Source organism: Salvia hispanica, chromosome 5, assembly GCF_023119035.1.
Source record: "Salvia hispanica cultivar TCC Black 2014 chromosome 5, UniMelb_Shisp_WGS_1.0, whole genome shotgun sequence".
NCBI classification, from domain to species: Eukaryota; Viridiplantae; Streptophyta; class Magnoliopsida; order Lamiales; family Lamiaceae; genus Salvia; species Salvia hispanica.
Window position 1 is genome coordinate 6,043,204 of NC_062969.1, and position 69,222 is coordinate 6,112,425.

A 69,222-nucleotide genomic window follows, 5' to 3' on the forward strand; every position below is an offset into this window, starting at 1 on the left:
AGGGACCATCGATACATTTTGCAACTAGATCAGAGACTATTAATGTACTTCCTCCGTCCCAAGGAAGATGATCCATTTCTTGGGCGGCACAGGATTTTATTCAAATTTATTTTGTGCGTTGAGAGGAGAGAGTAAAGTAAGAGAGAGAGAGAATAAAATAGAGATAAAGGTGTTTCTATTTTAAGTAATGGGTCATCTTAATTGGGACAAACTATAAAGGAAAGTGAGTCATCTTTAATGAGACGGAGGGAGTACTGCACTCTTAAAGTAAAACATTAATAGATTAAGTCATTAAGTGCGAGTAGAAAATTGATTAATTAATGAAGCTTAACTTTCAAATTGTTTGCCATGATGATCAGATGTGATTATTCGTACCCAGCTTCGAAATTATCCCCACAAATATAAAACAAAATACTTTTCTTTTTCAGTGGATAGCAAAAAGGAGATTTGACAATGGAGATTTAACCTTGCTCTCTATGATTAAAACTGATAAATCACTACACTCTCTCTATCCATTATTAAGAGCATCCGCAATGGACGGCTAGCGATCGGCTAGTCGATTCTTCGCGCTGGCCGGTCGGCTAGCCGAATCATTGTAGGCGGCCAGCGGTAAACCGGTCAGCCGATCGGCGTGGGCTGGCCGATTGGTGGGCGCTGGCCGATGCGCTAGCCGATCGGCTAGCCGCCATTGTAACTTCCCGATCGGCCAGCGATCGGCCAGCGCCGATTTTTGTTTTGTTTTGTTTATTTTTTTACAAACCTATATAAACGCGATTTTCGTTTCATTTTCATTTGCACCACTTGTTTTAACGAGTTTTCTCTCTCTAACTTTCTGTACAAGAGCATCATCGCGCGATGAGTAACGCGGGTGGTAGCGGTGGTGGTAGTGGTGGGGATGCTGAGGAGTACGAACGGAGGATGAACGAGGCTATGAATGCCTACATGAACCGCGAGATGGAGCGGTACATGCGTATGGTGGAACAGCCAGGCGATACCTCGCCCTCCATGAGTTGTCCACCACCGAGCAGTGATTGATCGGGATCACGTAGATGCACATCAGCGGCTGTACGACGACTACTTTTCAGAGAACCCGCGGTTTCCCGCCAACATGTTCCGGCGGCATTTTAGAATGCGCAGGGAGTTGTTTATGCGCATCGTTGGGGCATTGGAGCGTCAATATCTGTGTTTCCGCTTCGGGCACGATGCGGCTGGCAGACCCGGCCACACCCCTATCCAAAAGTGCACGGCGGCAATCAGGCGGTTGGCTACGGAGGCGCGGCGAGACATGTGGGATGAGTACCTCCACATCGGTGAGTCGTCGGCCACGAAATGTCGAAGGAGTTACGTGGGGGCGTGATCGGCATTTTCGGTGAGCCAGTACCTTCGAAGCCCTACTCCCGAAGATTGTCGGAATTTCATGCAGATGCACGGGGAGAAGCATGGGTTCCCCGGGATGTTAGGCAGCATAGATTGTATGCATTGGGAGTGGAAGAACTGTCCGACTGCCTGGAAGGGGGCCTACACGACCGGCTACAAGTCAAAGAACCCCACGATAATCCTCGAGGCCGTAGCTGATTACGGCTGTGGATCTGGCATGCGTATTTTGGGGTAGCCGGGTCGAACAACGACCTCAACGTCCCGAACTCGTCTCCCCTCTTCAACGAGAAGTGTCAGGGCGTCGGTCCAGCCGTCTCATTTGTGGCCAACGGCAACCGGCATGATATGGGCTACTACTTGGCGGATGGGATATACCCTCGGTGGCCGGTCTTTGTGAAAACAATCCGACAAACAAGTGATGAAAAGAAGGCCTACTTTGCGCAACGACAGGGAGTCGGCGCGCAAGGACGTGGAGCGCGCATTTGGTGTGCTCCGGTCTCGATGGGCGGCAATTAAGGGTCCAACGCGTTTGTGGGATGTCGGATGCGTTTCCCAGATAATGTACGCCTGCATTATCCTTCACAACATGATTGTCGAAGACGAAGGCGTACAAGCGACTAGTTGGGTCGGTGATGATGAAGCCGGTCCAAGCCACGGAACGGCCACCCCTAGTGTACGACGTGGGGTACCTCTCTATGGAGTCGGCCGCCTTCAGGAATTTGCCAACATGCGCCAAGTGGATGTTCATATTCAACTCCAAAAGGATATAATTGAAGAGTTGTGGGCACGGAGGATTGCACGACGATAGTTTTTTTTCTTTATTATGCATGTAATTTTTTTTTATCTATGTAACTTTTTTAAATGCAATTAATGAATTTTCCCGTATATGTGTCGTAAATTTAATTCCGTATTTTAATCGTAATTTTAATTCCGTAAATGTAGTATATTTTGAATTATTTTTATTGCGGCTGGCCTATAGGTGGCCTAAATCTGATTTTGGCAGGTGGATTTTTTAGTGTTGCTGACGTGGCAGGGGAGAGAATGGCTGGCCTAAGCACCATTGCGGATGCTCTAATGGTAGTTATTTTTTTCAATTTAGATTTGTTCAAATTAGTTTCATTGCTTTTTAGTGTTTTAATATTGATTTTTTATAAGATTAGAATTTAAATATATAAACAAATGTATATAAGAAATAATGTTATGCTACATATCTTGTGTGAGTATATCCATAAGCATCAATCTCGTTTAATCTATAGTTAGAATAATTTTTTTTATATATATAATTAGTTTGATTCTAATACATTATAAAATATTTAAAAAATCAAAGAAGTATATAATTTATTGTTTTTTATTCATTTTTATCAAGTGCATTATAGAAAAAAAAACACATTGATCTTTTATTTTAATTAATTTATAGGATTAACAATGTAGCATAACATTGTTATATGGAGTACATTACATATTACATTTCAAAATATAAATATTTCCAATATCTTAAATGAATGAATCATAAGTCTTATTGAACATTTCTCAAGAGATTCAAATCTCATTTCAAGGTACTTCCTCCGTTCCATAGTAATGGAGGCAAAACTTTTCAGCATGAAGATTAAGAAAAATTGTGTTAGGTGAGTTAAGTAAAGAGAGAATAAAGTGGAAAATGAAAAAGGTAGAGAGATGAAGAAGAAAGAAAAAAGTAAGAGAGGGTAAAGTAGGTGTGGAAAAATGTGTTGACTTTTACTAAAAAGGGAAATGACTCTATTACTATGGAACGGACAGAAATGAAAAAATGCCCCTATATTATTATGAAACAGAGGGAGTATTAGTCAAGCAAAAAGTTAGTATATTTAAAACACATTACATTAATATGGTGTATCAATTAATCGATCATCTTTCTTCCACATACATTTTTCAATTAAATCACCCGAATCACACATTTGTCTCATGCACCAAGCACCATACATCTCACTTTGTCTATTCATGAAAATACATAAATATATACTCATGATACTGTATTAGCTTTCGTAATAGTATATGGATATATAATTAATAATACTACGTTGGATAAAATAATCATCTTCAGTGGTGGTTTCACGTGTCAATTTTTATATTTTTGGTCACGGAATTAAATGATTGTATTGGTGAACGTGAAAAGACTTTGTAATAAAACAAGAATGTCAAAATTGGGAATGATATGTCCATGTTCTTCCACTCTTTGCTCAATTCAGTAATTGATAAAGTAAAAACCAAAAATGATGCTTGAGAAATGCACCAATTTATATAGTAGGAGTAGTGTTTATTTTCATTTTAATAGAATGTCAACGTCCAACTCTATTGCATTTTTTTTATAGCAATAGACAATAAATCGTTCACACAATAGTATGTGAAATTGCCAATTTCGTCCATCCACGAGAATTTGCCCATTTTTCTATTTTATGTACTCCCACTTACTATATTTTATTCTTTCATTTCAATTTATTTACAACAAAACAAAAATTATTTGACACACTTTTTTACACGAGATCATTTATCCACTTACCACAATAGAATTTGACGTTGACCACATGTTTTTCTTAAAATTGTCACTGCTTAAATATTATCCATATCCGCCTAAACATATTCCAATCATCAGTAATTAGGATATTATGTACATGTAGTACAATTTATGCACATTTATTTTTTTTTCTCCAAAAAAATTAATATGCATAGTGACAAGGTATAGAGTTTTTTAATTTCAATTTTTTTTCCTTTCATTTTGATTCGTTCTCACTTCTCACTTTATAAAATTTTATTCGCCATAAAATATGCATCACAAATTAAAGGCTTAATTGAATTTATAATTTTGATATAAAAATCAACTCCAAAGGAATCATAATATTACTGTATTACTTAAAATTAAAAATACTAATCTATCCCTCGTCAACTTGTGCTTTCGAATAAAATCCATTTTACTATTGTTGTATTTTTATTTATTTTCAAAGTAATTGCATCCCGCATGAGGTAAGTACTTAGATAAATAAGTCCAAAACTTATGGGAAATTGGAAATGAAAATCTTTGTTGGAGTGCGTTTATTCTTCTATACCAATTCCCATTGGTTGGAACTTGGAATTGATTCTGCAACCAAACAAGGCATAAATCCAATTTGTGAGGGTAAAATTGTAAAGAAGAAAGGTACTATTCTGTGCCTTTCCTCTTTTTAACCACACCACATCTTTTATTTAAATATTAATAGTATTTCTCTTTAGGCCACTAGTAGGTATTTATTGTCATATCATACACTACCACTTTTCCCCTACTTGATTTCTTTTTTATTAAATAATTAAACATTAATTTAATACAATTATTACTATAGCTTAATATGTCTATATATTACTTCCCTTTCTTGCTAAAAGGGGAGGTGATCTTAATTCTGTATGTAAAATTTGGTGATAGATGCATTCAAATTTGAATCTAACTTCATAAGTGATAAAGTGAATTACTTTTATTTCTTTGAGCGAAAGGCTTAATTTTCTTAGTCACGCATTATTATTTTTTCATAATTGGAGAAGGAAAGTGTGGATCCGGGTGAGAGGGTCCTAACTTTATTAGTAAAAATATACATTTTGGTGTTTTATTTTCTTTTTAAATAGGAGTGATATATATTCTCAAATAACATTATCATTTAATATACTCGAATAGTTTAAATTTTATGAATGCAGGCCATTTGTTCATGTTTTTTTGCAGGTGGAAGTGGACAACATAGTTGCATGTTTGTTGAAATGAAAAGAACTTAGTTAGTAGGAGTACTAAGTTGGTTGGATTTGTTGTTCTCCAACTCAAGAAGTTTGTGTGATACGAAAAATACAACTGTTGTTGGTGAGTTAATCAATTTTTGCGTTCCTATACATAATTAACGTAATCTTTTATATTTGACAATCTACGATTTTGTTTTTACATAGATTCCTATTTCCAGGAAAAGATTTCCAATTGTATTTGGAAAGAGCTCAAAAGGATAAGGCCCTAGTTTAACTAAATCAGGCCCATGTCAACTATTTTTATTACATACTATTATTTTGTCGGGTTATCATAATAATGGTAGTATATTAAAATTTCCAAAAAAATGAAATAAAAATAGGAAAATTGTGGGCATCAAATAAATTCCAAACAATGATTTTAGCTTGTAACCACAATACAATTTACAAAGAATGGTTCCGAATTAGAGAGAGAATATGCCAAAAAGGAGTGATAATAAATTGCATAATTTGGTCAATAATTGTGAATTGTAAAATGAAATGAGTGGATGATGAGTGTGTAGGTCTAGCTAGCAATACCTCAATTCTATGTTAGTGGTAAAAATTTGTGTTAATGCGGTTTATTTTATGCTTAATTTCGAGGTGTATGATATGATTCGGGTTAAGTCAAGTTTAGGTGTTATAATAATTGTCCAGTCGCATCTCATGAACATGAAGTTTTAATTTAATTATGAAAATAATAGTATATATCCAACCACATTTTATTTAATTTAGATGTGAAAAATCCTTTTCCAAGGCCATCAACTAGGTTGTCATTTAATTTTTTGTGAAATTCTTCACACTATACATATATGTACTTTTTATTTTTCTAATAAATAATTATTATCGTTATTATTACTATAACATGTACTATCATCATAATAAAAAAAACTAGGTTGTCAGCATATTTTAAAACTCTAATTATACAATCTTGACAAATAAAATTAAGGTACTCTTTTTGGAACAAACATGCTAAAGGCTTCAAGTCATAGGACAAAGTGAAAAGCCATAATTAGTATACTACATATTTCAAATTTAGTACACATTAGGGAATGTATAATTATAACTCAGCAAAGTCCAGACAATTATTATTGAAGTGTAGCAAAGGTTTGACCCACTATTTTCTTTTCATTTTCACGCAAAGAATAAAGCCAATAAAGATCAGATTTTTTAAAATCTGCAGATTAAGGAACTTTAGGTGTAAATCTCGCCGAAAGCCTAACATTTTAATTTTATTCAAATCCTAGTATCATTTTTTAGGGAAACCCTACTATCATTTACTCGTATTTGATAACCCTCATTTTGAAAAAATGCAATATATTTTTCTTCTAAAAAAATTACAGCATATTTTATACTTTAGTATAACTTTATTATACTTCAACAGTTCAACTAGTACCCAACTCGACATTTACTAGCATTGACAACCTCATTTACATTTGAAGATAAATACTAGTACTAAAATTTTCCTACTTGATCTAAAACTACATTTCCTACCAAAAAAAAAAAATATAGGAGTACCTCTCAACTTCAGCCTAACCTAAAGAATTGTGCAGTTTCACTCTGTCTCCATGAGCCATAGCCTGCCATCGTCCCGGGATGAGAAAAAGGCCTGAAGCAGATAGAACTCAAGACCTGGAATTAACATTTCAGCAATTCTAATCGCAGGAGTATTTGAGAAGTTGAAGACATACGCATACACATTCACCATTAAAAACTTGAAAGAGTGTCATATACTTGAAATTGGAATGAGTAAACTGTTTTCGTCTGACAATATGTTTACTTGGAAAAACATGGAACTCGGATTTGGCAAACACTAGTTAAACTCACTGTCAGAAGAGTAAGATACTTTGCAAACAAGACGGCAATAAATAAAATTTGGTGGTACGTTTCATAGTTTAGTGAAGATAAGCAATTTGATATTGAAATTCAAACAATATAAACTAATGCAAAGTAGAGATAAGGATGCTATTTGATGGAGTATTAAAATTCGTAGAGTTAAGGATGTATGTTGTGAAGTAGAAGAATATAAACTCATGCAAAGCAGAGGTAGTAGGTTGTACCATAAAAAGCCCCATCTCGTTCAATATTTGACTAATCCTCGTCATTGGATAAGTTGCCATCACTGTCTTGATCATAAATTTGGTATTCTTCGTCATAGGGGTCGTCCTGCATTTCGTTGCCCCCAGCAGAACCAAAGGGAAAACTACCAAAAAGATCTTGTAGATAGTCCTTTGAGATATTATCGTTTTCTATATCTGAATGAAGTATAGGATACCGCAGATCAGGTCTGACAAGAGTAAGTTTATGTGATTTATCATAAAACATAACTGATAATTTCCAAGAAAACAATTCATGAGAGAGAACATATGAAAATGAAAGCAACAGGGAAGATAGAGGTGATAAGTAAAGAATGTTATCAAGGATACATGTATCAGGAAGGAAGAAGTCCCTATCTGGATCAGCCTGAGAAAGAAAATTGAAGTGTGAGAGAGAGATAAGGATCAATTGAATATTTTATTCGTTGAGGATCTGAGCCAAGTGATTTTTTCACTCACCATATCGAGCACCTCATCTATATCCACATCCTCACCAAGATTTTCATCTTCCATTTCGTCTTCCTCATCATCTTCATCTTCGACTTCAACTTCAACTTCGACTTCATCATTAGTTTCCTTATCTTTAGTTTCTAAAACTTCTGCAACATGGAGATATAAAACCACATTAAAGGAGGACCTAAATGAGCAGTTAGAGATCTAACGCATTAGTTTGGTCACCTATATAAAATTGAACTATATTTCCACAAGAACTACAAGAATGAGAAGCTAATTATTAAATTTCTGATTTTATTTGAACCTTTATCAGCTTCTTTCGCCTTCTTATCCATCATAGTAAGGTGCAGTATCTTCAATCTCTCAAAACGATTAGTAACAGATCTCAACAAGGATTGTGCACCAGTCTCAGGATATACTGACAGAAATCTCAGAGCAACACGTAATCGCAAGATGTCAAGAATCTGTGACGTGAACCAACCTGTTTGCGGCTGCAGAAAATACAATATGTTCAAAATGTACTCAAGCACACTAATATTTTCTCACACACAAAAATATGGCTGATATACAACTGACAACTAAAAACTAATAGAATTACAGACAGAGAGAGAGTAACACACCCCTTCCAGAAAAATTGTGTATAATATTATAATTATAAATAGTGAAGAAAAAAGGAAATGGAAAAGTAAAAAAAAAGGACTGTGTATAAAAAATTAACAACATGCGTAAATTTTCATATGCTGATGTTTTCCTTTAGCGCCTATTAGTAATTCTCATATTTGGTAGATTTGGTATCTGTGGAGGAGATGAAGGTTCTGAGAATTTACAGCAAGAATTTGAATTATGTCTTAGGCATGATGTCCAGTTGGAAGGATAGATGCTTAACTTCAGTACTTACCACGGCAAATTTTTTTACTTATCTTTCTGTTAAAAGTATTATTACAGTGGAATCAGAGGGTTTCTCTAAAGAAGAGTGTGCAATCATGTTCCCTAAGAGAATTATTGATAGAGTAAGCAAACCATACAGTGCAGATTTCATGACTGGCAGGTTTTCTGATTTCTTGTTGAATATAGTCATCATCGAGTTCAAAGAATTGCAACAAAATTTGTGCTTTACGAGGGAAAACTCGAAAATCGCAAATATCCTTCCACCTGCACTTCAATCTGCTCAAGAAAGACAGCAAGAGAAGCATATTAGACCTGATTCTCCAAGAATCATCAAGTTGCAATGTCTCAATTAACTTATACAGTAAGCAAGATCTAAATGCTTAATGAGTTTAGTTTGTTGCAACGTTACACAGTACTACCACATGATTCCCACCAAGTATGAGAGAGTTTTCTCCAATTTTATATTGGTTGGACAATGGATATACCACATAAATGTTTGTATGGGTTTCTCATGAGCTTTATATTGATTTGAATGGTGCAAATGGCTGATTGCTTGTGAATTTTACTCATGATATATACTGTTCCAAAAGAATAAGAAAGACATACAACAATGTCATTATCATAATCCAATTAGAGAATTTAACACTGCAAAATGCCAAAACCCTTTTTAAGTACTTTTTCTGCAGTATTGATTCCAGCTACCTTAGTTACATTGTGCTTGACACTGAAGGAAATTTATTTCGAATAAAAGTAGGCATCAGAGTAATTAGACACAAGTCATATCAAATTTGTCATTACTTTTAATTTTCAAAAAATTGCAGTAGAGAAATATGAAATTCTCATGAAACATGGCTTCTTATACTCTAATCACCACAATAAAAGACATAAAACTAAGAATTTTAAAGATTATACAGGCCCTTACCCAGACATCAGGTTGGTATCACAATAGTTTCTTATTGGAGGTGGTACTCGAAAGTCTGTCCTCTGGTATCTAATCAAGTAGCAGTAAGTTAGCACACACAAGAGAAAGAAGTTCTAAACATCGATTTCAATTCTTTATCAGCGCCAAAGAGAAGCCTTTACACCTCGAGGATGTAGAAAACACATGTATAACTGTAGAAACTTTTAAGTTTATTTGATTAAGAAACTTACATGCGAGATTCAGGATCCTTGCGGGGATCATATCCTTTTCTTATCCAGAACCGCATGAATGGCCCATTTGAGAAATAATATGCCGTCAGAAAAAGAAGTCTAGAAATCAGAAACAGATCTGGATGAGCAAGTTGAGTCTAGTCAGGGTATTTATACTCAGCTCACATTACAAAACAGTTACTAAAGAAGGCACCTTTTGAGAACTTTCTCATTGACATTCACACCTCGGTCAAGTAAATGTTCAGCTAATGAATGTTTTACCCATACTGGACGTTCTTCAAACAATTCACACACAATTGTCTGCCATTGCCATAGATCTGAATCCCTGGCTATGGATTTTTCCCAATCTACTTTCTTTGGAATCTGTAAGAATGTTAAGTCCAAACAAAAGAAAACACTGCAAAAAGACAGATTACGCAATGCTTTCACTTTCAGTTTGTGATTTTGACAAGAGATTAAGTCTATATTGTTCACCTCCCACTGCAGAGGCACCAGTATCCAAGCTTTTCTCTCCGCTTTTTACATAATATCGCATAAAATTCTCTTTTGTGAAATGAAGCAATGAACATTTTTTAATCTTTGGAAAATAGAGCATGAGATAATTGTGTATGTGACCACAAATACATGAATATATAAGGATATCTTTGATGTTGAAGTCAATGGCAAAACATTGGTCTATCTCCAACTGCACCAAGTGAACGAAAAATATTCAAAATCTCTATAGCTAAGCAGACGTCTTAGAAGATACAGAAAATCAAATCGGTATGCATATACAAAGCAGCAAAGAAGATAATAGGAAGGACTAAATCGAGATGCTAAAAGTAGCATCATATACCATTGCATGGAAATCTTAATATCTTATACAGTCACCATCTGGAAAATTTATGGACACATTTACTTTTCATAATTGATAAGATAGATGATTATGAACTTTTATCCTAATTACAAGGATTCTCCGATTCCTACCCTTTCAATGGGATATGAACCAAGCAAGATTAGCTCAAATGATGGAAATTATCAAGGGCCTTGGATATCCCAAAGTTCCAATCCATCTTAGTAAACAATGTACTCCTACTCTTTTGTCTATATAGGCTATCCTCAAAAGTAAACGGTCCCTAAAAGAGTGAGTTTATCTTAGGAGCATGAGACAACCTTAGGCAAAGGATAGGCAAGAGGATAAAACCTGTGTTTTGATATGGTTTCACTTAGAGACCTAGGACTAGAAGGCATGTAATTCAGCCAATAAATGTCCCAAACTAAGATCAAACCATGATCAGCCTGCTTATGCTTCATGCAACTGTTTTACCATTATCAAGTACTAGTAAACTAATTCAGTGGTACCAACTATTTGATTCAATTCAGAGTTATCTGAAAATTATTAATCCATATGCTATCTGTGAGTACTACATATGTATACCACATCAGAACAGATACCGGCGTAATATAAAAGCTCAAACAACTTATTTCATCCTGAAAAATTAATCTACCTCAGAATGCTTGCGGACAACTGTGTCTTGTTTCTTTGCCAAACTCAGATCACCAGACTGTTTTAATCTGTAGTACAGTCACTTAGATAGAAAATCAAAGAAGCCAACTTTTCATCATTAGAAGCTAGATTATAAACATATGAAGATAGGGTCCGGGATATGACATTTTTAGAATAAAGATAGAATAACATCCAGTTCAGGAAAAATAAAGTCCTAACAAAGCAAAAGAATCTTACAGCATTTTTTGTGGTTTACTCTTCAATGAAAAGAGTGGTGGAACTAAAATCATTAAATCATCCTGATCAACATCCACTGGATCGCCTATTAAAAAGAGTGCAGATAATTGAGACAAGGAAGAGCAACTCCAATTCTATAGAAAAAAAACTCAACATCAAGAATAAAGCTGACCTGATTCAGGTTCCATATCAGCGAAGTTTCTTTTCTTTCTTCGGGTCGCATTGGCATGAACAGCAAGAACATGTTGATAATCTACCATTCCTTCAGAACATAAAATAAAGATGGAATATGAGTAGCATAACCAAAGGAGCATATTATCCATGTCAAATGTGAAATAAGATGATGAATATGAAATAGATCACCATTGAAGTGGTATTCCTCAGATACCCTTGCGACAACATCAGCACAAAGCTGCTCTTGAGGTCCATTGTTTATTTGTGACTTGGCTTCTGATGAATCCAACAAAGATTCACAGTTGAGCTGGGCAATATTTTCTGTAGAGTCAGTTGTCTCGGAAATTAAAATATCTTCATTCCGATGAAGAAGATCTGCTGAGGTACGTCCAAAATGGTTCGTAACATTTTTCGTGTCCTTAAGTTTCTTTTTTGAAAATTTCAACAGGAATTTGGTGCAGGGCCGATGTTCCCCAGAAACTGGATGTGAATATGGATCTTCAGGCCGAAAATACAGCTCTAACTTGGTTGGCTTCTCAGCACGAGCCTGGAAACATAGAGATTACTATTTGAATGCCAACAACAAAATAAAGTCTGTATCGTAGTTAATGTAATCGAAATACTTGAACAGGCAGAGAAAACAATGATTCAACTGCAAAAACCAGCTACCTAGCCATGCCAAAAACTTATCAAGACTTGGATGAAAAACCAAAAGTGGATGAATCACTATGAAAATACAAATATTTAAGAGGCAGGCGCGAAACTTAGATAAGAAGCACAAGAGTTGTGCCGATCAACCTAGCATCATAATTGAGAAACATGTTACTAAAAATTTATGGCCACTCTGGAAGACTTGATTTTAATTCAATGGGAGTGGGATATATTCAATCCTACAGGTGGTATGTTAAAAAATTCTACCATTTTAGCTCAAATTTAGCAGCAAACTTTAGAAAATGTCATCAAAAAAGGAAATTGAAATTTGAACATGCCACTAGACGCCCAAGACAACAATTTATCAACTTTCACCAATGGGATTGAATGACCAACTACAACATTTCGTTTCTGCTCACACTTACATCATGATTTGCAAATGATACACCAATAAGCAAGGAGGTGAATAAATTCCAGCTCAATTTCTTAGTATTTAATTTCAGACAAATGCATAATCAATAAATGTGTAACACAGGCAACAAATGATTTTACTACCAACACATCCCTCAATCAAAAGTCAGCTCAGAGATGCAATTTATCAGTCATACCTTGAGAATCTGTTGCATTCCTCCCAGAGTTTCGATTGCACGATCAACAGAAGAAGGATAACCAGGGTAATGAACTACAAATGCCTCCCTGCGACTGGGTAGGACACCCGAAATCGAACCATCTTCTATAGCCCCCATTTCTATGAAATTAAAATTAAAATCAAAATCAATAAATTAAGTAAGTAGGTGTATGTAAAAACGTTTACCTATAGGATCTAAAAAAAAAGACGTTCCCTTGATACATTGTGTTGTATTAAAACCCAGCTTTATTTTCTCCCGGAGAGAGTTATATTCCTCCATAACAGGAGCTTATAAATATTAAAAAGAATAACTTTATCCCTGAATTCCAACTAAAATTCCTAATAAATTCTCAAAACCTCAGAGCAAACGTAATTCCAGAAACATGAAAACCTCAAAACCTTTATAAGAAGAATCGTTGGTTTAAAACAAATGATGTACCCATATAAGCCCCTCCTCTTCTAAAACAAAACATTCTAGAAGCCGAGAAGGAAGAAATTGAAACCTTTAGAATTTGTGTTAATATGGTTTAGTTTCAGAGCTGGGAAGCATTTTTCTCACTTCATAGACTGTCAGCAGTTTTGCATGTATTGGCTAAAGCGTAGATTGATTATGACTTATGAGTGTATCAACAAATAAACAATTGGCACAAAAAAGAAAAGCTAACCTCGGGTGAATCGCCGCCTTTCTTCTCTCTATGATTCTTTCTGCTCTCTCTCTCTCTCTCGCGGCCGTCGGCTGTTTGTCGACCGAATGGGGTTTGTATTTTCGCTCGACTTCTTCTCTCTCGCGGCCGTCGGCTGTTCAGCCCCGAAGTCTGACTTGGTCGTTTATTGGGCCGGCTTTGTATTTTTTTTCCTGATCCGGGTTAATGGGCCGGGTTTTGTTTTTTTTTTTTTCTAGCCATATTCCGCCAAACATCAGGGAAAAAGTATTAGTAAGAAATATCTCTAACAAAAACAAATCCTCGTTGCTAATAAATACTAGTATAATATTAAGATGTGATATTAACGTGTGTACGTATCCTTTATGATCAAACTGAACTATCATAAAAAAAAATCATAGAATAATATGATTGATGACGGTTGATATATGGATTTGCATTTATTTAAGTTCTAGTGAACCCATTAGGGTGTCCACTATACATGGCCGGGCCAAGCCACAAAGTGTGGTCAGGCCACAAAATCATGGTCTGGCCACCAATGTCCATGTTTCCCATTATAGTGGACATGGCCAAGCCACAAAAAATTTTATTTTTTCCATTTTATTTATATTTTAATTAAAAACGGGTATATTTATAGAATTTGTGTAGGAAAGAGGTAAAAAAATGTATATACTTATAGAATTTAAAAAAAAAATCAAAAAATATGAAGAGCCGCGGCTCGTGGCCAATACAATAGGAGGGCCACGGCTCCGCCCAAGAGCCGCGGCCCCGCGGCTCGCGGCTCTCCCGTGGCCCGGCCGCGGCTCTCCTGCAGTGGACACTCTTAGTGATTCAATCTATGATTATTCATTATTTATTCCATAATAATTATAAATTGTGGTACCGTATGAAATCAAGATAAAATTGAATCACGAGATTATATCAATAAGATAATAAAAACAACAATTATACTGATATTCAAAGTATAATAGTACTTCATAATAGTAAAACTACTATCGACTGATAGAGAGGAATCGTTCTGTCATATGTGTCCACTAAATCCAAAGTCGAAAATGGCTAGATGGATGCAAAATACTCCTGATTATATAATTTGTTTTTATTTGTATACTTACTAGCGTCACAAATTAGTGTGATTTGAGCTTGGATTAATAATCATTCTGATGCAATTACATATATCAAGTAGTATTATACTGTGGAGTATGGAGTAATATATACTCGTTCAATTAATTTGTCAAACTCTTTATACTAACACAAATTATCATGTTGGTAAACTCATCTTTTATTACTTACTGAGTATTAAAAAATTTTTTATGGCGGAACTCCTTCGGAATGGAACATCTGTAACGCATTCCTTATGCGTTCCATTCCTCTAAAATGAAATGAACGACAACCATTGTGGATGCTCTCAAACATTCTGACGTGGTATTTGTATTTAGTACTCTAATTTAAGAAAACAACTAAAATCAAGGGTATATAATTTTGAAAAATAAAAATTATAAATAGCATCAGCTGGTGTCATGATAATTGACAAACATTTCTAATGCAGTAGGATATAGTACTAGGCTACAAGCATTAGATAATAAAATACAAAGAAATAGTATTACACAAATTTGAAAATTTCCATTGAAGAGCAGTAGAGGAAGATTAAAATTCAGAAATGGTAACTACATCAAGAAATCGATTGAGCCGTCCCGCCAATATCACACCGCGCCGCCGCTGCTGCCGTCAGAATCCAATACAACACAGGAGTGTCGAAGCATGAAACCCCACTCGAAAAGATTGAATCTTGTAAACACCCATGTGCTTTACCACCGCCGGCGCCGTCTCCACCTTTCCCGCGCTAATCATACCTCTAAGCATCGTCTCGTTGTCAAGCATAAAAAGTTTGGTTTTTTCAGCCACTCATGTAGAGAGATGGCCTGAAAAGATGCAATCTTCTACTACTACTTGTTGAAGAGGTGAATTTGAAATATTGAGTTGGATTAAAATTGTTTATTTTGGACCCCTTTTTGTTGATCGAAATGGCATTATTGTTATCCCATCTTTTGAAAGACAAAATAACTTTGAGCTATAAATAAGAGTGAAAACTGGAGAGCTCTAGCTAGCTCAGGCTGTTGTTTTTCTTTTTGTGTAAATTATGTGTAGATATATATCTCTTCTCAAAGTAGTGAGGGCATATAAAGAGTGATACTTAGACTACCAAGAATTTAATTAGACCTGAATTAAAACTAAATGATTAAAAAAAAGTTTTACCATTGAACACGATGATATTGTTCGGATTGTCGACTGCAACAGTAGTTTGTTTGATATTGTCCGTTTTGGTCAAGTCTGCACAGATTTGTTTTTGGGTCACAACAAACCTCCCCCTCAAACCGAGACCACAATCGGTGTCCGTTTTGGTCAAGCCTGCACAGATTTGTTTTTGAGTCACAACAAACCTCCCCCTCAAACTGAGACCACAATCGGGAACAGACTGACACAGTCGACGCATCGGGTCACAACAAACCTCCCCCTCAAACCGAGACTACATCGGGAACAGACTGACATAGTCGACGCATCAAGACATTACGGGGCCGACTCGAACTTGAGTCATCCTGGGCCCCACTCGATCATGTGTCATCTAGGGCCAGCCCTTTGATCATACTAGGCCCGACCCATGCAACCTAGGCTCTGATAGACCGACACAGTTAGCACATCGAGACATTACGGGCCCGACTCGAACTTGAGTCATCCTAGGCTCCACTCGATCATCATCCAGGCCCGACCTTTGATCACACTGTAAAAGTAGTTTGATATTGTCGACTTTGGGTCAAGCTTGCACGGATTTATTTTCGGGTCATTCCCAAAAGGCCTCAAAGTAATTAGGGATGGATATGAATTATATACACCTTTCAACTTTCCTCCAACACTCGATGTGGGATAGGTTTGTGCTCACCGGATATCATGGACATTTTGACATCTATTGAATTATGTATTCGGACATTTATAATAAAATAAATTATATTCTCAAATATGGCATTCACTAATACTCACTCCGTCTAAAAAAATAGACAAAATTGTAAATGACACAGATTTTAATGCATAATTGGTAAATTAATAAAGAAGGGGGATGTGGTGAAAGTAGTGCTGATTTTAATGCATAGTTGGTAAATTAAGAGAGAGAGAAAAGGAAAATGTGATGAAAGTAGTGCTAGTGAATTATGGGGTCCACAACATTTCGAATGATGTGCATAGTTAGTATTGGTTTATAACTTTCCATTTTTATAATTAGTCTAATTTTAATGCATAATAGGTAAATTAACGGGGGGGAGGGGGAAATGTGGTGAAAGTAATGCTGATTTTAATGCATAATTGGTAAATTGAGAGAGAGTGAGAGAAAATGTGGTGAAAGTAGTGCTAGTGAATTATGGAGTCCACAATATTTCGAATGATGTGCATAGATAGTATTGGTTTATTACTTTCCATTTTTATAATTAGTCTAATTTTGATGAATAATCTAAATAATAAAACTTTTTTTATTTTTTTTTCTAAGGAGGGAGGAGGGAATATATAGAGATCGTGTTCATCAACTAGGTTCTAAGAGTAGTTAATTGTGATGGTGTATAATTAACTTGATCCTATGGAACTTTAATCTATAGACGTGCAGACATCTATTATCGTCCCAACTCATACTTTAGATTATATAATCTGACGTTAATTCCGTGAGGATTGGCGAAATTTATGAACAAGCACATAAAAAAAATTAGTTATATTTTTAAATTTTGGATTCTCCTCCAAAATCAGTTTCTATCTATTTATAGTAAGTTTTTTTTACTCTATTGACCTAAGTCTCATTTTCTACTCACAAAATTTCAATCAATTTTTCTCTCTATCTCTTTATTAATTTACTAAATTTACACTAAAACTCGTTCACTACTAAAATTATTTTATGTGAATGGATGTACATCTAACCAATAAAGCAATCACCTCACATCTTATTTTGCACCTATGACTTAGTCTTAGACAATTTTCATTGAAAATTTTTTCTTACAGATATTATCGCTATTATATGTAAAACAAATTAAATGAATTACAAGTAGATAAAGGCTTTGAACGTTAGAGAAACTATTTACAAGAGCAGAACTTCATAATTTCCTACCTGACAATGCCACCTAGTGTTTTAGAGCATTCACAAGGGAGGGCCGATGGGAGGGCCTTCCCCATCGGCCTCCATAGCCCCACCATTGCGGCGGAAGGGCCTTCCGGCGGCTCCCCCCTCTCTCTCCAAATGGGCCGATGTATCGGCCTTGGCCGTCGATGAGGGCTCGTCGATCGGCCCTCCATTGTGGAGCAAGGGCCTATCGACGGCCCTCCTAATTTTTTTTTCATTTTTTTAAATATTTTTTTATTTCATTTTTTCTACTATAAATACCATATCCCATTATTTATATTTCCCATACCAACATGTTATCTTCTCTCATTTTATCTCAATACACTTTCTCTCTCTAGTACATTATTAAATGTCTTCCGGTAGCGATTCGACGACGAAGTCATAAACCGAGGGTGCAGCGCATGCTTGCCGGGGCGGCACGATGTAGTGAAGAAGCGAACCAATGAAGATTTGCATATTAATATTTTTTATTCTAATAAAAAATTAAAATAAAATATTGATGATGTGGAAATAAAATGGAATGGAAGGGCCCTTTCATTGCAAGGAGATATGCCCTTTGGCTAAATGCTGATGTGGAATGGGAGGGCCCTTCCACTGTGAATGCTCTTAAAAATCAAAATGTTAAAAATCAAAATGGGATATCACGCCTAGTGTTTTAAAAATCAAATTGGGATATCACGAATTGATGTTTTGTCTGGAGGTTTGCATAAAAACCAACGAAAATCTACCAATACAGTAGGGAGGTTTGCATAACTATTCATGTTTTAGGTGTGAAAAATAAAACAACAATTAGACTATATACAACAAGAATCCGCTCATATTCCATCCATTCAATGTCAAAGCATATTGTGCCACCTTAATTCAATATTTTGACCGCATAAAACAATAACTTTCGGCCTTAATTCGCTAACCCGGTCAAGTAGGATTAGTCAGATTCCACCAAAGACGTGTTTATTACACACACCGGTGGTCAAACTAAAAAAAACAATAACATTCCCTAGATTGAACAAATTCCTGTACAAAATTAGGATTTGCTCATAAACTTAAACATATACTAGTACTTATATAAATTTTGGTGAAGAATTTTTGTTAAGTTCATGATGCAGAACTCTTTTCCATTTATAGTCTCTTCAAGTAATAATTATTTAAAACGTATAAAATTTAATAATTTAATGTCTTAAATAAATTTTAAAATAAAGAAGAATAGTAAAAGAAATTTAAAATGTGAGAGCAGTTGAAGATTCGTTAACTTTTTGTTATCATGTCACTCTCTAAAAAGTTTTTTTCTTTAACAACTTTTAAGTTTCTAAGTCTTCAAATTTCTAAACCATCCCCTCCCAAAGCCAAAAGTTTTATATATTTACAAATGACCCCAACAGGAACAAGAAATACCATTTATATACCCTCAAACATTACTCTCATTCTTTCATTCATACTAAGATGCTACTAGGCAACCAATCTCCCCTGTTCCTGCTCCGCCCACGGCTGTCGGAGTCCGATTCGACCCCAAGATGGACCACCACAGCGCCACTCTGGCCACTACCCGATACCCGGGGCTTGAGCTGACCGAAGCTCGGTTCTAGAACCTTCTCAATCCATTCCTGCAAACTGGTCTTATCATGCCATAGGCCTCCTAGGATCATGTCTAGCACATCATCTTCTATCTCTAAAGACAAGTTTTCGTCCACCGTAGTTGAAAATTTTGAGGCGATCGCCTTCTTGATCTCTGTCCGAGTGAAGGCAGAGTCGACGGCCTTGAACACGACAGACTCATCCACATTGTTGAGAAGATCATGAGGAACTGATGTAACTGAAATATGCTGGTTGGCATGGCTGAACTCCTCCTCGTGATCGATAGTGAGGTCGCTCGAGTTATGAGAGCCATCCGTTCGATCATCCTCTGCGTCTCCAGCTGCGAGATTCAAGTCCAACGAGAGACCACACGCAGCCTCTCTCCGTGGCTTCATCGGCCTACCATCATCATAATCATGATCAACGTCCTGCAACCAACTAGCACGGCGTTTGCTTGTTTTCTCCCTCACAACTAGGCCTAACCGCCAACTGCCTCCGGCTGTGGCAGCAAGCTTCTTTTCATCTACAAATCTGGCATCTCTTAGAGCTTCAGCATTCGTTGCTGACCAGTCGCCAGTGAGGATGAAGATGGCATTGCCAAGGCTGACCTCGCGGCCATTAGAATCAGCAATCCGGCCCCTCTCAATGGCACGTTTGATGCTCCCTAGGAACAGTATGTCCGCTTCGTCGATGTCTTGAAGCATGATCACCGAAAATGGATTCCTCCAGACCACCTCTGCTATCCGGTCAATGGCTGTTCTACCTCGGAAGTTAGCCTCTTGTTCTTCATCATCTCGTCGCATGCCAAGACATATCATGAAAGGATTAGTCCCACAAATCTGCTCAGCTATCACTGCTGCCATCTTCTTCTTCCCAGCCCTATCAGGACCTGTAAACAACAGCCATATATCCCCTCTCGATGCAGCCCCCCGACGTCTCCCATTGCCTGATCTGCAACTCGTAATGGTAGAGGCCACCTTGGAGGCTGCCTCTGCCTGCCACCACGCCTTCTCCATGAGGCCCTTAAGCAGTTTCTTGTACACATCCGCATCCAAAGTGCTAGATAATTTATCGAGTGGCTTTGTCCGTGGTTGGAACGAGACACAATCCAATAAGTCTCTAGCTTGATCTTCACAAATGGTACCTTTTCGTCCAAGAACAAGATCAGTCCTCACAGGACTTCCTGGAGGGCTATGAGTAGCTTGATCAGTGTTGAGCTGCAAGGACTTTGCTCCCTGCAGCGTAAGGTGGAGCGATGGTGGTGTGAGAAGGTTCGGACTATGCAAGCTTGCCATAGAGAGCGTTGGTCTGCAACCGTGGAAGTTGGGATGAAGATGCAAACATATATCCCTCCATTTCCTCTGCAATTCTTGAACTCTCTGCTTGGAGACAAGTCCCTGTGAATGAAAAAATTGAGTACTGAGGATTCAACTACAAAAGAAATTTCTCAAATCTGACAAGTAAAATGGAATCAAACATACTTGTGAAGCATCACTAGTATTGAGTTTGGCATTTTGCAACCATGGTGGCAGTGATGCTTCCGTGAACGACTTGTGAACCGTGGTGAGCTTGGCCGCCTCCTTCTCATAATTCTCCGAACACTGAGGGCAGCAGGGGGCTCGTTCAGATGAATTGGAGCTCTCAAATATGCGCCTACTTAATGGAGGAAGACCCTTCAGAGGCTCCACTGGCATACTCAAAAGTCTCTCAGCTCCAATTCTATGCAAAACAATGGAGATAAACCAGTTATGGAAACCTTAAAACTGTCTAATTGTGCAAAACACAATACAAGTGCAAGAAGCTAATCTATGAAACATTATCCATGTTTACCAAAAGGTGGATGGAGTTGTATCAAAATGATCAAATGAAATTCAACATAACTAATCAATTCATCTACAACAAATACTTCATCATATATCAAAGCATAAATAGGAGTGTGTTTGTACCTCGGAAAAGCCCCGGTGGGCAGCGATCTCGGAGCCATCGGCAATGCTTGAAGATCCCAATCAGTCTCCATTGTAGAATTATAAACTTGGCACCTCAAATAAGTCTCACAAGTTGCAGTCCCAATCAACCAAAGCTTATTACCACCGTCTCCCTTGAATCTTGCAACCACCTTCCCCATCTCCGCCACCGCCATCGGCTGCTCCACCGCCCATTTCAGATCACCCAAATCAAGAATCACCCCTCCACTCCTAATCCTGCTCTCCAAAATCCCTCCCACCTCCTCCACTGAAACCCCCTTCACCATTGAAATCACACTTACATTCTTGAAAATCCCATCCCTCTCAAACTCCCTGCTCTCCACCTTCCTCAGCAACTCCCTCACCACCCCCTCCGGCTCCGAATCCCCCACGAGAATCGGGTTCCTTTTCTGCCCCCTCAGCATAACCTCCACCACCTTCTTCACCTCCTCGTTTAGCAGCAGGCGCGGATTCAAATAGACGTTCCGATTCTGCGACAGCTGAGGCGGATTATTAGAGAACAATTTGGGGGCGATGGCGTTCTCAATCGCGGCCTTGACGGCGGGGCTGGAGAAGCTGGCTTCCCTCATGACGCGGCTCACGCTGGGGTCGTCTAAGATGGAGATGATCAGCTGATCCAGCTCCACCTTCACCGCCAGGAGTGGCTGCTGCTGCTGCTCCGGGCACCCCCGCCGCTGGTGCGCCTGCGCCCGCTTCAGCGCCGCCATCAGCGCGTTCGACACCGGCGGCTCCGGCGCCGCCGCGCCCTGCGCCGTGGGGAGCCGCTCCAGCGCCACGCTGAAGCAGAGCTCGAGCGCGCGGCACTGCAAAGGGTGGCTCGAGTTCGGGTGGGACCGGACGCACGCCTGCCGGAGATACCCCGACGGCGACGACAGCAGCGCCGCCGCCACGTGGAGCGGCGTCGTCTGGTCGTGCTTCCGCCGCCGCGCCTCCGCGATGGACTGGCTCACGACGGCGGACGCCTCCGGCGTCAGCGTCTGCTGAATCGTGCTGAATCCTGATCTCATAATCACGAGCAATTGAAACCGAAATCGAAATTGTAAATTGCAAAATTCAATTATTTATTTGACTTGAGTTGAGTTTGAAAGCGTGTGGAGGTGAAAAGGTGTTGAGAGGAATAATTCAACACGAAAACGAAATGTGAAACAAACCATCTTTCTTCTTCTTCTCCTTCTCTCTCAATCAATACACCAAAACATGGCTCCTCTTTTTACAATAAATACAAAGGCAACAACAAAACAGGCTGACGTATTTTGTGTAACAAGAAATTAATTTTGATTTAGTTGAGAGGTAAATAAAAGAGTGTAAAAGGTGGAATATGTCAGAAAAACAGAGCATGCAATGTTTTGTTTTGTTTTATTCAACTCAGGATTTGAAGAAGATGCAAGAAATTCTGGAGATAAATATGCTTTATTACCAAACTGACCTACTTTTAGATGTAATCTCTTTTTAAATTGGGTTTGCTTTGGTATTAAATTATAACCAATCAGAGTATATGCTCTTGCATCAAGTAATACTCCTACATTATTTTAGTAGAATCTGCTAAAGTTATATCGTCCATTAAAGTTTTTGCAATATAAAGTTATTTACCTTGCTACGGAATAAATATTCTCACCCTATATATTGAGAAATTGAATTGCTCATTTTACCCTTAATAAATGTGTATGGAACAAAACTATTTTCAATACTATAAAGTAAATAGTCAACTAATAGTTGGACATTATTAATTATGGTAGTGCTATATGCTTGACAATTTTGGTAAATTTTGGAAAATCAAACCAAGGCTATTAGTGGGAATAATTAGTGCATATGGGTTGAACTCAGATATGATATGATCCAACATAGAAGACATTTTATGTGCATGTATTTTGATTCGGGATTTAATTTAGTAAATATTAATGGCTAAGGTTTACAATATACTACTATTAATTGATGCTCTCTTTCTATATAATTTTTGGGTCTATATATGACTAGGAGTGGTCCATTTTAGATTTTTCATGAATTTTCCTTTTGTCACATAACATATATTCGTACTTTTTTCCTCAAACATTCCTACTTTAATGCAGTATTGGTGTTAAAATTTTTGTCATCTGAAAAATGTTTCCAGAAATGCATAATAATTGTGTCATTTGTGAGTTAAATTTATTATTCTAATACGAGTCGAGTTGATGTGTAAATATGCAAATTATTTCATATAAAGGAAAACATTATTTTATGCTTACTCTCGTTTATATCTTTCACCCAACACAATACATACCAAATTACTAATTAATTAATGTATATACGTATTAATGTGAGATCATTTGATTATCTTGTAAATATTGAAATTAGCCTTGGAAGACGAAGATTAGTTTAAATAGCTACTGAATGTCTTGCCCAAATCGTATGACCATAGTCCATACATATGAAGAAGTGATAAATGCCTTTAAATCGAAATAAATGCAAGCCAATTAAGTCGAGGCAAGTAGCTGGTATTTAAAGTGAATGTCAAAGGAAAATTCACCGTAGAAATGTCAACGAAGTTGTCAAAGAAAACAAGAATTTGTAACTAATTTTTGGTTTCAACTAATGACGACTTTAAATCGTCCCCAAATTGTTTGTCGTATCATAGTCAGAGCATATTATATAACAGTAAGGGGAATCTTTTTTTTTTTTTTGCTACATAATTATTCAATCTAAGTTAATAATTTGAGGTTAGGTTACTTTGAAATTCCACTGAATTTGACGTAGTAGAATAATAATAAAAAAGATAAAAAATTAAAGTCTCATTCCATTCAAGTAGATTTATTAATCTAAAGAAGTTAGCATCACACAAAAGTTACGAGTCTTGAATCCTCATTCAATTTTGAAATAGTAGTATATTCGTAATAATAAGAGAAATCAAATCAGGATACTAGTATGAGATAGAGTTGACAAATTTAGTTAGAAAAGGATACAAATACCCATTTGAGTTTAATAGTATGAATTTTAATAAATAGACTTTTTTGGATCATAAAAATAACTAAATATGTTTTATATATTTGAAGCATCATATGATTTATATCAATATGACTAGAATCTAGAAAAAAAAATACAAATGAAACTACCCCACGTATTATATTTTAGGATTCTCATTTTTTTCCCAATTAATGATCAATATATTTCTCAATAAATTAGGATTGGTGTTCACAATCAATAGCTTTGTGAAATAAGTCAAGTTAAATAGGTCATTTTTCTATTAACAACTTTCTTGAAATCTTGATAGCATTTTTACAGATTCGAATAGACTAAACATATTGAAAAAAGTCGGTGGTTATGTGGACCCTGATATTTTCCCCCAATAAATGTGTTTATATATTCATACACGCGTATATATTTATGATAGAATTAATAATCGAATGTATCAAGTCATTTTATCATATCTTGATAATTTTTTTGACCTTCATTATCTTAACTTTCAAGAGCTGTTACCAATTCTATCATAAAAGTTTCCAAATTTATCATTTTATTCATATTTTTAATTTGTACTACTCAATTTTATCAATCATTTTTGAAACAATTATTTATATGAAAAATAAAAATTAGAGTGAAATCAGTACTCTTTTGTCCAAAAAAAACAATTATGATAAAGAACGATATGAATTTTAATGCAAAATAAATAAGGTATCACTTATGAATGAAATACAAAGATAAAGTAACTAACATGTTACTATTAGTGAAAATGAATATCACCTTGTTCGAAATAGTATATAGTTACCATAAATAAATAATAGGAGTACTAACTAATTTAGATGGATGGACAAAAATTGAAAAACATGATTATTTTTTATAGACTACATTATATTCACTGATATGTCATGTTACAACTCAATCAATGAAATGAAATGAACTTCCTATGATTAATTTTTAGAACAAGTTAAAAAGGCTACGTTAGAAGTCCAAAAGTCTTGAATTCGAGTCTATCATAACATAATCTTTGAACAAGTTAAAAACCCTACTCCACTATACTCCCTCCGTCCCATGTTACTTGTATTTTTATTTTTTGGCTCGTCACAAACTCCTTACACTATTTGTAGTTTAAGTTAGAATTGATGCATTTAATTAATATGTTAGTTTAAGTTAAGAGATACTTTATTAAGTGAGGTCTCACTACATTTAAAATTCTAATTTAATTATATTAAAAAATCAATCTCAAATTTATGGCCCGTGAGTAAGGAGTATAGTTCATGAAAATAAATAAGTAAGCATTATACAAACACTAACTTTTTAGCCTTTTTGGTGATTGTGAGTCTATGACCCATTTAATAAAATAATGACAAATCAAGAATAAAATATTTATGCTTTCCATGGACTGACGAGGCATAACAATTTTGTAATTAAACTGTCACTTCAATTGTGAATAAAAAAAGTTGGGTTTGTTGGGATTCTTTTATATAGGTGGAAGCAACCTATATGATGAATATATATTTAAAATTCATGCTGTAAAAATTATTTCAGTTGTAGAAATTATTTATATTATTCCCTCATGCAATTTAAAACATAACCATATATTAAGGATACCTCGAATTTTAATGACATACTATTTATTTAGTAAATATTTGAAAAATGGAGAAAATATTATAGACATATATTCGATGATGTGATGGTTTGATGGATCATGTAAAAGTAAATTAAGAAGCAGAAAAAGAAATATGTAATTACATTATATGTAAACATCTAATAAAGCAATTACTGCACACTAGATTCAATGTAATATTGGGTTGGCTTAAAATTATTTTATCATCAAAAGATTTAAAAAAAAAGAATTTTTCATCATGTGACATAAATTATTTTCAGTCATTCTAAGATACTCCACTATATATACTCCAATATTTTAAGTATTTTTTTTAAAATAAAAAGTTAAAAACATAGTAATTCTGTCCGTGCATTTCATGGTCAGTATTAAATTGTGCAATGTTATTCTTATTAAAGTAAATAAACACAATAAATCTTGAAATCACTTTTTACTTTACAAGAAAGTACTGTAAAATTGTGACTTTCAGAGCAGCTTTTGACATTAATTAGCAATCACGCTTACTTTTGTTTCATGGCTCCTCTGCATGCGTCTATTTGTCGTTTTCTTCTGCACCAAAAGTGCTCATCATTACACCAAACCTACCTTTTTCTCTACAATCACCTAAACATATCTTATTTATATATATGCCCTTTGTTTTCTCAAAATTAGACTTCACCCCTTTATAATTACTAATATAGGTGTTCGTGGGCCATCATTCTTGCTACACAATAAAGCCCCTTTTCCTTGAAGCAACACTAAATCTTTATTTTATAAAAAAGTTAAATCTTTCTTCTATTATTTCATAATTCAACGGATCCTAGTTCCTTTTTTTGCCCTTGAAATTCAAAATTGGTATTGATGGCTCATGATCGAATAAAAAGCTTCTTTCAAAGGCTAATTGGTGTTTCTTTGTGAGACAATGGGCCCACAACTCTTTTCACTTGTGCAAGCCAAAGCCCCACTCACTTTATGCATCTACTCAATCAATCATGCCACCATGCTTAATACTTGAAGCAAAAACCTCATCACAATATACTCACATGTTGGTAGGGTTAGGGTATCACCCACCACCCTCACCCTGCAATTTTAATCTTTTGATGATATATGTTCTAAGAATATATCCTCTTCATCTTTGAATATGTATCATATTTAATGACCAGCTTTATTCTCGAATGAGTATTCTATTTTGTAATTCTTGTCCTACATTCCTATTTATCCTTGTCTTTGATGCATAGTATTTTTTTTTTTATCTTTTCGTTTTCAATGCTCTAACTAGGGGTAATAGGAATAAAATTATTAATGAATTTTTGATGGACAGAGATATGATTTAGAGATGGAGAAAGTAAATTATTATTAGTATACATATTCTTTTTTATTTACAAATTAATGCACAAAATTCACTAAAATTTTGAAATACATGGAGTATTTTGTTTTAACGATAAGTAACATATTTATTTATTATTGTACAAAGTTATCACCGTTATTATGTTTTTCATTACTTATATATATAAAAGTAGAATATCTTCCCAAAAAGGTTTTGGTGACTTCTTATACTCAAAAGTGCAACTACACTTTAATACATTCCTTTTATTATGAAGAATAATATGAAAATGGATTTTACGTTTTCCATGATAAAATGTGAGGCAAAAAAAGACAGCTCACAAGGCAAGCTAAAGATGTCTATTGACTATTGGTTCTATTCCCCTTTTCAAAATACTAGAAAGGTGACATCAATTGGAATTGGAGATTAAAGTATACATATGTTAGTCATTAGGGTGTAATTATACTAAGTTTATTGCTCAAAAGACAAGAAACTAAATGTTACACTACTTTCGGCTTGCAATTAACACAACCTCAAACCAAATAATATCAAAGTACATCATTAATCAATTAGTCTTTGCTTAGGAAAAAAGCTTAAAGGTGCAAGAGAAGTGGAGGCACCGTCCCTCTCCTTTTAAAGGAATCAATTATACTATTTCCCACTTCCACAAGCATTACATCGATTAGAAGCATTACTATCATTTTATTTAAATATTTTCTTATATGAATGCAGGCTATATACATATATTGATACACTGTTGTACCAAAAAACAGTTTTTGACACTTAAAACAATGGTTTTTTAGGACACTTAAAAACAATTTTAATGTGCTAGCTGTGTTTGGATTATGTTTTTAAAAGTTGGGACAAATCTTTTATTGACCCATTTCTTCTGCTGAAGGTGTATGTATTACTATTAGATCAAGGGAAACACAATGCATATATTATTGTGGCCCATAATTCTTGGCCCAATTTTTCCCTAAAACCTGATACCATTACCTGATCTGGATCGCTACGACCCGAATGCTCCACCTGATAGGGCCCCACATTTTTTTGATCGTTGTTGCTCCCTCATTGGACTCTCTCCTCCATGAGCTATTTGCCTTTTTCCTGTCGTCTTCTTCAATAGTTCTTGTCTTCATGTAAGTATGTATTGGTATTTTCAGCCTAAAATTTAATAGTATTAGTAGCCTTGCTTTTCCATTTTGGTCCAACCTATAAATTAGTCCATTTCATTTTTTTGGAAGTTTTTCTATTTTATGAGGTGGAGCTAGTATATTTTTCTTTTTAATATATCTCATACAAAGAGATTAAAATTTTAAAATATGACAACAATATTTATATCTTTTCTTTCCATTTAATATTTAAATAATAATATCTGCATCAACAAAAAATAGACTAGTTTTATCATTTTGTGGTGTCCACAAAAAATTAGACCAAATCTAAATATATATTTTTTTAAACAAATACTAATTATACACATCATTCTAAATGTGGGCTCTAGAATCTATTTCAACCATATTTTCTCTCAATCTCTTTTATTTTACCAATGCGTATTAAAACTCGTGTCATTTACAACTTTGTCTATTTTTTTTTGGACGGAGATACTACTATATGAAATTTCATGTTGAAAAATAGTGTTATTTTACTTTTAATGGGAAAGAGGGAGAGAGTACATTATTGATAAATAGAGAATATAGTACCATGTAATTTGATTGGGCAACATATTATTAAAGTTAGGGTGGTTGGTTTGCATGTGGTTATATGACATACACCCTTAGAAAAACACAAAATATACCTACTCCATGTTCCACTCCACAGATAGATAATTAAAGTGGGCAAATAACATTACCCATATTCTTTCCTTGCAAAGCAATTATCTACAATACAACATATCCACATTTTCCACAATTAAACAAACATTGCCAGAGCACAACAGGCAACAAACCAGCCTAATCACTCGTTTTCCACACTTTGAATCTTTCACTTTCCTATTATTTTATCAATTACAATACTCTATGTATCTGACATTATAACGTGCATTAATATTAAATAAATACACTTGATTGAAGAGATTATTTAAAAGTGACAAAAATGGACATAATTAAATGTAGGAAATTATTAGTATGTTTTATTAAATGGTGTATATAATGATTTTCAAATTACTAGAAATTATATTGATCATAGAATTTTCAAATTAAACCATTTTTGATAAAAAAAAGTTGAGATAATATGAGAGCGAAAGTGGGTTTATGTTTGTCCGTTACAGTTAATTTAACCCAATTCCCAAACCCAATCGCATAACCCCCAAACACCGCGCACGAAAGCGACGTGTTTGCTCGTTAATTCGCCGTCGCCGTCGCCGGAATTTAGTCTCACACTGTCGCGGATGGAGGCTCCTGGAACGCCGACCCGGAACTCCGCGCCTGCCCGGTCGTCGTCCATGATCGAATCGATACGCGGCTGCTCGATTTCCGGCGTTCGAATCCACAGGGAGGAGCTCAAGCGGAAGATCACAATGCCGGAGTACCTCAGGGTCGCCGTGATGGAGGCGATCCGAGCCAAGGACGCCGAAGCCGCCGTCGTGCTCCAGCTCTACGAGTCGAATAAGGCCAAGGATGCCGAAGCCGCAGAGCCGCCTGAGTGCCCGCTCGTCGTCTTCATCAACCCCAAGAGCGGCGGACGCCTCGGTCCCGAGCTCAAGGCCCGACTCCAGGATCTCATGAGCGAGGAACAGGTCCCCTGACGTCGCATTTATGAATTCTGCTTTTTTTCAAGTGCAGGAACTGTTTGCATTAATGTGGATTATTGTTTTTTGTACGTTTCTTACGTGAGATTGCTGACATTAGGAGATTTCTTTGTGCTTGTGTTTATTTTAGATGCTATATTATGTGGATTATTCCGATTGCTACTATGTAAATGATGGCGATATGCTCATAATCAAGCAGATAGTACATGTATATGAAGCTATATGGCTGATCTTGTGCAGTATCTAGGAGCTACTTATAATGTTGTTTGTTTCTGAATTTCAAATTTCTGATGGGGACTTTTTTCTACATATCTTTATTATGGGGATGATAAAATATTATTCATATTGTTCATATTGTAAGTGTGTTCTTCTGGATTGTAAAATTTCCTCTGAGGTGGGTTAGTGTGGGGTTGTATAGCTTTAAAAACTCTTCAACATCCTATCAGCAATTAAACTTTAGAATTTTAGATTGTGAACTACAGCGAGAGAGAAACAAAAGCTGAAACTGTATCTCTGTCTTGAATCTTGATTATTATTGGCAGGGACGGAGCCAGGAATTTATATAAAGAGGGGCAAAATTATACATAGATAAATTTTAAGAGTTTCAAGAGGGGCAAATAGTTAGAAATTGCAACAAATTAATTTTATAATGTATATTTTATAGATATGTGATGAAATTTGAGGTGGGGCATTTGCCCATGCTAGCTATGAGCTGCATCCGTCCCTGATTATTGGAACTCACTATATAAGTATATTTTGAGTTCCATGCTATGGGACAAACTTTTACCTTGTGCATATCTAATTCTGATAAACAGATATACGAAATATATGTACTATGAGTCTATGAAAATTTTGCTTGATAGTATTGTATACATGCACTGGTGACTTTATATGAGAATGGTAGATTTTTATATTGTCAAAGACTAATGAGAGATTGTAGCATATAACTGTAATATTCATGTGGCCTTTCTTAATGCTCGTCATATATGTACTTGTTGACAATTCGTTATATCATATCACTTCAGTGCTATCCATCTAAGGCTATTTGTTTCGTAATTAGTGTTCCTTTTCTGCCACTTCTCAAGCCATAGTTTAAGGAATCAATTGCTGAAGCTAGGGTAAACATAACAAAAAAATGGCTAATGTGTTGCAGTACATGTGATATGCTAGAGTGAGGTCGTAGAGCTTAGGTTTGTAGATTTCAGATTTAGTAAGAAATTAGATGGTTTGACTTCTGACTTATGGATTCATTTGTAGATAAATGAGTAAAAGTATTTTCTTTGTCTAATATGTAAGGCCCCCTGTATATATGCTGTAAAAGTTGTATCATCATTCAAGTCCACTTGGAGGTGTAATGTTTTTTTTTTTTCTTTTCCATCAATTCATCAGGTTTTTGATCTTTCATCTGTCAAGCCTCATGAATTTGTTCAGTATGGGTTATCTTGCTTGGAAAAGTTTTCTGCTCTTGGTGACACCTGTGCAAAACATATCCGTGATAACCTCAGAATCGTGGTATATTTCCTATGCTGTATTATCTGTTAATCTATATTATTACACCAGTCTTCAATATTAGCATATTTGATTTTTTGTGCTTATGATGAAATTTACACTGAGGACCATACTGAATATGGTTTTTGATAGGTAGCAGGAGGTGATGGAACTGTTGGCTGGGTCCTTGGCTGTGTTGGAGAACTTAACAGTCAACTCAGACTGCCGCTTCCACCAACTGGAATTCTTCCACTTGGCACTGGAAATGACTTATCGAGGAGTTTTGGTTGGGTAATCTTTTCATCTGCATTAACTTGGTACTCTTTCTGTCTAATATGCTATGAACTTATCTTCCGTGTCCATATTTTCAGGGCGGCTCATTTCCTTTTAATTGGAAAACAGCAGTTAAAAGAACCCTGGACAAGGTTACCCAAGGTCCCATAGCTCGTCTGGATAGGTGATGTCCTTAATTTGCTCCCCTGTATATGTTTTATGCCAGATGATACTCTTATTTACATCAGTTCATCAGTTAAATGCTGTAAACACTTGCACAAAAAGCATCTGGGTATGACTAGGTAATTTATTATGCAACTACGACAATGACCCAGACCTTTTATTTTTTAGTTGGGTTGTGGTGGGGGGAAGGTGTACCAGAGGATATTGCACCTTCAGTGGCATTAGCGTATTGGAAATATGATTCTTTTATCTTAAATGCAATTGCAAGGTAAAGGTAAGGATTTCAGTTCAAACTATAATAGAGCGTTAAGGCTGCAGCGTAGAAACTAAAACAGTGAGGCATCACAGTGGCCTCATGGGGGTTTCTTTTATCAGTTGAATTTAATGATCTGAATTCGTAGAAATTGCCTTCTATTTTCCGCTGCATGTACTTGCTGTTTTGTTGGGTGAAAGTTTGTGGTATATATGACGATGTTGTTTATATCTCTCTTGATATAAGCATTGATTTGTATATCTTGAGATTCATATGTTTATGTGTGTCTGTCATGCATTAGTAAGTGGATATGTCTTGTCTGGTTAGTCATCTTAATATGCTTCCTTTTTTTGTTTTAGCAATATTTCCTTGGCCGTTGATATAATAACCTCTTATGTGTAGTTGGCACATTTTGATATCTAAACCAGCTGGCGAAGAGTTGGAAATACCTTATTCTCTCAAGCCAACAGAAGAAACCCCACTTGATGAGGTTTGTTGCTGAAGTTCGTTTTTCATTTTGAACTGAGCTTTGCTTTCTAGCCAGGAAACTTTATGACTGCTGTTTGTTAGCAGACATGCGGTTTAGGTATTAGGTTAACAAATTTTCTGTTGGTTTTCATTATTTTACTCTATTTTTTACTCCTATGCTGCTATGCACATTGTAGAGCAACATCCACTACTATAAAATCTCAAAAAATGATTCCTGAAAAGAGCTTATATATTTCTCAGTATCACATTTATTGTGAGTCTGTATGTTTTTCATCCTAAATTTCCATGAACTTGATATGAACGATAGTACGAGTTCTCACCTTAAACCTAACACTTCTGAGCTCTGAATGCTGTTGTTCACAAAGGAGGTCTATCACTTGGGCTGAATGCTGTTGTTACACAAAGATGGTCTATCACTTGGGCTTAGTCTCTCATCATAATACTGAATAACTTTGTAGAATAGGGCATATATACACACACACTTTAGTAATTTCTTGTCGCACAAGCAAATGTTCTGTTTTTCTATCTTTGCAGATATAATTCTACTTTCTCATAGTTTTATTTTGTTATTGGTTAGAGATCCCTGCCTTTTTTCTACTCTATATTTGCTATATTACCCAAAGTCCATAAAAAAATTGTGTTCTCCACAGCAGTGTTATCAAATAGCGGATATGGTGGCGCCATGGCACTATGGCATGGTGTTTGGTGGTGGAAACGCCAAAGCACCATGGCGCTGCCATAGCACCGCCATATTCGCCATTTAACAACATTGCGTGTGTATTGCATTTAGGAATGGGGCATTATGCTAGAAACATGGAGGTTAGATTTGTATTTTATGCTTTATTAATTGTTTTAAGAGTTTTAGATGGCATATTTTTATTACTCTGTATTTTCTAATTTTTGAATTATATATAAATATATAAATATTATTTTATTTATTTAATTATTGACCGCCATATCCGCCATACTAATACGCCATATCCATGTGGCGGTTTTTAGGCGAACCGCCATACGAGATCGATAACATTGCAGTCCACGGACACTCTTCTAGTAAAGCTGTTTTCTTTAGTTTGTGATACAATCAAACATGGGTGTAAAGCCGTGCCCACCAGACTCAGGACTGAAATCCACGTACACCAGATGCTGGTTTAAACCCTCATATATTAAGTGCGGCTTTAAAGCTGCGAGCCCCAAACACGTTTTATACTGTTTTTGCAAATAAAAGAAAGGTTCCCAAAATTATTGTATTTGTGCCCCAAAGTAGAAAAAACCTTCTATTGCCTCAAGGTTCTTTCTCTTTTATGTATCTCAATAGGTTCATTTCTACTAGGAGTTTTACAAATGTCTTAAATTCCATAAAACTGTGTGTTATCCATGGACACTTTTGACTAAATTTCTAATTTTAGGTCTTATATTTGTTTACCTTAGATTATTGATTAGATCGTAGTGATAATTTTCTTATATTGGAAGCAAATTTGCAGTATCTTATTAGAACGGAAGCAAATATCTTACTGAATGCTTCCTCACTATATACTATATTGCTAAAAGATTCTCCCTCCATCTCAGAGAAAGATTCATCACTTTTTATACCATGGGTTTTAAGAAACGTTAGATGAGTGGATTAAGTTGATAAAGGGTAAAAAATAAAGGGTTTGTCGTGGGGTGGTGTCCACAAATGGAAAATGAATATTATCTTCACCTACAGATAATTTCAATCACATGCAAGAATGAAATTCTAAATTCTAGTAATAGTTTAGTATTGAAATGAAATCTGACAAATGCATCATATTTTTCAAATGAAATGCAGTTTCTTTTCTTTGTTTTGTTTAAACTTAGTCATAGTGCAGGAACTAGAAGTTGAAGGAGAATTGCCAGAGCAGGTTAATTGCTATCAAGGAGTCTTCTATAATTATTTCAGTATAGGTCTGCATTTGTAGTCATTTTCTCTCTTGAGCTAAGTTCTTGCTGTTCACTTGTAAAAAATGTTGGTTATGTTATTGTGTTGTAGGAATGGATGCCCAGGTCGCTTATGGTTTCCACCATTTACGTAATGAGAAACCATACCTTGCTCAAGGTCCTATCTCAAATAAGGTGCAACACGTGTTTCCCATGTAAAATATCGTTTACATACTTATCTCTTAGTAATAACTGTAGGTGTTACAAAAATACATTCAAAATATCTTCGTCTTGGACTATTTAACTTAATTGGCGCTTATGCAATGCTAACGGTCAACTGGCATTCCTGGTAGAATTTCATATTACTACAATTTTTTGAACCTTTTGAATTCAGTTTCTGCAGAAAGTTGTCAACATTCTTTGAAGCTAAGTTCATTTTTGTCACGATTGATTCTATTCGTGATGGCTCTTTTCTGTGTTGTTGGGTGCAGTTAATCTACTCTGGTTACAGTTGCAAGCAAGGATGGTTCTTCACACCATGCAGCAGCGATCCTGGTTTAAGGTTAGAATCTACTCTGGTTATATAGCATGATAATCTTGAAGTTCCTTTCGTAGCTAAGTGCCAACTGCCAATTGTTATCTCTTATGACAAATCAAATCAATAAAGACTACATAGCTCCTACATATCATAGTATACATTCTCTAAAAGGGACTGAATTCAAATCTTAATTTGCAGGAGTTTGAAGAACATCTTGAGAATATACGCTAAGAAGGTCAATTCTTCCGAATGGGAGCAAGTCCATGTCCCTTCAAGGTTCAGTTTATTTGCTGAGATATTCATAAAATCTAAATTTCTTCTCCTTAGTCACACCATGAAAGTAGTTCAACAATCATGGTCTGAGTGCTTCCTGTCCTGTATCACTACTAAATCAGTTTTTTTTTTTCAATGACTGCTCTTAAAATATTTTGTTTTCATTTACATGATTTTCATGGATTACAGTGTGAGGTCTATTGTTGCTCTAAATCTTCCTAGCTACGGAAGTGGTAGAAATCCATGGGGCAATTTGAAGCCAGACTATTTAGAGAAGGTATGGATTACTTCACACTATAACCTTTTTTTTTCTTAACATGATGGAGACGAAGTTACTCATTTTTTCGCTTGTTTCATGTTGATGTCAAGCAGTTTATGCACTATGTCAGTGAGTTTTGTGCAATTGATTGATTCAGGACATTGCATGGAAGTCCTTTCTCTATATTTACATTCGTTTGAATCTTTTCTTTTGTATATTCTTTTTTACATCATACTCCAATGCTTCATATCTAAAAGAACTTCCATTGCAAAATATTGTAAGTAGAACATTACCAAGTAAACCAACATCTTGCATATCTTATTCATTTTTATATAAAAGAGCTGTTTGACTATGTTTGTCCTAGAAGCAAGAATCTGTATGTATCTCTGTTTTGCACTTCGACCTTTCTGTCTCTACGACCCAAAGACTTCAAAATTAGGGACTTAATCAAGTTGATTGCATCTGATTGCACAACTCATATGCTGATACCTTGTTTCTCTTGACAAAAATTGCACAGAGAGGATTTGTTGAGGCGAGTGCCGATGATGGGTTACTAGAAGTTTTCGGTTTCAAACAAGGATGGCATGCTTCAATGGTTATGGTAGAATTGATTTCTGCTAAGCACATAACACAGGTAGCAGCAACTATATTCAAGTTATTGTTACATAGCTAGGAATAATAGTGCTTGGTAATAACCAAAGGCAGATAAGATTGAAATAATTGTTCTCACACGTCATATGGCACGAATATGAATAGATCACCTTTTACTGGATAGAAAAACTGACTATCACGTGACCTAATGACTCAGGCTTCAGCTATTCGATTCGAGCTTAGAGGTGGAGAATGGACAGAGGCATACATGCAGATTGATGGCGAACCATGGAAGCAACCCATGAACAAGGACTTTTCGACATTTGTGGAAATTAAACGTGTACAGTATCAATCTCTTATGGTCAAGGGAGACTAGCATCGACTACCATACGTTTTCTATTGTTTGCTGGGGTATTTCGACAAATATTTATTCTGATACACAATGAATTCAATGTTGTACAGCTCATTCCCTCTTTTAACCTTGTATCTAATCTATTCTTTGGAGGGAAGGTGTTTATAACTGCTCTTTTGAATTCTATTTTCATGTTGAAATGTATTCTCTCCAACCAAGTGGAATGAAGATTGAATGAAACGAAGAAGAACTGGTTTTGTGTGCATATACCTCTCTTTCTCTCTCACATATAGCAGTATTGTATTCTTTTTTTCTTAATGTAGATTTAGTGAAGATAAACAAAGGAAGCGGAATAAGGCAAGTGAAGATGAGGCCAGAAGGAAACATACAAATGCCTTTTTGGTTGTGTGATTAATCGTGCATGTATATTTGTCACTTCTCTATCTTATCAAATGGGTTCTTGAAAGGCGAAAAATGAGGTCCCGCCTATTCAGGGTTCGTGTATATACACAATACATGTGGTACACGTAATTATGCAAATTGAGCAATAACTCATTGGATATTAGTTGTATATATAATTGTCCTAATAATATGCCTTGATGATATTTATCATGTAGTACTATATTTGAGTAACATTATTGGTGCCTAAAATTATTAGTATAGCTGAATTTTGATATCTCCCACCAGTATAAAGTTGGTTAAAAAATTCATGAGCTTTGATCTTATAATCTCATGATTCAGAATTTCCCCAGTTTGAAATTCACGTGACGAGTCAGAGTGTTACATGGACCAGAAGTATTATGTTTAGGCGTGTGGTGTGTCGTTTCGATAATGAAAGTTTATTTTTTAAAGTCACTATTTGAGTAAAAGAGCATTCTTGAAATATTGAAATAAATAGCAAGTGTGGATACTTTTTTTTTTTTAATACGGAGTAGTATTTGTGAGTATATTTTAGTTTTAAATATCATTTGAACCTTTTATTTCACCTGTTACTATTTTTCGTATTCATTTCAGGAAATATAGTGTACTTTTATGCATACTATCATATCCTTTCGTCCATCAATACAAGGCCAATTTTAACCGGATACAAATTTTAAGAAATTCAATAGAAAATGAGGAGAAAATGTTAGTGGAAGATGAGTCGTATAATGAAATGTGAGTGAGATAAAAATAGTGGTTATTACTAATAATACTAGTAAAAAAGTAAATATGATATTTATTGGTGGACAAACGAAAATGACAAAATCAGATGTTTATCGGTGGATGGAGGTAGCATGTGTTTTACTAAAGAGTGAACTACATAAATGGTACCTGATCTTTCATTTTCGCACACAAATGGTACCTGATCTTTATTTTATATCGTTTTTGGTACCCAGTGACAAAAATAACCCTAGGTACCAAACTTGATTATTTTGTTATGGAGGATATTTTTGAAAATTTCCATTAAATAGTATACAAAAATTGTGATTATTTTTTTATTCATTTCTTATTTCTTTTTTTCTTCTTTAGTTTCTCCTTCTTTCTTTTTTATAACTATAACTATAACTATACTTAAGTATATTTGAATGATATCAAAAAAATAAATTAATATCAAAATAATAATTTTAATATTGATTAATAATAATAGTATAAAGAGTGAGAAGAATGAGTGAAGAAATTATAATATCACTTTTGGTACTTAGTTTTGTATGTCCAAAATAACCTTAATGATACAAATGGAAATATGTTTTTGTTTAGAGGGCATTTTGGGGTCAAAATGCATCAGGTATCAAAAATATGATTTATAGGTACCAAAAATAATATAAAAAAAAGATCAGATATCATTTATGTGTGAAAGTAAAAGATCACGTACCATTTATGTAATTCACTCTTTACTAAAATAAAAATACCATCGAAAAGAACATGGAAACCAATTCTGTAGTTTGTTTCTTGTAACGTATAAATAAGACGTGTCAATGAAAAAAGAAGTAAGTACAAAAATCTAAAGTGGAAACAAAAAGATGGCAATCTCAATAACCAAATAATGTTTGTAGTTCTTAAAAAAGGATAATTTAATAACGTAAAAAATGATAAAAGCAAAAGCACATTAAAGCTTTACAAAATGTTAGGTGAAGTCCTATTAAGCACTAACTTATTACGTGTTAAGTTGCATCGACACCAAAAGTTTCTATCTTCTGTTTGTTAATTGTCCTAACCAATCGATAATCAATAATTACGTGCATAGAAGAAATCGTGACAACTTTATTCCATAATTTACGTGTTCTTCAAATTTGTCGTTTCACGAACTATTTGTTTTTTTGTCATATCGCAATAGATATTTATAGATCTTACGTATCAGAGTTATATAAATATAATTTCATAGTACTATAAAGCAATTGAAAATAGGGCTGACAAAACATACCGAAATACCGAAATACCGCACTTACCATACCGAAAAAATACCGAAAATACCGAATTTTCGGTATACCGCACTTTTCGGTACGGTATGATACCTTACCGGTAGATTAAGGTACGGTAAAGGTATAGATTTTGCATATACCGCGATATACCGCATCATACCGCAATTATAGTATGTACTTACTGCAAAATTACGGTACCGTAATTTTGCGGTATATACCGTTAATAAATATATTTTTTTAATATATATATTATTTATAAAATTATAATATTTATATTTTTAAAACTAAAGAAAGATTAGGGGCATAATTCGTAAAGCAGTAGTAGCCATCATTAATTCATTATTCTGCCCTAATTCTAAATCTCAATTCTTCAATATTTTATAAATCAAACAGGTATGATTTGCGGTATACCGCGGTATACCGCAACACGGTACGGCATACCGAAATATCGGTAAGGTAAAGGTTTTCAAATTTTGACATACCGAATTTTCGGTATACCGCAATGCGGTATACCGAAAAATTCGGTAAGGTATAGGTATGGCATTTAGTCATACCATAATTTGCGGTAAGGTATGCGGTATGGCATTCTCGATGCGGTATATACCGTACCGTGCCAACCCTAATTGAAAACTCCATCTTATGCCCATAATTAATTGTCTTATAAATTCAAGCACAAAGTACTGTAAATTCAATTCAGGTTAATTATGCTACTTCTAAATAAGGATATTTATAATTACACCTAGAGAATATTAGAGCAGCTTGAAATTCTTGGATCAATCCGAATATAGGTTAAGATGATGAATTTTTTACCCAATAAAATCACAATATGAATGAACAGACCAATAGTTTGGATCTAGATGCAACCATGGTCTATTCTCCAGTTTTATTTAACAATAGTAAATTTTATAATATAGATAACTACACATAAATATTAACCTTATGTTTCATTTTAAGTATAAGTGAATTAAAAAATATTAAATAAATTACAAAAAATATTCAGAATTTTAAAATATTTTATTACTACTATTTATGTTTGATTTTAATTTTACAAATATTACATTAGATTTTCAATATCAATGTCCTATAGGCCAATGCCTTAAATCATTTAATAACTCAAGAATGATCAGACATCATTCTTAAATCTTAACATATGTCATTACGTTATAAGTATATTTTAGAATTGAAACAATTAAATGTGTTGTATTCTATAAATACGAGTAATTTTCAGTATTATGCATTAAATAAATCATATATTAATTTTATTGTTAATAGCCAGCAAGAACCAAAATATATAAGATTAAGATTAACATCTCTAGTTACGTCATATAGAAATTGTTGATATAATAAGTAAAAATTATAATTGATGAAATGAGATATTTTGTACACCAAAAATAATACTCATATTAAGAAGAAAAAACCATCCCTCTCGCCTTTGGATAATTGGATGAGCTTATATAAATGAGCACCTCGAGCTCTGCTCACGTATTTTCCCTCTCCGCCACCACCGCAAGATACATATATCATCAACAGGTCTGTGATTGTGTCCTCACATATACATTAAAGAAAAAGAAAAGGAAATGGCGTCGACGGCAGAAGCAGCGGCGCCACCGTCATGGAAGTCGCCGGTGCCGTACCTATTCTGCGGGTTGGCAGCCATGCTTGGCCTCATAGCCTTTGCTCTCTTGGTCTTAGGCTGCTCCTACTGGAAGCTCAACAACGACCACCGCCAAAGAAGGAGCGTCGTTGAATCACAGACTGGCGAAAAGGAGGCGGCGGTGGTGGTGGAGGAGAAGTACCTGGTGATAATGGCTGGAGAGGATAACCCAACTTTCTTGGCAACTCCGTGCACTAAAACTAGTCAACAAAACATTCACATTCACTGACATATAAATGGATTAAGGAATTGTTGTACATTCAGCTCCACCCATGTAAAAATATAAATACTACTTTTTTCAAGAATTACATGTAATTTATTGTCTTTAATTACACACACTAATTTTGTAAGTAGTTCTAGTACTATATTGTACTCCTATGTTCGGTTATTGCAAACTTTATGTGACTATTGAATTCTGATATCACCAAATATAATGTTGATAGTTCACAGCATGTCAACACACATAAATGTGGTGCCACCTACTTAAATTTTGTTATTTTGATATAATTTCTTCCGGACTTTCAAATAAGTGACTATTGATTATTCCTTTGGTCTACAAAAATAATTTTACTATACAAATGTTAATTACTATTAATAAATGAAATATAAGATGGACTATAATAATGGAGGATCCCAAATGGCTATAGACGTTAATGGCTAAGCAAAAGTTGATAACTATTGCTTCTTCCACTTAAACTTGAGCATCATTCCATGAATCAAAAATGCAAATTTCCTTGTTATTGGCAGATGCTTTGGCCTTTGGATATTTGATCGGCACTACTTTCAAAAAGATAGTATGAATATTCGTCAGTCGTGGATGTTTTGAACTCTGCCGAATCATAATATATTCATATATATATAAAGGCTCAAAGGGGGAAAATCAAACCAAATTTATTTTATTTATATTCATAACTTTCAAATTAATTATTATTGTTTTATTTTATTAATTATGCATTATAAGCAAAATATTTCTAGCATTTTAGAAGTCCTGGAGCCCTACGGATTAATATATTATATATGTCATTCATCCAATTTCTAACTGTACAATATGTAATATTCATACAAATTATTTGTGTAATATATAGATAGGGGTGTTTAGATGACGGTCATATATTCCTTCAATAATTGATATCTGATAAAACCAAATTTAAAGTTGCTCTTATTATTGCTGCTATAAAGGAATGACAATAACATTTCCTTACTCATATAAAGTTTAGATAATCTCTCTCTTTTTCCAAAGAAATTCGTTGAAGCTAACTTTGTGATATCTCGATCTAAAAAGTTATTTGTGGTTGTGGCCGAGTTCAAATCTAAATATTTTACACAATCTTATTATTATTGTATGCAATATATAATTATAAATCGATAGAGTATTTAAATATGGATGGACCAATACTTATACACCTCCAAATGTGATCGTAGGTATGTATAATGACATAAAGTAAACGTAATGTCACTAGCTCATTTCGTGTGGATGAGGATCAACACAATTATAATTTTCTTAATTTGTGTACATTTATTTTATTACTATTTAGTATTCTCATGTTATTATTGAATGTCTTAATAATAAACAAATAGCCAAGAAACATTCTTTAATAATTCCCAAAAATTTGAAAACAGACCTACTATTTTTAATCAAGAACACGAATGCAAAATTACGAAAGATCAAATTAACCTGCATCTGTTACACCCCAATTTTCCAATGAATAAGAAATAGGAAATGAAGGGCAAAACATGATTTACTTGAATAATTAGTTCTCATTGAAAAATATCTGTAATAGTAAAACTTGATGGGCTCCAATAGGTAAATAATAATTGGGCTTTCGATTTAATTTTGCCCAAGTATTTAAATGGCTAAACTCTTCATATATATTTTGACTCTAAAATTTGCGGCCCTCCAATTTAATACTCACCGAATATAATATCTTATCTGAATTTTAATACGAAAACTTTTAAATTTTCTTATGCGAATATAATATCGGTTTAATTTTAATCCACTTTAACTCTATGTGAATTTTAAAAAATGTGAAAGTTGGTGGGTATTAACTTTTTGTATAATTTTTTTTAAAAAACCAGAGCACTTAAAAAGATAATCAAATAAATATACACGATATTTATAGTGGGACAGAATGATTAAAAAATTTGGTTAGTGTTGATTTAGTTGGCCAAACTTTTAGTAATCCACATTACCCTTTTAAATTTCAACACGTCGGCTTGTATCAAAGGAGATAGGCGAACAATGGGGGTAGCTTCTTTGTATTCGATCAGCACCTACTTCCATCATTAAATATATCTTTTTCGAAATATATGTAATACTACTATATATTATATCATCTATCGTTATTGCATTGACAAAACACTAATAAAATTAGCACTCCTACTTTATAGAATGGTCAAATTTGGAAGGTCAACCATTCGACTTCCAACATTGCTTTATAGTTTATAGAATGAATCAATTATCAAAAAAATGCCAGCTATAAACAGAAATAAAAATAAAAACTACTACTCCATGTTTCGCAAAATTTGCTACATGTCTGTTCTTAATAGCATAATCATTTGAGTAGTAGCACTAACCAAGAACAAATATCGTCTGTAAAATATGACAATTTACTAAATATAAATCAGGTCAGATCGATGCAATCTAATTCAAAGAATTTTAACTTTAATATTTAGTTATTTTAGCACAAAAATTGTTTTGGTAGTTATGCTACTAGAATATATATACAAAGTTACAAACATCATGGCATGATGTTAATTAGATGTAACCTAATTTGTAAAATGCAACTGAAAATTCATATTATTTTCACACACATCACACATACATTAATCCAATTAGCTAAAGGAGTTTCCCACTCATTTTTTAAAGACTTTCCCGATAGTTCTAGAATAAGAATTTGTTTCATTTTCTATAATTTGGACATGATGTAAGTTATTTAAATTAACAAGACGTGTTAGTCAACAGCAAAAGAATTTGTATTTTTTAAGAAATACTAGTATTATTGGTAAGTCATGGGTGCTTGCGGCCATGAAAGTCGGACACTACAAGCGACAAGTCAACAATGAGTTATGAGGAAGAAGGAAATTATGAGCAATTTTATTCGTGATATTATTTTTCATTATTTTTTCATCTTTGTCCCTATCAAACAAAAACCATGTGTCTGCCCATGCGTACTCATGAGTCAGCCGTAGAATCGATCAATCCTCCTCCCCCAACCTCGGCTAGAATCGTCCTTGCTACTACTGATCTAATTTCTAAATCTCATGACGGTGAATTTATATTAGTAGTATCGTCCTTACTACTGCTGATCTAATTTCAAAATCCTGTACCGATGGATTTATATTAGTAGGTGGTGGCGTTCGGTTGTCATGACTAATTATCATGAGACTATCCATCTAAGATTAAGTTGTAAAATTAATTTAGTTGGACGGGGGAGGCTATGACTAATAATCACGAGATTATCCATCTAGGATTAAATTATGAGGTCAATCTTATAAACTAAACATGATACATATTTAATCGTGAGATTTAGTCTTGCCAACCGAACACCCCGTAGTATGCCATTAAAATCCATTCTCAACCGTTAGCTCATGATCAAGGCTTCCAAAAAAAACATGATAAATACACCCAATAGCAATTTATATTTATTTCAGTTTCAAAGTTATCCGATTATTTTTAATTAATTTTGGAAAAAAAGAGCCCCCAACCAATCAAACTCCAGATACAGATAGACTTAGTCCATCTGGCCATTCCAGTAGCCACCCTGCCAACAATAACACGTGAGATCTTATCTTCATATAGCTAATTGCTATATATAGAAATAAATTTAGCAATATTCCTATCATTCTATTGATCGAGTCAATCTTGAGACACTGAAATCGAAAAGCCAAATCTATTTCAAAGGTCAATTATAACTAAACAACTTGTTTATTAGGAGTACTTAATTAAAAGAAAAGAAAACAGAAAAACCCACATTCAACAAAAAGTAGCTGGGCTTTTCGGTAGAGCAGAGAGTTTCAATACAAAACGAGATTAAATTAATTTCCAAAAAATCTGCCTTTTAATTATTGGACAGATAATCGGAAATCACTATCACTAGAAATGCGTCGATTCATCTCTCAAAACGACGTCGGGACGATGCCGTAACCTGCACCAGCGATAAGATTGCCGGAGACGAAGCTGAGAATTCCGTCGATTTCAGCCTCCGTATCGCTTCTCTTTGCAAATCTGCCTTTAACTCTCGGCCGCGTTTCTGCGTACGCCTTCCTTGATGTGTAACGGATCGTCTTCTCGAATTTCCTATTTTTCCTCTTCTCCTTATACCGTAATACTCTGGCTTCTCTGTCCATTCCGGCCGCCGGCGTTACGTGATTCGCGATCGGATCGGAGATTGAGCTCAAGGTGAAAGGATAAGATGTTTCCGCGTTTCCGTCTGGCACAAAGCCGACCTCCATTGACGATGACGAAACCTGGAGATTTTGAGATGAATAATTAGGTCAATTGATTGTCTAGAATTGGGATTCGATCGTTTAAATTAGGGATAAGAGGTGTGAAGGAGTGATTACGCTGTGGCTGAGAGATGCGGCGGTGTAGCTGTTGCTGTAGGAGGTGATGTTGGATCTCGTGAAGTCGATCTCGAACCGATTAACCGGTGATTGTTGGTGAGATAATTGAGCTGAAAGCGGCGGTGCCGCGGTTGTTTGTACGGGGACGAGACTGTCACCGTAAGGCTGTGAGCAAATTCGGTAACTGTCAAAATCGGAATCGGCGAATAGGAATTCCACCGGTTTCAAACCCGGCGCCGGCGGGAGTTTGGTTGGAACGATCGGGTTTGTTGAGATCCACGAATCGGCGATGTAATCGTCTAATTTCCGATTGCTGATCGAATCGGCGATACAATCGCCCAATTTCCGATTGCCGATCGAATCGGCGACCGGAGCGTCGTCGAAGATGGCGGTGGTCGACTTCATCAGTTGGGACTCGGCGGTGGCGTAGAAGGGAAGCACCGCGGCACGGTCGTGGCGCTGCGCGAGGGGATTGGCGGAGTGGATGTCGCGGTCGCAGGTGGCGCAGAGGGCGGCGGCGTCGGCCTTGCAGGTGAGGGCGGCGGGCGCCTGCTCGCAGACGTCGCACATCCACACTCTCCCGTGGCTCTCCGGCGTCGCGTCGTGGAGCTTGGCGTCGCACGCCATGCACATGAAGGCGGAGTGCGCGCGGCAGAACAGCAGCGCCGCCGCAGACTTGCAAAAGTCGCACGGCTTCGCCGCCGCATTCCACCCCGCCGGAAAACACCTGACGCCTTCAACCGCATCTAGCGTGACTCCCATTGGTTTGATTTCGATTATCTGTGTATCAAAAATTGATGAGTAGGCGTGACAAGTGGTGTAGATACCTAAATTGGGAGTGTGTAAATCTGTATCTAAGCTGTGGTGAGGAGAGAGAAACTGGGGGGGACACGTGGATGGGTATGAGCCGCGAAAAAGGTGTCTTGATATTCGAGATGATGATAATTGAGAGAGAGTAGTTGTCAATTGTCTGTACCGACGTAGGCCCCACCGATTTGAACAATCAAATTGGCTTCTATACTTATCGCTTATAAAGATGGTGTTTAAATAATGATTTTAATGTGTATTGGATGAGATCAACTTTTTTGTTTCTATTTTAAGTATGTCGATTGTTAATTTGCTCGTAGGCTTCAGTGTGCCAGCTGTGCCTGACCATCTGAATGTCACGCATAGGCATAGCTCCTATTTACAAAGTAGGAGAGGGAACTTTAGATGCACAACACTCCTCAAGATTTAGGATATTAAATTTTTACTTTTTATGATTTTTAAGATGTGTAATTTTAAATGTTTTTAATGAAGTCATTTCTCTATGTATATTGTTCTCGTGTATTAGTACAATTTTGCAATTATTCAACATTAAAATAATGAATAGTAAAATTAATGTGATGGATGATTAGAGAAATAAGAATGTACGAATTGTGGAATGATGAAAAAAAATAATGCGACGGTGAAGAAGGATGACTAGATGGGTGGGATGAGAGGCATATGCACTTATACATGTATTCCCTACGTCCCATTAAAAATGACACACTTTCCTTTTTAGTTTGTCCCAACCAAGATGATCCATTACTTAAAATAGAAATCTCTTTATCTCTACTTTATCTCCCCTCTCTTGTTTTACTCTCTCTATTTAACATACAAAATAAAGTTGCATAAAATCCTGTGCCGCCCAAGAAAGAGGTCATCTTTCTTGGAACGGAGGGAGTATGTGGCAACAAGCTAGTGCTGTCAATAATAACCGCTCTAATTATATAGTTTAGGATCTCGAATTTATCGGTGTTAGGGGGTATACATACAACTATTTTCAGCTGAGATTTACTCCGTATTAGAAAGTGAAGCCTTAGTTTTATTTTTATCTTTATAGTAATTGTTTAATTTTTTCTATACACAGATAAACATATTGAACTTTTTAATTTAGTCACAAATTTTCGTGAAAGTAGATTGTAATGGGAAAACTGCTAGTCCGTGAGTTTACATCTTTTAGTAACACATTTTCTTTATTAACATCACAACAAATGCATTTTTTCCTTTACAAAACTCATAACTTTTTTCCCTGCAAAAAGGACAGATCATGAATTTTCATCTCTTAAATGTTACAAAAAGTTCCACCTTTCCTTTATTTTCAGAATATATCCATGTATTATGTATACATTATTTAAACAAGTAGTACTTACGTTGTTTTGGTCATTCACAACAAGAATGCAAAATCAGTATGGCTGATAAATTCTCGGCCGCATAACACAGTAACAAACACTATTTAAACAACTATAGTGTATTGTTTCGGTCATTCACAACAAGACTGCAAAATATGACGCGTTTGCGGCCCTATTGTATGGCTGATAAATTCCCGGTCGCAAAACACAGCTGTTTTTACGACCCTGTTGCATGTCGCGGAGGCCACAATCCATTTTTTTTCTTACAAATTTTTATTCTTATATTTAATAATTTAATTGCTTTCAATTTCAAATGCTGCTTGGCGCAAGCTGCTCCAAAATAGTTTGAAACCGTAATTTGTTATTTAAATAATGTGTTTTTAAATTTTTGGTACTTTTATCGTACTCGTTTGTTTAGGATATTAAATAGTAAAATATAATATGTTCAAATCGTTCAATCTATCAAAATATAATTTTTTGGTACTTTTATTGTACTCGTTTTTTTACATAATTTTAATTTGTGGCTTATTAATTGCAATTTTATTACTTTCCGCAATTCAAATTTTAAAATGCAAATTAATATAAAAAAAGATAAATCAATAAATTAAGTTTTGGCTGAAAATGAGTTGTCCGTATTGCATATTTAAGTCACTTAATATTACATAGTAAAATATAATATGTTCAAATAGTTCAATCTATCAAAATATATAGTAGAAAACTACGCTATAGAACCATTAGCATTTAAATCAACATTTATCTTCGAAGGGTCCAGTATAAGAGCATCCGCAATGGTCGGCTAGCGACCGGCTAGCCGATTCGTCGCGCTAGCCGATCGGCTAGCCGAACCATTGCAATCGGCGAGGACGAAATCGGCGAGCGGATCGGTGTGGGCTGGCCGATCGCTCGTCATTGGCCGAAGCGTTATTGGCCGATCGGCTAGCCGCCATTGTGGCGGCCCGATCGGCCAGCGATCGGCCAACGCTATTTTTTAATTTTTTTTAATTCTTTTTTTAATTCTTTTAAAAAAAAATTTAATTCTTTTTTTTAATTTTTTTTTATTCTTTTTTTTATTTTTGAAAAACTATAAACGCGATTTTCTCTATCTCTAAATTTCTGTAGCGATGGACAACAACAACTAGCCCAATACAAAATTAAGACCTAAAACAAAAACATTTTTTTATGTATTTTTTATGTATTTTTTAAATAAATTAGTGAGGAGTAGAGTGGCAAACTATAACGGATTCAAGGCATACTAACATTTTTTTATGTCTTTTTTAAATAAATTAGTGAGGAGTAGAGTGGGGCGGTGGCTCGTGTGTGGAAGCCCGGATTTTTTTTTATTATGCAATTTTTTTTATTTTTAGTTAATGTACTTTTTTTAAAAAATAAAATTAATGAATTTTCCCGTATATGTTTCGTAAATTTAATTCGGTAATTTAATCGTGATTTTAATTCCGTAAATGTAGTATATTTTGAATTATTTTTATTACGGCTGACCTATGGCTAGCCTATGGCTGGCCTAAATCGATGTGGCAGGTGGATTTTTTAGTGTTGCCGACGTGGCAGGGGAGAGAATGGCTAGCCTATTGCTGGCCTATTGCTGGCCTATGTACCATTGCGGATGCTCTAAGGGCATCCACTATAGGGGCGGCGCGCCGGCCGCCCCGTTTGCGGCTTAGCCGCGGCGGGCTATAGCAGAGGAGGCGTCCGCCCCGGGGGCGGACGGGCATTCGCCGCGATTGCGGCGAGGACGGGCCGGAGGAGAGAGAAGCGCAGCGGTTGTGCGGCGAAACCGGCGCGGCGGTCGCCGGTTTAAATATTTTTTTTTTTAAATTTCGAATTTGTAATGGTTTTTTTATAAATATTCCTCCCATTTTCATCTTCTCTCCACACACATCTTCACACCCATTTCACTTTCTATCCAAATTTTCTATCTTTAAAAACTTTTCAATTATGGATGATTTGTGAAATCAAGCATGGTATTCTTTGATTCAAGAGGTGCAGAGGGAGGCCGACGAGGAGGCGGCGGCGGCGATCCCTCGTGAGATTCGTCATCGTCGGACAATCCCACGAGACCATGTCGGAGCGGCTGAGCGGCTTATGGCCGACTACTTTAGCGCTGACCCTCGTTACCCGGCTGAGATTTTTCGTTAGCGTTTCAGAATGTCGCGACCGCTCTTTACCCATATAGTGACGACATTGGCGGACCGGTTCGAGTGCTTCACGCTCCGGAGTGATTGCACTGGCCGGATCGGACTGTCTACTTTGCAGAAATGCACCTCTGCAATTAGGCAGCTTGCCTATGCCGGACCGGCTGATATGTTCGACGAATACCTACAGATGGGTGAGACGACTAGTCTAAATGTGCTCCGGCAGTTTTGTAAGGGCATTCGGGAAGTCTTTGGTCCGGAGTTCCTACGAAAGCCAACCCCTGATGAGTGCCAGAGACTGCTAGATATGCACGGTGCGGTGCACAATTTCCCCGGGATGATGGGCAGCATTGATTGCATGCATTGGGAGTGGAAAAACTGCCCGGTGGCGTGGAAAGGCCAGTTCACTACCGGTTTCAAGCAGAAACATCCGTCGATGATCCTCGAAGCCGTTGCTGACTACCGTTTGCGGATCTGGCATGCGTATTTCGGTGTTGCAGGTTCGAACAACGACATCAACGTTCTGCAGTCGTCGCCTATCTTCAATGATGAGTGCCGGGGAGAGGGTCCAGAGATCAGTTTTGTAGCAAATGGCACGCAGTATCGCAGGGGATACTATTTGGCAGATGGAATATACCCTCGTTGGCCCATATTCGTCAAGACACTTCGCCAACCGGCTGGAGCGAAGAGACAATATTTTGCGTGAAAACAAGAGGCCGCTAGGAAAGATGTTGAGCGAGCTTTTGGTGTGCTCCATTCGCGATGGGCCATTCTACGCTGCCCGACACGAGTTTGGCACGAAGATGATGTCGCGGATATTATGGTAGCATGTATCATATTGCACAATATGATAATAGAAGATGAAGGATTTGCTGAAGAACGTTGGGCACCGGAAGATCGTGCAAGTACAAGTCACGGCGTTGCCTCCACGCCGATACAGATTGGTGTACCACGTAGTAATGAATATTTGATCCAACGTTTCGCTGATATACGCAGGAACACAACACATGACCAACTCCAGGTCGATTTGATTGAAGAGGTCTGAGCACGTAGGGGAGGCGGCGTAGCGTGAAGAACATGTGTGATTTTCCGTAGATCAAATTTTCGTTCTAATTTTCCCCTCACTTTAATCCGACGAAAATTTAGTTTTCAATTTTAATTTTATTGCACTAGTTGTTTTTCTCTAATTATTTTTAGTCCGATAATTTTAATTGTAATTGAATTAAAATATACAACAAATAAAATAAAGTGAAATATGGCTAAAAAAAGTGTCCACTATTGCTGTGGACACTTTTTTTTATGGCTGTGGACAAATAAAAAGTGGCTATGAGAAAAAAAAAAAAATTATCCACCAAAAAGTGTCACAAAAAAGTGTCCACCTATAATGGATGCTCTGAGTAAACCCCATTACCAAAGATGTTTCTTATTTGTATAGAGTGACAAGTGGAGTTATGTGCCATAAATTCGACATAAAACAAGTATAATTGGTTTGTGACGACTGTAATCATGTTAGTGGCTAAACACTAAAGCAGACATTGCATACTCAATTCATGTTAAACACTTTTGATCGATTTGAAAGTTAAGAAAGTCCATCTCTTTTAAATACAAGCATGAATCTGGAAATATTAGGTTGTCAATTAATTGTGCTATTAATGTTAACTTGTTCTAAAATTTGATTAAATACACTATAAGCCTTTGTACTAGTACATTTTCCTTTACTAACGTTCTAGTGAATAATTAGATTGTGTAAAAACAATACTACACCTACAATTATACTTATTGATTTATTAGATGCAGAAGACAGATTTTAAAATCACAGTTAAGGGACACGTAGAGATGGAAATTTTTTAATTTAAAAATAATACTATGAGTTTTCTTCAGATTAAACAAATATATTAAATTCCTACTTCTTAGTTAATTAAAAAGAAAACAGAGTATATTTTGAATAAAGCGAAAAAAGTAATTTGGCAACGTATGATTGGACCACACTTGCTCTGACTCATATCCATGTCGGCTATTAATCATAAAGCTTATGTGCCAATTATAATATATAGAGTACAATTTATACTACATCTACTAGTATATTTCTATATTGACACCTTGGATTATACTCCTTCCGTCCCCAGATAATTCGATCCAGTATTTTATTTCGGACCCCCATATAACTTGTCTCATTTCACTTTTATCATTTTTGGTAGTGGACCACATATTCTACTAACTCATTTCTACTCATATTTTATTATAAAACTAATAATTTATAAGTAGAACCCACATTCCACCAACTTTTTCAACTCATTTTCCATTAGATTTTTTAAAATCCGTGACGGGTCAAACTGTCCCAAATTATTTGGGATGAAGGGAGTAATAGTATAATTTAATTTGAACTCATAATATAGGTTCTCAACATTTCCTCCTACAATTTAAGCCAATGTATCACCATTGTGGCTTTGTGTTTCTTTTTCTTTTTTATTAAGTCGTACTTTTTTCTTTAAATTATTTTATCAATTACTATCTAGGATATGCGTCCATTTGTGAATTTGTTTTTCGTTACAGTGAAAAATCTACTCCATTAAAATAAAAACAACTACGATTATCAAAATCGATTTTTTTTCATTTCATTAGGTATTGAGATATTTTGCCCTTAATAGTGTCTCAAGACAAAAAATTGCCTTAGTTGGGAACTTTACTGTATTGTCCAGTGGATCCTACAAGGATATGATAGAATGATTTGGACAAGAGAAATAAAAAGTTGTGACAGAAGAAGAGAAAAACTATAAGCTAATTTGCAAATTTAGGTTTTTAGATGAGCAAAGTCCAATATGATTAGGTTTTTAGATGACAATTCGAACACTACATTTTCCGGTGTCAAGATTTTCACAAATTTCCTATGCTGATTGCAAAAGAGGTAGTAGTATTTGATTTGCCTATCTTATATATACTTTAATTTGTTTCATATGGACTTAGGTAGTCAAATTATAAACATTATTCGTGCACTGAGCCCAATGGCTTAAACGTGTTTTTCTCGAATTAAAAATGGGCCAATACTTTATGAGAAATAGTGATGAAAATCCAGTGCTTGGGCATTACAAGCGCTTATACCCAATTGGAGTACTTCATTACTAAAAATTGTTCCTTGTATATTAATTTCTCGTGGATCGCATGAGGTAGGTGCGTGCACTCGAGACTGCCTCTTCGAACTTAATGGAAAAACGATAAAACTTTTAAAACGTATCAAAATAAATAAATAATACGGCTAGTTTGTACCATGACTAATTGTAAGAAAAAAAAAAAAAAAAAAACTAATACATCCACACACATGATGTATGCGAGAGCGATGCCAATTGAGTTAGTTCATCTGATTTCAGAATAGGTTTATTCAGAATGCATATTAAACGAATTGAAACTTAATTGGATTATAATTTTCAATTCTTACCCGAATATTCGAATTTTGGATATTTAAGTCGGATTTGAGTTTAACCCAGCCTTATAGAGTGAAGATCTGCTGCGCACCTTATTTGAGCGTAATGTGAGCGCCTAAATCCAAGTCAGCCACATTCCTTATTTTTAGTGTTTAAAATTATACTACCAATTTAGTTAGACTTATATTCTGTTCTCTTTTCCGTATCTTTTTTATTCCATTTCAATTCTACTATCTTTCATTTACCTCTCTTTCTACAAATTTTCACTGCTCAAGTTTGCTTCATTGCAATTAATTCCCAACATATATTTTTCATTTTTTTTCTCTGCAGATTCCCAACATCACGCCGCTTTGTATTCTTCCCAAATCATCTCTCTTTGTAGTTCTTTTTCAACATCAACTTTTTTGTGTCATGTTTCTCAATTCTGGCAAACCCCAGTTTATTAATTTTGTTACAATTCTTCTTCATTGGATAGATAAGAGTTATCATCTTCTCGAATCCTTTTCTAAGAGGGTGATGCTAAATGGCCACATTATGGCTTGGCCATAATCAGATTTTACAATCAAATTTAATGCACTTAGAAAGTATCAAAATTCCATGACTATCTTACCCTTTGCTTTAAATCATCAAGAAACATTTGCTGCTTTATATATACGTTCTATACTAGTAGTAATTATTTCTTCTCTTATTTTCTAAGATTTTATTTCGTCTTAGTCATAGTATTTGTTCATGAAGGTGACTTAATATACAAAAGGCAGTGGAAACGGAATATTAAAATAGTAAGGCATTTCCAATTAAAAGTAATATCACTAGTATATTTAATTGAAAATAAATACTACTATTTACTTACATTTTTATTAATTTTTTAGTTTATATTGTTTTAGTTTGATGGGAAAATTGATATTCCGCTTTAATGTAATAAGTTTGTAACGTAGTCTGTATTTTAGTTCATACTAGTAAATTTCATTCAATTGTTATTCAATTCAATTGTAAATTTGGGATTTCATTTAGTCTTAACATGCAATATTTTTAAAATTTATTAATAATTTACAATAATTCAATACATCATAAATATAATAAGTAAATATATAGGATTACCAATATATATACTATACGTAATATCATAATCATAAATAATAACTTTTATACAATATTAATACAAATACGTATTATTAATATTAATTTAAGATACTACCCCATATTATAATAATTTGATTAAGAAGAATTCATAATAATAACTTCATACACCATAATGTTACTTAATATTAATGTATATAATAAACTACAAAGGAGTATATAAATTTATAATTAAATATATTAAGTAATGACATTATGTTACACATATCAAACTATAGCCATTTCTGTTACTTTAATTTACTAGTAGTACTTATTCTTATTATTCCCACTGTTCTTAATAATTTAACATCATTTAATTCGATACGAGTTTTTATAAATATAATAAAAAAATTGATTGAAAAAGTTAGTGACATGCAGGTTCTATTTTTATATATTAGTTTTATAATATAATATGAGTGAGAATGAGTTAGTGGATTGTGATCCATTATAAAAAAAATGGTTAAAGTGAAAGGTGGCAAATTTTTAGGGACGGACGAAAAAGAAAATAAGTAACAAATTTTTAGGAATAGAGGGAGTATTATTTTTTTAGAATCGTAGTTACTAGTATAATTTAATTTGTAATCATATGATTAGACTTATCCATTTTGGAGTGTTAAAGTAAATGTTATTCAATCCGTTAAAATACTCTTTCTGGCTTAAAGCCTTAAAGAATATGCATTTGGGTTCGTCTCGATTTTAATACAAAATTAGTAAAATAAGAGAGGGGTAGAGAAAAAAAGTAATTAAAATATTATTAGCAGAGAATGGATCTCACGTCACTAATTAAAATATTATTAGTAGAGAATGGATCTCACGTCACTAGAGAAAAAATAATTTCTAAAATTAGAAAGTACATATTCTTGTTGAACTAATCAAAAAGGAAAAAATATATATTCTTGTAGGACGAATGGACTAAAAAAAAGTGAATAAAGTAAATAGTAAAGTAAGAAAACAAATAAATTAAAGTGAAAAAAATGTTAATTACCTCGACTATAATGGAACTTTCCTAAGTGAAAAAATTATTTAATTATAATGGAAAATTTCTGATATGGAATAAACGTACATGCTTAATTAATTCAAGATTAATTGTGCAATAAACATACATACATCATTAGGATCCGATAATAATTATTTTTGGGAAATAGAGTTTGTAATTAGTAAAGACAGAGATTAGTTTCAACATTTAATTTGAAATTAAATATGTATTCTCTCTCCAAAATTGGAAGGAAAGAGTGATTGTGTAAAACTAGTTAAGCACTATCTAAAACTATTATTTTATTATATTACTTTTGCAATTATTTATAGAAATACCACTGTGTGGCCAGCCACATTGTGGCCGCATAGCATTATTGTTTCTAAAAAGTCTTGGTTGATAATTTTCTTTCATTTTATATGGTGAAGAAAAAGTATGCTTCCAATGTAATAAGTGAAATACTCCCTCCGTCCTAAGGAAGATGACTCTTTTCTTGGGCAGCACATGATTTTAGGTAGTTTTATTTTGTGTTAAGTGGAGAGAGAAAAGTAAGAGAAGGGGAATAAAGTAGAAATAAACGTGTTTTCATTTGTAGGAATGGGCCATCTTGATTGGGACAAACCAAAAAGGAAAGTGGATCATCTTCAATGGGACGGAGGGAGTAAATATTACTCCCTCCGTCCCGGCTAAGATGACACATTGCTTAGCCGGCACAAGATTTTAGGAGTTATTGGTTAAAGTGTTTAATTGGAGAGAGAAAATGTGGGTGTAAGTATTAAATTAGAGAGATAAAGAAAGATGGATATTTTAATAGAAATGAGAAAAAATGGTTGAGTGTATTAATTGGAGAGAGAAAATTTCCAAAAAAAGGAAATGTGTCATTTTAGTTGGGACAAACTAAAAAGAAAAACGTGTCATCTTAAGCAGGACGAGTACTTTCTCCGTCCAACAATAGAAGTCAGATTTGTGTGAGAACGAGTTTTAAGAATATAAAAAATAATATGTTGAAAAAGTTAGTGGAATATGAAGTTCATTTTTTTATATTCGATTTATAATAGATGTGAGTGAAATGAGTTAATGGAATGTGAGACCTACTTAACTTAATATTTATGATAAAATTGAAATGTGATTCTTATCCTTGACATACCAAAATGATAAAATGTGACTCTTATTATATGATGAAGAGAGTATCAGTATCAACTGTGACTTTTTAAATAGAAATATAGAGATCGAAATATAAAATATAACATAGAAATAGAGAGATCGGAAGAGACAACCAAGTAACCTTAAGTTTAAAATAGAGAAACGTTGTTGACGAAAAGTGAAACACAGGGCGGCAGTATTTAGGTGTTTGAAGAAAAGAGATTGAATATAAAATACAAAATGATAAATTAATAAATTGGCCATGAAAAGATAATAAAAAGAATAAAAACTAATGATGCAATTAAATAAGGAATATGGCTGATTTGGATTTAAGCGCTCACATTACGCTCAAATAAGGTAGAGATCTTCACTCAGCCTTATAATATCGAGTTAACAATTCTCATTATACATATATTAAGAGATACAAGTTCACATCAATCTATCACTGAAATACATGAAATTTTCAATTATTTGCTAAAGATATATTGATAATTAAGAGTCTGATTATTTTTGTGACGTGGCTCCACCCATCAGAGTAGAAATAAATTGTTGAATATTTCTATCTGAACTCCCCCCTTCATCAACAGCTCCCTTTGCCAACTCCTTCCATTTCCTTGCATTCTCTCTCATCTCTTCCGCTCTCTCTCCCTCCATCACACAATTTACGCAACGAACCAATTCTTCATGCCCAACAACACCTCCATCATTGGGGTAAGCCCTCACTCCCATTTTCCAAACATCCATAACGAACTTTGCATTCGTAGCCTGATCACTCCACCACGGGACCCCCACCATCGGGACCCCGAGGCTCAGTGCCTCCAGAGTCGAGTTCCACCCACAGTGCGTCACAAAGCAGCCTATGGCGTTATGAGCAAGTACCTCAAGCTGCGAGCACCATGACACGATTAGCCCCTTATCCGAGGCTTCGTCCGCGAAATTTTCCGGGAGCTTCGACACCTCCGAGGATCGGACCACCCATAGGAAGTGTTTTCCGGTTAGCTTAAGGGCCGTTGCCAATTCCTCCATTTCACGCTTTTCCAATTCGGCAATACTACCGAAGGAGACGTAGATAACTGATTTAGGTGATCTTTGTTGTAGCCATCTCAAGCAAATGTCATCTGGCTTCAACAAACTAAGACCATAACTTTTGTCATGTTGTAATCTTTTATCTAGGTAGATAGAAGGTATGGCTGGTCCAATTGTTTTTACTGACATTGATTTTTTCATCCATTCATTTGCCTGAAACAAAGATTCCAATTAAGTACTACATAAGTTACGTTAAAAATTGTAATTTATTTAGCAATTGTCTCAAAACTCAATATATCATCATATATAGAACAGGGGTTCCGAAGGTGTATTTTTTATTTTGACATATTAGTTAGGAATTAAGTAGCTACCTGATTAGTGAAAAAATCTGAGCTATATTAAATTAGGAAAAGAGACTCTCTCTGCTGCATTAGTATGAGACGTTGAATCTTCTAATTATGGCAATCTAAAAATCTCAAACCTAATTATACCATATTTAAGGATGATAATTAACAGATGGTCCCAAATTAGTTCAATTCTATGCTACATGTGACATTGGAAACAAAACCAACCAAGCAAAAAAAATAAAAAAATCTAATAAGTATATTCCATTTTCTTTCAAATCCAATCCAACTCAAATGACTTATTCCAAAAGACTAGCCACGTACCTCTTGGTCAAGCTCGTAAACCGAGTTAGCAAACACGAAATCAGAATCCTCCACACCATCAAACTGGCCCACCAGCAGCTCCAACACGCCCGGATGCTTCTCCTGGTCAACAACAAACGACGGCAAATCCGAGAGCGCCAACGGCGGCAGCCCGGGAAGCACGGTTTCCTTGTCCGTTACCGGAACTTTGAGCAAGCCTTTAAACACGTTGTAGTAGACAGCATTAACAGAACTCGGCTGCGTGAAGAAGGCCGCACCAAACAGGCCTTTACTCTTCGCCACGGCCAGCCCCCACGGCAAGAAGGCGTCGTAGACGACGCAGTCCACGGCCCGGCCCCGGCCTTCTCGAAGCTTCTCGATGAGCCGGGACGCTGACTCCGTCCCTTCCTTTTTTAAGGTGGCTACATACTCCCGAGGGTCGGCGTCGGCTCTGGCGGCGGCGGAGGTGTAGCCGTCGGAGATGGTTTCGACGGCGATGGAGGCGGAGATGTCGGCGGTGGCGGAGGTGAGGACGTCTTGTGGTACGGCGAAGGTGATTGTGATGCCTTTGTGGGCTAAGCGTTTGGAGAATTGGATCAAGGGGTTTATGTGGCCTTGGCTTGGATATGGAAGGATTAGGCAGTGTGGTTTGTGTTCTATTTTTTGATCCATTTCTTTCTGTTTGGATTTAGGTGGTTTGTTTAGACTTTAGGATGGTTGGGGTGTGATCATGTGTACTAGGTAAGGTTATATATAGAACATTGGAAGATTTAGACAAGTTATGGATAAGAGGTGAATTCTATCAGCGGTTGTAAAAATGTTGGGGATAGAGGTGGCATGATGATTAGTTCTTCCTCGGTGTCACTGTAAGTGAACACATTTATTTTGGGCATGAGTTACGGCTAAAAGGTGAACTATGGTGACATTTATCGAGTTAAATGGATCAAATAAAATAAAAGAGAGAATAAAATAGAGAAATGAAAAAAGAGTAATTATGAGAAAAAATAAAATAGAAGAAAATATAGTAAGTATATTTTTTTTTCTAAAAATGAAAATCAATTATTTATAGTGAAACACAAAATATCTAAATATTGCTTGCACATGCGTTCATTTGAAAATTTGTTTTTCGATACAGTTTGCAGTCCTATTAAAATGATACAACTACATACGATTATCAAAATTGATTTTTTGAATTTTTTTTTTCATTTTGTTAAAGTATTGAAATATTTCGACGCGGTAATAGTGTCACAGTACCAAAATAGTGTCTCAGTTGGAAACTTCACTATTTTGTTCTATCCTACAAGGATACTACTATTCAGAGGCGGACTTATTAAGGGCCATGGGATTTCCTTGGAACCCCCATCCATTTGGTTATTTGCTATATTATGTATAGTTATACATCACGAGCCAAGTAACTTGTTAGCTCAGTTGGCTGGATGGCTGAGGTTACAGGTTCGATTCCTCTTGTTGGCGTTTCTTGACTTTCTTATTTCTAATTCTAGTTCCTTTGTTAATTTTTATCTTTTTTATTTAATTTGTATTTCCCTATTTCTCATAACTAATTTAATTTATTAATGTTGTTTTTTATTTTCTTATAGTTTATTAACTAATAATTAATTAATTAATAGTATATTATTTTTTATTTCCTTAAACTATAAGTTTTGTTTATTTTTCATTATTTATGTAAATGTTATTATTATAAGATCACAAATTAATAATCATTAATTTATAAATTGTTTTCTTTAATTATTTCAATGTCAACATTTCATCGTATGTGTATTTAATTTATGGTGCTCACTCAAACTATTTATCACTCTCATTCATCTCTCTCACAGTTTCGTAATATGTTGTGTTGCTTCTAAAATCATTAACATTAAAAATATGCAATTATCATTAATAGTAATTTGGACCCCCAGTATAAAAATCCTGCGTCCGCCACTGCTATTATTATTAGACAAGTAAATAAAACTCGTGACAGAGAACAAGAGATACAATAAGAGGTGAATTATTCTATGAGTGGTTAACAATATTTGGATGGATGTGACATAAAGATTATCTTCCTTGTCTTGCTACGAGTGAGTGAATTATTTTGGGCATATAAGTTAAAGGCTAAAAGATGAACTATGATGACATTGGATAGAAAATTAAATAAAAGAGGAAATAAAATAGAGAAATGAAAAAGAGTAATTATGAGAAATAAGAAAATAAATATGTTTTTTTTAAATGAAAATTAATCAATAATAGTGAAACACAAAATCTAAATATTGCTCGGATATGCGTCCGTTTGTAAATTTGTTTTTGGTTACAGTCTAGCATCTTAAAATGAAAATATTTTTTCATTTTGTTAAAAGTGTCTCGACAAAAAAGTTGTCTTATTGGGAACTTCACATGTGGATCCTACAAGAAAATATTAGCTACAAAGTTGGGCAAAGTCCAAATTTTATTAGGTTTTTAGATGACAATTCTAACACTACATACATTGCTGGTGTCAGCTTTCACAATTTTCCTACACTGGTTGCAAAATAGGTGTTTGTCACGCTATCTTTTGTAATTTTCTATTGCTTGCAAATTCGCAATTTGCCTCCTCTTTTGGTCATACTATGACTTAGGTAGTCAATACTCCTCCGTTCCTTAAATTGTATCACAGTTTGACTGAGCACAGATTCTAAGAAATGTAATAAAAAGTGGGTTAAAAAAGTTGGTAGCGAGCACAGATTCTAAGAAATGTAATAAAAAGTGGGTTAAAAAAGTTGGTAGCGTGTGAGTGAGAATAAGTTAGTGGAATGTGAGTCTACTATCAAAAATAGTAAAAAAGTAAAATATGACAAATTTTATAGGACGAATAGAAATAGAAAAATGTGATAAAATTTCAGGAAGGGAGTACGTTTAAGGTTTGGATTTTCATTCGGTATTCCTAAATGTTTGAATAGGATCTCACTCCTAAATATGTGTACTCCCATTAGATAAACCGGACTATTAATACTACTAGTATCTCACCACGGTCATACTATTCTTTAAATATTTATAAATTTGATTATTCAATTTAATGATTTTATATTACATACACTTTTTGGACAAAAACCTACGTTGAGATCAAACTAAGATCATGATATAAAAAATATATGATATCAATAGCACCGTAATGCAATTTAAAAAATGTTTTTCACTTTAAGATTAAAATGCACTTTAACATTTCCTTGATTAAAAGAATACTAACCATTGAAAATGGAATATTAACCATTGAAAATGGATTCACAAATATGTTGGAATTGAACAATGAAACTTTCAATATAAATTGTTGACAGTCAGGTTTTTTCCTCTTCAATTTTGTGGTTTTTCGTATGTGAATTGGAGTGTATCCAACTGATCAGGAAGAGATTCCCGACCCAGTTGAGTCGTTGGTACGATAACCGGGACCTGGCTTCAAACAAATTTCCTCAACCCACTTCTACTGATTAGTATAATGGAGGTAAGGGTCGAATCCCACGAGGATGGACACGTTTTGATAACTGCGGTGACTTTCCTGGGTGTTTTGGTTAGCTACCACGCTTGGGTTGAGATTTTACCTAGACACGAAATAAAGGTGGCACCCTACTGACTAGTAGGAGTAAAAATAACAGGCATGTGGTGGTGTTCGTGAAAGTAGGGGACAAGGTGTCTCAGAGACATATGGAAAGTAGACAGTTACTAAAAGAGGAAAATTAGACTACAAGGCATATTTGGTGGCTGGGTGGTTCTCTGACAGGTCTGGGCAGTACATCCGAAAAGTAGGGAACAAAAGCAAAAGTAACTTAAAAGTAAAGTGGTTCAAACTAAAGTTGATTTTGACGTTTTCTTCTTCACCAAGTATTAACAGAATTCAGATAAACACAAACACCATAACTAAACTTCAGATTCATAAATTCAAACTCAAGATCCATCGATTTAAATGCTCAAACTTAAATTAAACGGTGAAACTGCAACTTTACTTCTACTGACTGACATGCAAGGTGGTAATCACGGCGCAGAAAAGAAACTCATGCACGAAAACTTGACTAAACATAGCTACAACTTCGAATCAACAACTCCAGATAAGAAAGCACTCAGAAATTAAAAGCAATAACTAGATCTAACTTTCCTAGGCAGAATGAAGCAAACTCGAACCAAAGCGACATGCGAAATAGAAACTTCATAACGTAAATGTTGGAAAATAATAAAGTACTTCAAAAGAGCAACAACGATGAGTGTTTGCAAATAACCAACGATGAAAACAAGTAAACTTTAAACTAAGAAAGCGATTAAGATTGTTTGTGCCACTCCGGGCGATGATACTACTACACTACTACGATAACTGGCTGGAACGGTGGACCGATGACTTCTCCGGCAGACTCTTGGACGTCAAGTGATCATGGCTGTGGCGAGGAACGAGAGATAGGATAATGCTGAAGGAACTGATCTTCTAGAGAGAATTCTAACTAAGTGTGGTGGTTGGACTTAAGGGCGAACTCTAAGTGCGATCTCTTCTCTCTCTCCAAGTGGCTTCTTTTATAGGGAGGCTTGCCCTTGCTTTTAGGGTAGACTTCCTCCGCATTTTGACCTTTTTGCCCTTGCCAATGATCATCCCAGCTATCCTCCTTCTCCATCTCGAGCCTTTTCTCTGCCATGCATCCTGGTCAGTATCGCACCCTTCCGGCGCCCTTTTCACTTGCGTCACCCGAATCGTCTCCTACTAACTTGGATCCTTTAATCCTGCACACTTGAGCAACTGTTTTGCAGATAATACATGCATTTCACGACATACTGACCAGTAACCAAGGCTTAGAATACGACTTATCAATTGTTTTCCAAAAATCATTTCACTTCCCCTCTTCCAACCATTTACTTTCCAATTAAGACAATAACAAAAAAAATACTTTCTCACTTCTCCATATTTATAGTTTGTAGAATCTCCACTTCGTCTTCTTTTTTTACCACAAAGTGACAGTAACACCTATTCACAAATAGGATAGGAAAGTCTGCTTCCTTCTTTATAGCTTACGCAAATTATTAAAATTCCAGAGCTATCTCTTACTTCCATGTGTACATGACAATTCTTCCATCGCAAAAATATCCTACTTAAGTATTGAAAAATACTCCATCCGTCCTCCATTAAGAGTCACACTTTTCCATTTCGGTCCGTCCCCAATTAAGAGTCACACTTCATTTTTACCATAAATAGTAAGTAGGTCTCACATTCCATTAACTCAATTAACTCACATTTTATTATAAAACCAATATAAAAAAAATGGGTCCCACATTCCATTAACTTTTTCAACCAATTTTTCTTTACATTTCTTAAAACCCGTGTCCGGTCAAAGTGTGACTTCTAATCGGGAACGGAGGGAGTACATATTAATGATCAAATATTTTTTTTTATCACTTAATATAAGTGTAATGTGAGTGACAATAGATATATAAAAATAATAAATTGCGTAAAGATGAAGAATATATTATGCATGATTCGATCAAATTACCCGTATCCTCTTTGAGATCATCCCACTTGAATTTACTCAAATATTTGATATTCCATAGGTCATAGTAGATTGACGACCTTTTCTTTCCACCTATACCAAAAAAGGGGAAGACGTAAACCATGATGGGCAACTGCAATCCTAACAAATACGCCGCATACAAATCCTATACGAATAACATGAAAGGTCATAAAATTAATATACCTTACACCACAAAATTATGGTAATGGAATGACAGTTACAAACGAGGTGAAGAGGCAAAGACTCCCCATGACCCACTCACGTCCCACGTTTAATTTTATATAAATTAATCAAAGACGTATTTATTTTTCATTAATATTACAAAATTTTATAATGACAATCTTGTGAATATTCCCAAAACTCCCATTTTTTTCATTTTACACCTAAAGACATTAAATTAAACATATTTAAACCGGAATTAAGACAAACACAATTATTTGGACAATGCTAAAGAGACTATATTAAGTATTGACATTTTTGAAAAATATGTTTAAAACATTCCTTTATATTTCTCTACTAAAAATAATAAATTGTGTAAAGATGAAGATAAATACTATGTATGTTTGAATTAAGGATGTGACAATTCTTTCCTCTCTAAGAACTGTAAGAAATATTGGGATAAAATTCTGGAACCATATACACGCGGTACTCTAACTATTGTAATCAAAGAAAAAAAACAACAATAAATGAAATGGAAATTACAATGAAAATTTAGCCAAGAAAAATCCTCTTTCCGTAAGACAAATTACATCACGGTTAGTGCTCTCGGATTGACGTATTTTCCCCAAAGATGAAACGACTTCCTCCTAACGTATATAACATCTCAAACCTGCTAGATACCTATAAACTTGATGGGGCTCCGAAATCGAGCAAAACAATGTTTCTAAAATGTGCAATAAAATGTTGAGAGCTTGAGAGAGAATGGAGAATGTTTTGTTAGTGTGTATTTCATCCATAGCTTTGTGCCTTTTATAGATACAAAATTAGTACATGAGAGATCATGGAATTAAAACATCATAAATTATAAAATCAAGACAATATATGTTACGAAATTTGTTAAATGCTCTTTATTCTATTTAAATATTTGTAACCACCAATGAGTCATTGTAGTGCTTTAAGAATGAGTCAGATGCTCATTAAAATATCTAAATAAATATTCATGAGCGTTACTTAAAATATTCAAATTGGTCCGTAACTTATAAACTAGTATCACACCCGTGCGATGCACGGATCGATTTAATTTCGTAAAATAAATTTCTATTTAAAATTAATTATTTTTAAATCCGATACAACTATTTATCTAAAGATTAAAAATCACAAACACATAAAATAATTTAAAATGTACAACCCCAAAAACATTACAACAAATTTAGAAATCAACCAAGTGCATACACATATTTAAGATAACGATATGGAATCTGCATTATTTATAAAATTATTCAAAGTTCCAATGACCAATTTTTTATCTCTATCACAAAACAATAGTCATAATTTTATATTTTATCAATGGAACATAAACACTTGAATACCATTCACATAAAAAAATTAATACACAACAATAATCATCAATACTAAAGAGACTTTAAAATGTAAAAATGAGTAATTAAGTACGTGGTACATATAAAATTTTTATAAATAACATATTAGTTTATAAGTTTTGAAAAAAAAATTGTATACATTATCAACCGTGGAATCACAAGTACTATCAACCTCGTTGATACAAATTAAAATTTTCAAAATATGTCACACAATTATGTTTTGAAAAAAAGATATATTTGTTACAATAGTTGTGCATGTAATTATTTCCAAGGCAGAGCCTAAAAATAATTACACATTAAATAAATATACTTACGCAACCCATTTCCTCCTTATTTGCGGTCAACTGATAATTCGACATCCAATTCGACATCCAATTTTATTAGAAGGCATATTATATTAATATTTACATTTGTAATTGAATGAAGGAAAGGTTACATTTCAATATCAATTCTCAAAATAAACTACAAAACTCATACTTCCATAAAAAAATTTTTTAATGTTTTGCTTAAACTATTGTTTTCAACACCGTAACTCACGTAGTTTATTATAATTCCTACAATGAGTTGATCAAATTTATGCAATCACATTTATAGAAAACCATAGAATAAAGAATAAAGATTATCGGAAGATGAAACCAAAGAATAATGTTTATTAGACATTCAGTGATAAATGCCATAGAAATACGAAATAACGTAGTGAGTGAGAGGATGTAAACTACGAATCTCATACTTAAATAAAAAAGTTAATTTTACACGTAAGCAATTGCCTCCAACACCACAATTCACGTAGTGTATATAATTCTTGCAATTACATAAACAATGAGAGCTAATCAAATCACGTTTATAGGAGACCGTAGAATAAAATATATAGGAAAATGAAACCAAATATAATAAAGTTTATTAAAAATTCAGTGACAAATGCCATAGAAATAAGAAATAACAGGAATGAGTGTGTGGGTTTAGAGCCAACACATATCATATATTTATAGTTGAAAAAAAACCTTTCACTTCTCCAATTATGTATAATAAATTTTTAAAACCTTTTATTTTTAATGTAATGACATAATGATTGAAATTCAATTATTTTTAATGTATATAAATATAGAGTACGTTACTAAGTAATGTGCATGAATATAACTTTTGACTGGATCATATTATTGTGGTGGATAATGCTCATGATGTGAGAAAATTTATAATCCTTCATTATATCTATTGAAATATAACATAAATTTCTAGCAAATAATAAATGTCACCAATTTTTAGATAGAAAACGGCCTCATCAATATTTACATATAAGATCTACATTTATACACAAATGCATAATCTTGAGTATAACGGCAGCTTAGCTTATGATAATCAATACAAATTTTATATATTGGACACACTTTATATCATACCAAAAACTTTTAAATATTCAAATATGGCCAAAAACTCGCATTTTATATTAGTATATATATATATATAGATATTTTAAAATAAGGACAAAACATATAAATATTTTTAAAAAAAAATTCCAAAACTCGCTTTGTATAGATTCAATTATTAATTGTAACAGTTTGATAACATTTCATATCAATATGTAGTTTTCATTCGATTGAGTGAATTTTGTAGCAGTACTTAAATTTTGGGTAAAGAAATAAGCGAATTGGGTCGATTTATATCCTTCAAAACCATCGCATTAAGGGCCCAAATGACGTAAGCCCATTTAATTGTTTTCTTATGTAAGCCCAATAGCTTAAACGTGTTTTTTTTGCAAACTCTGGTGCTCGGGCTTAACATGACACCAATGACTTCATTAATAAAAATTATTCCTTGAATATGAATTTAATCTATTAAACATTAAGGGATTTGTATGAATGGAAATTGCATATGAAGATATTAGATATGGTTATGTTTTATACTTACGTTTTGGGCACATATAGTCTTTTAATAGGATGTTTACTTTATCATGACTTATTTTATCAAATGCTTACTTTCTAAGTTTCAATCAAAATGACAATAATAATCCTAGTTAACCATTAATATTACCATTGAACTACCCTCCTGTGGCTGGTGTGACTGTGAGGTAGGGATGTCCCCCCGGATATTACCTCTTCAAACTTTGCAGTCCATCGAATTTTAGAACATCTTTATTCAGTTTATGGATTATTCGAGTTAAAATTTTATCGAATTATGAATTTTCAAGTATAACCTTAACATTCAATTTCAAGCTAGTCAACAGATTAATTGGAATGAAGACTAAATTTGAAATTAATGTGTAAATTTTATTTATAAACATATAAATAATATAAAATAATAATGATAGTAGCAAATATAAACAAAAAAACAAACTTAGTTGCTCCATCACTTCTTTAAGTACAAATTTATAATAATATAGTACGTATATATTGCGAAATGATATGCGAGCATCATCTATTACATAAAAAGTTCCTCCACATCTTCTTTAATTACAAAATTATGTAATGGAGTACATCAAAATTCATGTAGTTCGCTATCAATATTACTGATCGGGAACAGAGAGTCTAAAATAGTCTCTCACCAACCAGGAACTTAAACTTGCCTATTCTTACACTTTTTATAATAATGTGAACTTGAACCATTAGGTTCATTGCGAAATGGTATCCAACACTCTCTGCAAACTAATCCAAATTTAATTTTTACTAATTCCATCCACGATCAAATTTTTCTTTGCGGCCTAATATCAAAGTCAAATATCTGCACAAATTAATAGTATACGTTTATACGTTAAATTGAGTGGTTGAACGGCGACCCTGTGAATTTATTTTCAAACCAAAAAAAATCTCAACGAAATTTGTAAAATTAATTAATTGATGGTAAGACTTTCGAGAGTGCTTTCTTTTGGCAAATCACTTATAAGTACTCCATTATTTATTCAAAGACGTCAACATCAGCCGCAAATCATTTTATCATTACTAACTTTTTTTATCATTATTAACTTAAGCACGCAAACGACAAGGTTGAAGATCACAAAGAACAAAATAAAAGGATAAGAGCATCCGCAACGCTGCCTCGTTGCGGACTCGATCTCATCTCGACGAGACGAGACGGCATCGAGACAGCGTTGCGGCTCCCGTCTCGTCTCGACGAGACGAGATGTCTCGACGCCCAACGCGTCCCGGCGAGGCAAGTCTCGAGGTCGCGAGACACGCGCCCGGCGCCACGTGGCGCGCGCGGGCTGGTGGCGTGACGCCCACTCGCCGACCCGCGAGTGGGCGTCGGATTTATGACGTCATAATTCAATTTTTTTTTTTAAAAAATCAGATTTTTCAAAAAAAAAAAAAAAAAAAAATAAAAAAAAAATATTACCGTTGAACGGTAATATTTTAATTTTTAATTTTTTTTTTTTTATATATTCTATATATACTCTTCTCCATTCTCCATATTACACACAAACACACATTTATCCTCTCATCTCTCTTTCTTTCCTCTCGAATCACTTCTATAAAATCATTCCTTTATTTTTTTCTTCTCCTAAATTTAATCAATTATGGATCCATTTGAGCAAATGCGTCGAATAATGGAAGAATCGCTAGAAGCAGATCGACGTAGGGAGGAGGAAGCCGCCGCGCCTCCTAGGCAACGCCGGACATACATCCACCGTAAACGGGAGGAAGCCGCCGCAAGGTTGAAACGTGATTACTTCAGTCCGAACCCGGTGTGGGGAGATATCTACTTCCGTCGCCGTTTCCGTATGTCACGCCCGCTCTTTTTGCATATCGCGAATACATTGGCGGCACGGGAAGAGTTCTTCAGGGAAGGGTTCGACGTTGTTGGTCGTCCTAGCCACACGACGCTCCAGAAATGTACTGCGGCGATCCGTCAGCTTGCTACTTGGACAAACGGCGGATGCGTTCGACGAATACCTGCACGTCGGAGAATCCACTGGGCGACTTTGTTTGTTGAACTTCGCAAAGGCGTCCGGGCAGCCTTCACCGCCGAATTTCGAAAAAGCCAACCACCGCAGATTGTCGGTTTCTGCTCCGTCTTCACGAACACGTGCACGGATTCCCCGGGATGCTCGGGAGTGTCGATTGCATGCATTGGCAATGGAAGAATTGCCCTGTGGCGTTGAAGGGGTCATACACGAGCGGCCACAAAGGCACCCACCCCACCGTTATACTCGAGGCCGTCGCCGACTACCGGCTATGGATTTGGCATGCGTATTTCGGGGTCCCCGGCTCGAACAACGACATCAACGTGCTCAACAACTCCGACCTCTTCGCTGAAGTTCCGAATGGTAAAGCGCCGGCCATCAACTTCGTCGCTAACAATCGCCGGTATAAAATGGGGTACTATCTTGCCGACGGCATCTATCCGAAGTGGCCAACCTTCGTGAAGACGTTCAACAGGCCTACGGACGAAAAGCAGTCTCTTTTTGCGCAGAAGCAAGAGTCTGCTCGCAAGGATGTGGAGAGAGCGTTCGGGGTTCTCCAAG

General features: G+C 35.0%; 7 protein-coding genes across 8 annotated transcripts; 3 read left to right on the top strand and 4 right to left on the bottom strand.

Moving 5' to 3' along the window:
* Positions 1–6,492: 6,492 nt before the first annotated feature.
* LOC125186271 (general transcription factor 3C polypeptide 5) lies at positions 6,493–13,726 on the bottom strand. 2 transcript variants are annotated; one of them, XM_048082626.1, is made up of 16 exons: positions 13,576–13,726; positions 12,891–13,030; positions 11,821–12,178; positions 11,630–11,719; positions 11,458–11,542; positions 11,222–11,288; positions 10,377–10,419; positions 9,928–10,099; positions 9,735–9,833; positions 9,505–9,573; positions 8,720–8,858; positions 7,999–8,185; positions 7,701–7,840; positions 7,572–7,608; positions 7,206–7,400; positions 6,493–6,754 (listed from the first exon to the last, which is right to left on the bottom strand). In XM_048082626.1, exons 2-15 carry the CDS (start codon positions 13,026–13,028, stop codon positions 7,237–7,239), a joined length of 1,788 nt encoding a protein of 595 aa, XP_047938583.1. In that variant the 5' UTR covers positions 13,029–13,030; positions 13,576–13,726; the 3' UTR covers positions 6,493–6,754; positions 7,206–7,236. The 2 variants fall into 2 exon arrangements, with proteins under 2 accessions (XP_047938583.1, XP_047938581.1); XM_048082624.1 differs by having other exon boundaries at positions 6,493–6,777.
* Positions 13,727–18,986: 5,260 nt separating this feature from the next.
* Positions 18,987–22,611, bottom strand: LOC125187543 (protein SUPPRESSOR OF MAX2 1-like). Its single transcript, XM_048084154.1, has 3 exons — positions 21,241–22,611; positions 20,776–21,013; positions 18,987–20,691 (listed from the first exon to the last, which is right to left on the bottom strand). The coding sequence occupies exons 1-3, from the start codon at positions 22,284–22,286 to the stop codon at positions 19,153–19,155; spliced, it is 2,823 nt and encodes a 940-aa protein (XP_047940111.1). The 5' UTR covers positions 22,287–22,611; the 3' UTR covers positions 18,987–19,152.
* Positions 22,612–29,333: 6,722 nt separating this feature from the next.
* LOC125187544 (diacylglycerol kinase 4-like) lies at positions 29,334–36,740 on the top strand. The gene is made up of 12 exons (XM_048084155.1): positions 29,334–29,868; positions 31,270–31,392; positions 31,522–31,659; positions 31,740–31,825; positions 32,480–32,567; positions 34,414–34,489; positions 34,575–34,657; positions 34,954–35,024; positions 35,199–35,276; positions 35,463–35,550; positions 36,050–36,166; positions 36,341–36,740. The coding sequence occupies exons 1-12, from the start codon at positions 29,521–29,523 to the stop codon at positions 36,497–36,499; spliced, it is 1,455 nt and encodes a 484-aa protein (XP_047940112.1). The 5' UTR covers positions 29,334–29,520; the 3' UTR covers positions 36,500–36,740.
* A 3,637-nt stretch (positions 36,741–40,377) lies between these two features.
* LOC125187545 (protein GLUTAMINE DUMPER 5-like) lies at positions 40,378–40,952 on the top strand. Its single transcript, XM_048084156.1, has one exon. It carries the CDS (start codon positions 40,452–40,454, stop codon positions 40,755–40,757), a length of 306 nt encoding a protein of 101 aa, XP_047940113.1. The 5' UTR covers positions 40,378–40,451; the 3' UTR covers positions 40,758–40,952.
* A 3,452-nt stretch (positions 40,953–44,404) lies between these two features.
* LOC125188872 (zinc finger protein CONSTANS-LIKE 5-like) lies at positions 44,405–46,033 on the bottom strand. The gene is made up of 2 exons (XM_048085939.1): positions 45,092–46,033; positions 44,405–44,995 (listed from the first exon to the last, which is right to left on the bottom strand). Exons 1-2 carry the CDS (start codon positions 45,851–45,853, stop codon positions 44,645–44,647), a joined length of 1,113 nt encoding a protein of 370 aa, XP_047941896.1. The 5' UTR covers positions 45,854–46,033; the 3' UTR covers positions 44,405–44,644.
* Positions 46,034–49,407: 3,374 nt separating this feature from the next.
* Positions 49,408–50,100, top strand: LOC125189292. The gene is made up of 2 exons (XM_048086584.1): positions 49,408–49,807; positions 49,895–50,100. Exons 1-2 carry the CDS (start codon positions 49,408–49,410, stop codon positions 50,098–50,100), a joined length of 606 nt encoding a protein of 201 aa, XP_047942541.1.
* A 6,216-nt stretch (positions 50,101–56,316) lies between these two features.
* LOC125186489 (UDP-glycosyltransferase 74E1-like) lies at positions 56,317–58,534 on the bottom strand. The gene is made up of 2 exons (XM_048082858.1): positions 57,740–58,534; positions 56,317–57,284 (listed from the first exon to the last, which is right to left on the bottom strand). The coding sequence occupies exons 1-2, from the start codon at positions 58,388–58,390 to the stop codon at positions 56,550–56,552; spliced, it is 1,386 nt and encodes a 461-aa protein (XP_047938815.1). The 5' UTR covers positions 58,391–58,534; the 3' UTR covers positions 56,317–56,549.
* Between the last annotated feature and the right edge of the window lie 10,688 nt (positions 58,535–69,222).

Excerpts from the sequence above, each read along its gene's own strand:
- LOC125186271 (XM_048082626.1), bottom strand. The coding sequence starts at position 13,028 with ATGGGGGCTATAGAAGATGGTTCGATTTCGGGTGTCCTACCCAGTCGC. Across the intron at positions 11,289-11,457 it reads AGTAAACCACAAAAAATGCT|ATTAAAACAGTCTGGTGATC; the intron begins GTAAGATTCTTT and ends ACTGTACTACAG. Across the intron at positions 7,609-7,700 it reads TAGATGAGGTGCTCGATATG|GCTGATCCAGATAGGGACTT; the intron begins GTGAGTGAAAAA and ends TTTCTTTCTCAG.
- LOC125187543 (XM_048084154.1), bottom strand. The coding sequence starts at position 22,286 with ATGAGATCAGGATTCAGCACGATTCAGCAGACGCTGACGCCGGAGGCG. Across the intron at positions 21,014-21,240 it reads CCCACCGGGGCTTTTCCGAG|AATTGGAGCTGAGAGACTTT; the intron begins GTACAAACACAC and ends TGTTTTGCATAG. Across the intron at positions 20,692-20,775 it reads ATACTAGTGATGCTTCACAA|GGACTTGTCTCCAAGCAGAG; the intron begins GTATGTTTGATT and ends TTTCATTCACAG.
- LOC125187544 (XM_048084155.1), top strand. The coding sequence starts at position 29,521 with ATGGAGGCTCCTGGAACGCCGACCCGGAACTCCGCGCCTGCCCGGTCG. Across the intron at positions 31,660-31,739 it reads TATCGAGGAGTTTTGGTTGG|GGCGGCTCATTTCCTTTTAA; the intron begins GTAATCTTTTCA and ends CCATATTTTCAG. Across the intron at positions 35,025-35,198 it reads AGCAGCGATCCTGGTTTAAG|GAGTTTGAAGAACATCTTGA; the intron begins GTTAGAATCTAC and ends CTTAATTTGCAG.
- LOC125187545 (XM_048084156.1), top strand. The coding sequence starts at position 40,452 with ATGGCGTCGACGGCAGAAGCAGCGGCGCCACCGTCATGGAAGTCGCCG.
- LOC125188872 (XM_048085939.1), bottom strand. The coding sequence starts at position 45,853 with ATGGGAGTCACGCTAGATGCGGTTGAAGGCGTCAGGTGTTTTCCGGCG. Across the intron at positions 44,996-45,091 it reads CCGCATCTCTCAGCCACAGC|GTTTCGTCATCGTCAATGGA; the intron begins GTAATCACTCCT and ends CAAAATCTCCAG.
- LOC125189292 (XM_048086584.1), top strand. The coding sequence starts at position 49,408 with ATGTCGCGACCGCTCTTTACCCATATAGTGACGACATTGGCGGACCGG. Across the intron at positions 49,808-49,894 it reads GAAAGGCCAGTTCACTACCG|GTTCGAACAACGACATCAAC; the intron begins GTTTCAAGCAGA and ends TCGGTGTTGCAG.
- LOC125186489 (XM_048082858.1), bottom strand. The coding sequence starts at position 58,390 with ATGGATCAAAAAATAGAACACAAACCACACTGCCTAATCCTTCCATAT. Across the intron at positions 57,285-57,739 it reads TTTACGAGCTTGACCAAGAG|GCAAATGAATGGATGAAAAA; the intron begins GTACGTGGCTAG and ends TCTTTGTTTCAG.